The following is a 72089-nucleotide window of genomic DNA, read 5'->3' as shown; positions in this document are numbered from 1 at the left end:
TAATCAAGATTTGTACATAGTTAATTTATTCAATAATATTTCTTCAGCACTTATTAAAAAAAAGACACTCTTTAAAAAGTAGGAATGAAGTGAAAAGTTTTTATATGATCCCTTCTTTTGTGAAGCTTATGGTATAGTGGCGTAAAGGGATAATAACTAAATCATTGTCTAAACACCCAAAGGTAAGTGCTGAGGAGGGAAACATCAGACAGAGTACTGGCTGTCAGTGGTTTTAGTGCCACAGAATTGAAAAGACTCAATATTGAGTTTACATCTAAAGGATGTGTGAACATTAACTATATGAGAAGGGAGAAGAGAGATGTTTCTAAGAAGATGAAACAACGTATGTAATTTCCTTAAGGTAAGAGGGAGGTAGGCAACATGGGAAATGAAAGGGCCTTAGTGGCTGGAGAATAGAGTGTGAGAGGGAGAATTCTATGAGGTGAGGCAAAACAGGGAGTCATGGGAGAAAGCATTTTGTGAAGGGGGTGAGACTTTATCCCTGAGGCTAAGGAAACTTATTTAAGATGATTATACAAAGAAATGACACAAGTAAGCAGTTTTGTATTCTGAAAAGATGATGCTGACTGCAGTGGAAATGCCGCAGGAGAAAAGCATGGAAAAAAGGATGTTAATAAACCAAGTAGGAGGTCATTACAATAGCCACTGTGAGAAAGGATGATGGCTTTAGCTTAAGTACAGATATTCAGATAGATAAATTATTGGAGGAGTAAAGATGCTACCTCATGATGGATTCACTGTGCAAGAGTGCATGGTAGAGTATGTTAAGAATATTGCCTAGGCTTCTAGTTTCTCCTCTGTACACTGACTAGGCAGTGGAGACCTTCTGCATGATACAAAACTCTAGAAATGACCAGGTTGAGGGAGAAGGAATAGAGTGGTAGATGGTAACTACAACCTGCCTTTGAAATATGCAGTTTAGAGATTTTAAATAAGCAGCAGGATAATATTCATTATAAATCTGTCATATCTGCAACGCTGCAGTTATTTCAATCAATATAAAGAAAAGTTTGGAACTTGTAAGAATTTGTTGTGAGGGTATTATTAATTACTTAATTCTAAATCAAATTAATACTTGGATATGAGCAAAATTAAATAGCTCAGACAAGACTGAAATGAAAAATCCCTTGTCTGACCCCTTTGTCCTCATCCCCAGTAACACTCCCCCAAGGGATCACTTTTAGCTCCCAATTTTGTTTGTTTGTTTGTTTTGAGGTGGTGGGGTGGTAATCAATGAGGTATTTTTTCTCAAATATCTCTCAAGTTATTAAATAGTATTATTTTTAAAGTTTTCTGAATTCTGTTTCTTCTGAAGTAATATTTTAATAACTGTTGCTAACTGTAGTCTTTAAGATTTTCTCAAAATTTTGGTGGTCATTTCTTTTGCCTTTATATTTAAAATAATGCAACATAAAAGCTAACTATTAACTATTACTATGGGTTAAATTTCTTGACTAGTAGTCTTCATTTTAGAATAAATGAAAAGGAAGCTGGGTCTTGTATATTTAGCACAAAAGAGCAAAATGCAGATGTTTTCAGTCTAGTACCTCAAATCCATATTAGAAACTCTATTTCTCCCCAGAAAACTCTGTGATCTTTTTTGTGGGGGGGTAGTTAGTTTTTCTTTTGTTTATAGTTTCCTTTGCTGTGCAAAAGCTTTTAAGTTTAATTAGGTCCCATTTGATTGTTTTTATTTTCATTACTCTAGGAGGTGAATCAAAAGAGAGCTGGTTGTGATTTATGTCAGAGAGCGTTCTGCCGATGTTTTGCTTTAAGAGTTTTATAGTATCCCGTCTTACATTCAGGGCTTCAGTCCATTTTGAGTTTATTTTTGTGTATCATGTTGGAGAATGTTCTAATTTCATTCTTTTACATGTAGCTGTCCAGTTTTCCCAGCATCACTTATTGAAGAGACTGTCTTTTCTCCATTGTATATTCTTGCTCCTTTGTCATAGATTAGGTGACCATAGGTGTGTGGGTTTGTCTTTGAACTTTCTACCTTGTTCCATTGATCTATATTTCTGTTTTTGTGCCAGTACCATACTGTTTTGGTTACTGTAGCTTTGTAGAATAGTCTGAAGTCAGGGAGCCTGATTCCTCCTCCTCCATTTTTCTTCTCAAGATAACCCACAGAATGGGAGAAACTATTTGCAAATGAGGCGACTGACAAGGGATTAATTTCCAAAATATACAAACAGCTCATGCAGCTCAATGTCAAAAAGACCAAACAATCCAATCAAGAAATGGGCAGAAGTTCTAAACAGACATTTCTCCAAAGAAGACATACAGATAGTCAAAAAGCACATGAAAAGATGCTCAACATCACTAATTATTAGAGAAATGCAAATCAAAATTACAATGAGGTATCACCTCACACTGGTTAGAATGGCCAATATCAAAAAATCTATGAACAATAAATGCTGGAGAGGGTGTGGAGAAAAGGAAACCCTCCTACACTGTTGGTGGGATTGTAAATTGGTACAGCCACTATGGAGAACGGTATGGAGTTTCCTTAAAACACTAAAAATAGAGCTACCATATGATCAAGCAATCCCAATCCTGGGGATATATCTGGAGAAAACCATATTTTGAAAAGATACATGCACCCCAATGTTCATCACAGCACTATTTACAATAGTCAGGACATGGAAGCAACCTAAATGTCCATCGACAGAGGAATGGATAAAGAATATGTGGTACATATATATAATGGAATATTACTCAACAATTAAAAAGAATGAAATAATGCCATTTGCAGCAACATGGATGGACCTAGAGACTGTCAGACTGAGTGAAATAAGTCAGAAAGAGAAAGACAAATATCATATGATATCACTTATATGTGGAATCTAAAAGAATGGCACAAATGAAACTATTTACAAAACAGAAATAGAGTCACAGATGTAAAAAACAAACTTATGGTTACCAAGGGGGAAAGAGGGGATAAATTGGGAGATTGGGATTGACATATACACACTACTGTATATAAAACAGATAACTAATAAGTACCTACTGTATAGTACAGGGAACTCTACTCAATACTCTGTAATGATCTATATGGGAACAGAATCTAAAAAAGAGTGGATATACGTATATGTCTAACTGTTTCACTTTGCTGTATAGCAGAAACTGATACAACATTGTAAATCAACTATACTCCCACAAAAATTAAAAAAAAAAAGAATGATGGCTAAGTTTGGGGTGGGTAGTGAGATGTGTCAACTGTTCCATTTACAAAACTTGAATTAATCCCTATGCTTTCAGATCCATTAATTCACTTCAACCATCCATCACATATAACATTTCTGAGTCAAAGGCAATTCAGGGAAAAAATAAAGTCATTTAGAGATTTGCCTGGACAGATTGTTTATAAGTCATGGTCTTTTCTACTTCTTAATTTTGGTCTGCTCAGAACTTTCTTTCAATTATCACACCTCCATTCTCTTTCTACATGCATATATATTTTTCTATATTAATGAAAAAAAATTCTCCCTCAGCAGTTGACTCATATTCAGTTCTTTATCTGGTTGTGGGTTTAATTTATATAGTTATCATTTTTATTCATTTCTATCACTGTGAGTTTCATATGAAAGAAGAGATAATATGCATGTTGGTTTGAATCATACACATTAATGTTATATTTATTGACCTAGCATATTTTTATTTTTTCATTATTTTAAAAAGGAGTTAAACATAATAAAATTACTACATTTCAGAAAATAAAGTTTTAATTTTTTGTATGCAAAATCTCTCAAAGCCCAGAACACAAAACAGTTTATATGGGAATAATCTAGGTGTCTTATATTATGTATCTATATAATTCCAATTCCTGGTACTTTACCTGATGTATAGTAGCCACTCAATAAATTTTTATTGGATAAATGAAAATATATGGAAATTTTATTTTGAAAATGTTTTAAAACATCATTTATGTCACAATGTACACTCTTCCCTTAATTAAATCTTATGCAGTCTCAGAAGTCTGGAGCTGTTTAACAGAGGTAATTCCAGTAATGTACCTAAATAAGGTGAAAGCCTTAAGGTCAAAATGTGCATTTTCATTTTTCAAAATTCTTCCATCAACCCTAAGTACAGAGAAACTCACATAGCAAAGTTTTACAAAAGATATTTCCAATAATGAAAAGCTGTGGGATTATGCAAAAGAGACTTTTCTACCAAATGGAATCAGAAGCTTAAAATTAAACTTTCTATTTAATAAGAACAATGTAACTGAAGACATGGTTTTAAAAAATCCATTAAGTCACGTTGGAAAAAGGCAGTAAACACAGCTTCTGGAGACTAGAGAATTCCATTTGGCAATCTATATCATTAGTGATAGTATTTCCACTAAATTACATATACTTGTACCCTGTTCTACAGACTTTCTTACAAAACATGATTTACACAGAGTTGTTCTGCTTTACTCCTAAGCATATGCTTGAAAGGATTTGCTGTAAAAAAGAATTCTCTTACCTATAGCAATTTACATTGGAAGAAGTCACTTATGTCAGCATCACTTAAAATGCAATTTATTTTTTATTGTTTCATTGAAGTGAGGTTCATTACAGTAATGTTACCATATTAGGAACTTCAAAAAATCAGAAAGAAAATGATGGGGAAATTGTTTGTCAGCAAACACTGCACTATTCTTAATTCCAAAAATGACAAGATATGCTATTGATACATTTCTTTCCTTTTTTAATGGTAAGAATAATTGATGATTCTTATATTAAAGCAAGTTAACATTTCATATGTGACTTTTCAGATCAGGTCACCTGGATTAGGGGCATTTTTTCCATAAAGCAGAATCTGATTGTCTTAGCAATCCTTTTTAACCAGAGCTTTTGTGTAAATGATTTGTCAACTCACAACTAGATGACTTTCAACAACACTCACGATATTTAAACTTGTCTTAATTTAATCGTAAAATTTTGTAAGGTGTTAAATGTTTTAAATTCTTGTTGCCTTGTCTGTGGTTGGAGTGAAAATTCCCATTATTTATATATATTGCATACTGTAAAACTTACTTTCAGATGATAAAAGTCCTAAAGTTTTACATTAGTCATTTTTTTTTCAAATAAAAATGCGTTTTTCAAAAGTTCTATTTCTGGCACTCAAGTGCAATTTCTGTGTGATATAAAAGAGTCCACTATGTTGACTTGGCAAAAGATTAAGACATTGATGGTGGGGGTTTCTTAATACAGCTTTGAAATTTCATGAAGACCAACATATGGTGGCATATTTTCCTTCACAACCTGAGCAGCGTATGGATATTAACTATAAAAATAATTATTTTATTTAGACCTACATCATCTTTTCCCATGCAATAAGACCAGAGGCAAGGAAAATAAACCATGAATGGTAAGCATTAGACCTTACATAGAAATAAGAACTCAATGTGATATTCAACTATTGTTGGTTGTGGTCAAAGACTTGCTGGTTGTGGATGAAAAACAAACAAAAAAAACTGCCAGGAAATGAAATAATTATCCTGCAGTTTAATGAAAGTTTCTTATTTCTTCCTATTTTCAATTAAATTCAAATTTATTCTATAACATTAATATTGATGTATATCTAATTTAAGAACAAATATGTCTGTGGTTCTTATGCCCTTTGAAATAATACAGTCATTTTATTTATGTAATAGTATTTTTGTAATGTCCTAATGGGAGACAACTTCTATCTCATAGGGTATTTGACATCATATATGAATAATAAGTGTTTGTATATATTAGAAAGTTATTTTATGTTGATGAGATGATATATTATCTATGTTCTTACATAATTTTATTAGTAGTCATGGAAACTTCATTATTGTAACATAATTCCTTTTTATATTTTTTATTCAGATCAAATATAAGTACTAAGTTAAAGAATTGGCTCATTGATTAGTAATGAACCACTGACAATTTCTCATATTGCATGAGTCAATTATGCCCCTAAACATTTATTAATTAAAAATAGAAGAGTGAAAACGATTGGTTTTCCCATAAATGTCACTACAATAAAACACATAAAATATAGATAGTATTACCCATCATAATCTTATCCTGCAGTATTACTTTCTGATGAGTACTCAGTAATTTTTCCAGTGTAAATTTAGCTTTCAAAGAATTTTGGATACATGACTATATCCAAGAAAAGCAACTAAGTGTCAAGATCTTTTATATATTGAGCCAAAGATAAGAAATACACATGTATATAGTATTCAATCAATATCTAATTAGGGCTCTGCCTTCATCACCAATACTATATCAATCATATGCAGAGTTGAGTTGAAATTACCAGGTGCTATAATATTTAATTTAAACAAATAGTATGGCCAATAAAAGGGGAATCAGTGAGCTGAGGTAATTTAGGAAGGGTTCTTGGAACAAGTAGGCTGACCATGAAGAAGAAAACAAATGGATAACATTTATGGATATTAATATATTATTTACTCTTCAGAACTGCATAAATTGATATTATTATTATCCTTATTTAAAGATGGAGAAAATGAGGCACAGAGAGGTTAAATAATTTTCCAAAATAATATAGATAGTGTTTGTCATAGTCAATTTGGGCTGTTATAACAAACTACCATAAACTGGGTAGTTTATAAACACCAGAAATTTCTCACAGTTCTAGAATACTGAGAAGTCCAAGATCAAAGAATCAACAGATTCAGTGTCTGATGAGGGCCTTCTTCCTTGTTCACAGATAGCTATCTTATTGCTCTTTCTTCATATGGTGGAAAGTGCCAAGGGAGCTCTTTGGGATATCTTTTATATAAGGGCATTAATCCATTCATAAGGGCTCCACCTTCATGCCCTAATCACCTCCCAAAAGACCCCCTCCTAATACCATTACATGGGCAGTAGGATTTCAAGATGAATTTTGCGGGGACATTAACATTTAGCTCCTAAAAATATTGAAATATTAAACCCCGGCACTATAGTTCTAATCTATACTGCCTCTCAAGCACTTAGGGTAAGCACATCTCGTAGCCCACAGTTATCTCAATCCTATCTGATATGCCCCATGAGTAAGAGAGACATAGATCGTCTTTACAAGGATCATTTTTCGATTCCACATTAAGTGATATCATACAGCATTTACCTTTGTCTGACTTATTTCAATTAGCATAACGCCCTCCAAGTACATCTATGTTACTGCAAAGGGCAAAATTTCAATTTTTTTTATGGCAGAGTAGTATTCCATTGTGTGTGTGTGTGTGTGTGTGTGTGTGTGTGTGTGTGTGTATAAAACATCTTCTTTATCCATTCATCTGTTGATGGACATTTAGGTTGCATCCATATCTTGGTAATTGTAAATAATGCTGCTATGAACATTGAGGTGCACGTATCTTTTAGAATTAGTGTTTTTTTTTTTTTTTGGACATATTGCTGGGTCATATGGTAATTCTATTTTTAGTTTTTTGAGAAACCTCCATACTGTTTTCCACAGTGGCTGCACCAAATTACTTTCCCACCAACAGTGTACGAGGGTTCCCTTTTCTCCATATCATAACTAACATTTGTTATTTGTGTTCTTTTTGATGATAGCCATTCTGATGGAGGTGAGGTGATATCTCATTGTTGTTTTGATTTGCTTTTCCCTGATGATTAGCGATGTTGAGCATCTTTTCATGTACCTGTTGTCCATCTGCATTTCTTCTTTGGAAAAATGTCTATTCAGTTCTTCTGCCCATTTTATAATTGGGTTGTTTGTTTTTTTGATGTTGAGGTGTATGAGATGTTTATAGATGTTAGATAGTAACACTTATCAGTCATATCATTTGCAAATATTTTCTCCCATTCAGTAGAATTAGTGAATATAACAAAAAGAAACAGACTCACAGATATAGAGAACAATCTAGTGGTTACCAGTGGGGAGAGGGAAGGGAAGAGGGGCAACATAGGGGTAGGGGATTAAGAAGTGCAAACTATTAGGTGTAAAATAAGCTACAAGGATATATGTATAGCATGAGTAAAATACCCAATATTTTAGAAAAACTATAAATGGAGTATAACCTTAAAAAATTGTGAATCACTATATTGTACACCTGTAATTTATATAGTATTATACATCAACTGTACTTCAATAAAAAAGGATCATTTTTTCTTATGTGTGTCTGGGATATGTGTTGTGTGTGTGCTTCATTAGAAATTATTCCCAAATGTAATTTGGTGCAGCCAATGTGGAAAAAAGTATGGAGGTTCCTCAGAAAGCTAAAAATAGAATTAACATATGATCCAGCAATCCCATTCAGGGGCATATATCTGGACAAACTATAATTCATAAAGATATATGCACCCCTATGTTCATAGCAGCACTATTCACAATTGCCAAGACTTGGAAACAGCATAAATGTCCATCAACAGATGAATGGATAAAGAAGATGTGGTACATATATACAGTGGAATACTACTCAGCCATAAAAAAGAATGAAATAATGCCATTTGCAGCAACATGAATGTACCTAGAAATTATCATACTAAGTGAAGTAAGTCAGAAAGAGAAATACAAATACCATATGATATCACATTTTTGTGGAATATAAAATATATCACAAATGAACAGAAACAGAATCACGGACATAGAGAACAGACAGGTGGTTGCCAAGAAAGAGAGGTTGCGGGGGAGGGATGGAGTGGGAGGTAGGGGTTAGCAAGTATAAGCTTTTATATATAGAATTGATAAGCAAGGTCCTACAAATGTGTAGCACAGAGAACTGTATTCAATATCCTATGATAAACCATAACGGAAGAGAATATAAAAAAAGAATGTACACATATTTATAACTGAATCACTTTGCTATACAGAAGTCATTAACTCAACATTGTAAGTCAACTATACTTCAATAAAAAAAAATTATTCCCAAGACTTCTGGATTGTAGTGTCATTTTATTTTAAATTTATTTATTTATTTTATTTGTTATTTTTGGCTGCATTGGGTCTTCGTTGCTGTGTGCAGGCTTTCTCTAGTTGTGGTGAGCAGGGCTACTCTTCATTGCAGTGCGCAGGCTTCTCATTGTGGTGTCTTCTCCTGCTGTGTAGCACAGGTTCTAGGCATGCAGGCTTCAGTAGTTACAGCACACAGGCTCAGTAGTTGTGGCTTGCAGGCTCTAGAGTGCAGGCTCAGTAGTTGTGGTGTACAGGTTTAGTTGCAGCATGTGGGATATTCCTGGCCTGGGGCTTAAACCCGTGTCCTCTGCATTGGCAGATGAATTCTTAAGCACTGCACCACCAGGGAAGCCCATGTAGTGTCCTTTTATATAAATTCTAATAAAACTTTTGTTGAGTCTTGCATTAGTTAATAAAAGACAGTAACACAGTAACACACTTATTTTAGAAGTAAATTTTTACAAAGAGCCTTGATTGCATTTATGAAGTTGCAAGGTTACTTGTTATATTTTATTCAGGATGAATGAAATTTCATAAAAAATAATACCTAAATAATAAATAAATTTGCAAAAAAAATGTTTTATATGGAAAATAGCGTCAATACAAATTGGACTCCTTACGCTCTCCAATACAAAATAATCATCTTTAAAAATGTTCTAAAAATTTTGTGTTGTTAGTACTTAAATTCAAAATATTTTTATCAATGACTATAACTTTTAAAATAATGTGGTATCGAATTTTGTAAAACAAGGAGGTATAAATTAGTAATGTGGAAACATTTATTTACTAGTCAGGTAATAAATATCTAAGTGAAATGAAGTGCATGTCTCATCTATACTCATAATGTTTATTAATCCATTTGTCAAAATATCCTTCTTGCAAAGAATTCCAATGAATAGTAGAATATATAAAAACACCTACATATTGCTTAAATGTTAAGATTATGTATGTGATAGAATTCTATTTACCATTCCAGCTTTGCATCCTACAAAGGAGAGGGTGGGATGAGAATTTGGGACTTTTAATAACTGATACCTATATGCTGATTTTTAGACTGCAGTTGGAATACATATATTAGTCCATCAATTTCTTTGTGGGAAACTGGAATACATATTCAAGATATCTAAAGCAAAGAAAGATTTAACACAGGGATTTTGATGCAATGAAATTATTTGGAGGACTGGTAGAAGATAAGTTGGATGGTTGTTATTTGATTATTAAATCCTAGCTGCAGTGCTATCCAGAGGTGAGATGCAAAATCATACCCCCAAATAGCATAGATGATATAGTCAGTTTTGGACAATGTGCTTACCCAAAAATGCTGTGACCCAACCAGTAGATATTAATTTAACATCTATATAACAAGGTATTGTCCAAAGTAATCTAGAGATATGATTTATGATTGATGATGAAGACAGCAAATACTTATAAAATGATTGCAATGTGACAGGTACAGCTCATTACATAAACCATCTTATTTAATCCTCACAACAACCCTATGAAGTAAGGAGACTAGTATTGTTCTTATTTTATATCATAGATAGAAAACTGAAACAGAGCAATTAATGGAGTTTCCCAAACCACAGGCTAGTAAATGGTATAAATTGAATTTGAACTCAGGCACTGTTCTCTACTAGATTCTACATGAAGAAATAAGAAGGACATAAATTAAATAAAAATACACAAGTTACTTAAATCCTTTGAGAGAGAGAGAGACAAGATCGAACTACCATGGACATATGTCACTCTATCTCTTGATAAATGAAACTCCAGAGACAAGAGAAAGGTGTGGCATGTCCCTACCTTGGAAAAGCATAACTGAAATTGAACAGATGCTTCTGACTGATGCTAAACACCTCTCCAATGTCACATAGCTAGTACATAAGAAATTGTAAAATTAAATTTAGATCTAGATGACTCTAAGACTTTTGCCATTTAATATTACACATCTCAACAGTATGGCAATAATAAAGAAATAGTTTTGAGGGATCCATGGATAAATTTGCTAAGCTAGAATAAAAATTTTATGGGAATTGCTTGTTTTCAAAAATTATTGCAAAATTACAGTAATTAAAAAAGTATGATACTAAAATATTATTAAAAAAAGGTATGATACTGGCATAAAGACAGTTATTTAGACCAACGGAATAGAATATAAATCTCAGAAATAAACCCACACATAAAGTGTCAACTGATTTCAAAAAAGGTGCCAAGAATACACAATGGGGAAAGGATAGTCTCTTCAACAAATGATTTTGGGAAAACTGGATAGCCACATGGTAAAGCATGAAACTGGACCTCTCTCTTACACCATATACAAAAATGAACTCAAAATGGATCAAAGACTTAAACATAAGACATGAAACTGTAAATCTCCTAGAAGATAACATTGGTGAGAGACTTCTTGACACTAGCCCTGACAATAATTTATTGAATATAACACCCAAAGCACAGGCAACGGAAGCAAAAATAGACAATTGTGATTATATCAAACTAAAATCTTCTGCAAAGAAAGGATGCAATCAACAGAATGGAAAGGAAGCTTCTGAATAGTAGAAAATGTTTGCAAATCATATATCTATTAAAGGGTTAATATCCAAAATACATAAGGAACTCCTACATCTCAATAGCATTAAGAAAACCCCCACAAAAACAAATAACCGAATAAAAGAATGGGCTAAGGATTTGAATAGATATTTCTCCAAAGACAAACAAGTGGCCAAAGGTGTATGAAAATGTGCTTAATATCACTAATCATCAAATTCAAAATCAAAAACAAATAAGGTAAAAAAAGAAAAAAAAAACAAATAAGGTATCACCTAAAATCAATCTATAATGAGTTATCAGCCCATACCTGTCAGGATGGTTATTTAAAAAAAAGAAAGACAAAAACTGTTGGAGAGGATATGGATAAATTGGAGCCCTTGTACACTGCTGAGAATGTAAAATGGTGCAGCTGCTCTATCTCCAAATATTAAAAATAGATCTACCATATGATTCAGTATTCCCACTTCTGGGTAAATATCCAAAATAACTGAAATCAGGATCTCAAAGAAATACCTGCACTCTATGTTCACTGCAGCATTATTCACAACTGCCAAGATATGGAAAAAACCTAAGTGTCCACTGACTGATGAATGGATAAAGAAAACTGTGATATATACATAAAATGCAAAATTATTCATCCTTAAAAAAGAAGGAAATCTTCTTTGCAACAACACTGATTAAGCTGGAAGACATTTTACTAGCTGAAAAAAGCCAGTCACAGAAGGACAAATACTGCACAATTCCACTTATGAGATATCTGAAATAGTCAAACTTATAGAAACACAGAGTAAAATGGTGATTTCCCAGTTAGGAAGGGGAAAGTAAGAGTTGTTCAATGGGTATAAAGTTTCAGTTATATAAGATGAACAAGTTCCAGGAATCTATGGTAAAATATAGTGCCTACAGATAACTATTCAGTATTGCATACTTAAAAAACTGTTAAGAAGGTCAAGCTCATGTTAAATGTTCTTACCACCAATAAAGCACAAACAGAAACAAAAACAAATAAAAAAGTAAACAAAAAGGCAAGGAAAAACTTATTGAGGTGATGTATATGTTTATTACCTTGCGTGTGAGTATAGTTTTGCAAATGTATGCGTGTCTCCAAACCCATCCAACTGATATTTAATGTATGTGCAGTATTTTTGTATATCAATTATACCTCAACAAACAACATAGGGAGATTACTTAAAGAAGACTAATAAATTTTATATTTTGTAATATAACCTTATTTATAGTAGTATAATATTTTACAATTTACTGTGGCCACTGGTAACAACAGAACTAAATCTGGACTTCTCAATGTAACAGTCAATATCTTCATTCAATCAACCTTATATTTCTTAACCTTACTACCTCTAAATCAAACTTACATTTATCCAGTCATATATCAGTGCTCCACATCATCAAGGATATTTTCTTATTTTTCCCTCAATATGCTAAACTCACATTTTTCACACATTTGTAATTGTTATGGATCCTTTTTGTTAACATGATTTAGGAACCATTATATATTCATCTCCCACAATATGCCTATTATAAAGTAAACATCCATTAATCATTTGTTTAAAAAAATTGCAAGATCAATGTATTATATTCCCCATGAATTTCAATATCACAGTCATCTACTACTTACACTGAATTTTCTTCAAATTTATATTTGTTGTCTTAATCACATAAAGAGCCTTAGAATTTACCATAATGTTAGAGATAGTAGCAGCTAGGCTTCAGGAAAACTAGTGCAGAAATTGATAGATATTAGAGTTTGAAATAAGTTGGCAGACTTGTCTAAAACTTATTGGTGGTAGAGACCTTCAAGATGGCAGAGGAGTAAGATGTGGAGATCACCTTCCTCCCCACAGAAACATCAGAAATACATCTACACGTGGAACAACTCCTACAGAACACCTGCTGAATGCTGGCAGAAGACCTCAGACTTCCCAAAAGGCAAGAAACTCCCCACGTACCTGGGTAGGGCAAAAGAAAAAAGGAAAAACAGAGACAAAAGAATAGGGACGGGACCTGCACCAGTGGGAGGGAGCTGTGAAGGAGGAAAAGTTTCCACACACTAGAAGCCCCTTCTCGGACAGAGACTGCAGGTGGTGGAGGGGGGAAGCTTCGGAGCCACGGAGGAGAAGGCAGCAACAGGGGTGCGGAGGGCAAAGCAGAGAGATTCCCGCACAGAGGATCGGTGCCGACCGGCACTCACCAGCCTGAGAGGCCTGTCTGCTCAACCGCCGGGGCGGGAGGGGGTTGGGAGCTGAGGCTCGGGCTTCGGAGTTCGGTTCCCAGGGAGAGGACTGGGGTTGGTGGCGTGAACACAGCCTGAAGGGGGCTAGTGCACCATGGCTAACCGGGAGGGAGTCGGGAGAAAATGTCTGTAGCTGCCCAAGAGGCAAGAGACCATTATTTTGGGGTGCACGAGAAGAGGGGATTCAGAGCACCACCTAAACAAGCTCCAGAGACGGGCATGAGTCGTGGCTATCAGTGCGGACACCAGAGACAGACATGAGATGCTAAGGCTGCTGCTGCTGCCACCAAGAAGCCTGTGTGCAAGCACAGGTCACTATCCACACCTCCCCTCCCGGGAGCCTGTGCAACCCGCTGCTGCCAGGGTCCCGTGATGCAGGGACAACTTCTCCAGAAGAACACACGGTGCACCTCAGGTTGGTGCAACATCATGCTGGCCTCTGCCGCCACAGGCTTGCCTCGCATCCGTACTCCTCCCTCCCACTGGCCTGAGTGAGCCAGAGCCCCCAGTCAGCGACTCCTTTAACCTCGTCCTGTCTGAGCAAAGAACACGCACCCTCAGGCGACCTACATGCAGAGGCAGGGCCAAATCCAAAGCTGAACCCTGGGAGCTGTGTGAACAAAGAAGAGAAAGGGAAATCTCTCCCAGAAGCCTCAGGAGCAGAGGATTAAATCTCCACAATCAATTTGATGTACCCTTCATCTGTGGAGTACCTGAATAGACAACAAATCATCTCAAAATTGAGGTGGTGGACTTTGGGAGCAACTGTAGGCTTCGAGTTTGCTGTATGTGGCTGACTGGTTTCTGGTTTTATGTTGATCTTAGTTTAGTATTTAGAGTTTATTATCATTGGTAGATTTATTTATTGATTTGGTTGCTCTCTTCCTTTTTTTTTTTTTTTTTTTTTTTTTGTGGTACGCAGGCCTCTCACTGTTGTGGTCTCTCCCATTGTGGAGCACAGGCTCCAGATGCGCAGGCTCAGCGGCCATTGCTCATGGGCCTAGCTGCTCCGCGGCACATGGGATCTTCCCAGACTGGGGCATGAACCCGTATCTCCTGAATTGGCAGGCGGACTCTCAACCACTGTGCCACAAGGGAAGCCCTCTTCCTTTTTTTATATACAGATAAATATATATATATATATTATTTTTCCTTTTTCTCTTTTTGTGAGTGCGTATGTGTATGCTTCTTTCTGTGATTTTGTCTGTATAACTTTCTTTTATCATTTGTCATAGGGTTCTGTCTGTCCGTTTTTTTGTTTTGTGTTTTTTAGCATAGTTTTTAGCACTTGTTATCATTGGTGGATTTGTTTTTTTCATTTGGTTGCTCTATTCTTCTTTCTTTTTCTTATATTACTTTAATTTTTTTAATTTTTAACAATTTCTTTATCTTTTATTTTCATAACTTTATTTTTTATTCTTTCTTTCTTTCTTTCTTTCTCCCTCTTTTCCTGAGCCATGTGGCCAATGGGGTTGTTGTGTCAGCCCTGTGCTTCTGAGGAAGGAGAGTGTAGTTCAGGATATTGGTCCACCAGAGACCTCCCAGCTCCACAAAATATCAAATGGCAAAAGCTCTCCCAGAGATCTCCATCTCAACACTAAGACCCAGCTCCACCCAATGACCAGCAAGCTACAGTGCTGGACACCCTATGCCAAACAACTAGCAAGACAGGGACCAAAGCCCACCCATTAGAAGAGAGGCTGCCTAAAATCACAGTAAGGTCACAGACACCACAAAACACACCACGGAACATGGTTCTGCCCACGAGAAAGACAAGTTCCAGCCTCATCCACCAGAACACAGGCACCAATCCCCTCAATCAGGAGGCCTACACAACCCACTGAATCAACCTTACCCACTGGGGGCAGATACCAAAAACAACAGGAACCACGAACCTGCAGCCTGTGAAACAGAGACCCCAAATGCAGTAAGCTAAGCAAAATGAGAAGACAGAGAAACACACAGCAGATGAAGGAGCAAGGTAAAAACTCTTTATCTGGTAGGCAGTCTACCTGAAAAAGAATTCAGAGTAATGATGGTAAAGATGATCCAAAATCTTGGAAACAGAATGGAGAAAATTCAAGAAACCTTTAACAAGAACCTAGAAGAACAAAAGCCCAAATAAAAATGATGAACAGCACAATAAATGAAATTAAAAATTCTCTAGAAGGAATCAATAGCAGAATAACTGAGGCAGAAGAATGGATAGTGACTAGGAAGATAAAATAGTGGAAATAACTACTGCAGAGCACAATAAAGAAAAAAGAATGAAAAGAATTGAGGACAATCTCAGAGACATATGGGACAACATTAAATACACCAACATTTGAATTACAGGGGTCCCAGAAAAAGAAGAGAAAAAGAAAGGGACTGAGAAAATATTTGAAGAGATTACAGTTGAAAACTTCCATAATATGGGAAACAAAATAGTTAATCAAGTACAGGAAGCACAGAAAGTCCCATATAGGATAAATCCAAGGAGAAACACAGCAAGACACATATTAATCAAATGATCAAAAGTTAAATACAAAGAAAAAAACATTAAAAGCAGCAAGGGAAAAAAAAATAACGTATAACATAATCCCCATAAGGTTAACAGCTCATCTTTCAGCAGAAACGCTGCAAGCCAGAAGGGAGTAGCAGGACATATTTAAGGTGATGAAAGGGAAAAACCTACAACCAAGATTACTCTACCCAGCAAGGATCTCAAATTTTACGGAGAAATTAAAACCTTTACAGAAAAGCAAAAGTTAAGAGAATTCAGCACCAGCAAACTGACTTTACAACAAATGCTTAAGGAACTCCTCTAGGAAAAGACCTACAATAACAAACCACAAACAATTAAGAAAATGGTAATAGGAACATACATATTGATAACAACCTTAAATGTAAATGGATTAAACGCTCCCACCTAAAACACAGACTGGCTGAATGGATACAAAAACAATACCCATATATATGCTGTCTACAAGAGACCCACTTCAGACCCAGGGACACATACAGACTGAAAGTGAGCAGATGGAAAAAGATATTCCATGCAAACCGAAATCAGGAGAAAGCTGGAGTAGCAATTCTCATATCTGACAAAATAGACTAAAATAAAGACTATTACAAGAGACAAAGAACGACACTACATAAAGATCAAGGGATCAAAGCAAGAAGAAGATGTAACAATTTTAAATATTTATGCACCCAACATAGGAGCACCACAATACATAAGGCAAATGCTAACAGCCATAAAAGGAAAATCAACAGTAACACAATCATAGTAAGGGACTTTAACACCCCACTTTCACCAATAGAGAGATCATCCAAAATGAAAATAAATAAGGAAACACAAGCTTTAAATGATACATTAAACAAGAAGGATTTAATTGATATTTATAGGACATTCCATCCCAAAACAACAGAATACACTTTCTTCTCCAGTGCTTATGGAACATTCTCCATTATAGATCATGTCCTGGGTCACAAGTCAAGCCATGGTAAATTTAAGAAAATTGAAATCATATCAAGTATCTTTTCTGCCCACAACACTATGAGACTAGACATCAATGACAGGAAAAATATCCGTAAAAAATACAAACACATGGAGGCTAAACAATACACTATTAAATAACTAAGAGATCACTGAAGAAATCAAAGAGGAAATCAAAAAACCTAGAAACAAATGACAATGAAAACACGACGACCCAAAACCTATGGGATGCAGCAAAAGCAGTTCTAAGAGGGAAGTTTATAGCAATACAATCCTACCTCAAGAAACAAGAAACAACTGATATAAACAAACTATACTTACACCTAAAGCAATTAGAGAAAGAAGAACAAAAAACCCAAAGTTAGAAGAAGGAAAGAAATCATAAAGATCAGATAAGAAATAAATGAAAAAGAAATGAAGGAAAGAGTAACAAAGATCAATAAAACAAAAAAGCTGGTTCTTTGAGAAAATAAACAAAACTGATAAACCATTAGCCAGACTCATTAAGAAAAAAACGGGAGAAGACACAAATTAATAAAATTAGAAATGAAGGAGAACAACTGACCCTGCAGAAATAAATGATCATGAGAGATTACTACAAGCAACTATATGCCAATAAAATGGACAACCTGGAAGAAATGGACAAATTCTAAGAAAAGCACAACCTTCCAGGACTGAACCAGGAAGAAATAGAAAATATAAACAGACCAATCAAAAGCACTGAAACCAAGACTGTGGTTCAAAATCTTCCAACAAACAAAATCTAAGGACCAGATGGCTTCACAGTCGAATTCTATCAAACATTTAGAGAAGAGCTAACACCCATCCTTCTCAAACTCTTTCAAAATATAACAGAGGGATGAACAAATGCAAACTCATTCGATGAGGCCACCATCACCCTGATACTGAAACCAGACAAAGATGTCACAAAGAAAAAACTACAGGCCAATATCACTGATGAACAGATGCAAAAATCCTAAACAAAATACTAGCAAACAGAATCCAACAACACATTAGAAGGATCATACACAATGATCAGGTGGGGTTTGTCCCAGGAATGCAAGGATTCTTCAATATATGCAAATCAATCAATGTGATACACCATATTAAAAAACTGAAGGAGAAAAACCATATGATCATCTCAATAGATGCAGAAAAATCTTTCGACAAAATTCAACACCAATTTATGATTTAAAAAACTCTTCGGAAAGTAGTAATAGAGGGAACTTACCTCGACATAATAAAGGCCATATATGACTAACCCACAGCCAATATCATTCTCAGTGGTGAAAAACTGAAACCATTTCCTCTAAGATCAGGAACAAGACAAGGTTGCCCACTCTCAGCACTATTATTCAACATAGTTTTGAAAGTTTTAGCCACAGCAATCAGAGAAGAAAAAGAAATAAAAGGAATCCAAATCAGAAAAGAAGTAAAACTGTCACTGTTTGCAGATGATGCATGATACTATACATAGAGAATCCTAAAGATGTTACCAGATAGCTACTTGAGCTAATCAATGAATTTGGTAAAGTAGCAGGATACGAAATTAATGCACAGAAGTCTCTTGCATTCCTATAAACTAATGATGAAATATCTGAAAGAGATATTATGGAAACACTCCCATTTACTATTGCAACAAAAAGAATAAAATACCTAGGAATAAACCTACATAGGGAGACAAAACATCTGTATGAACAAAACTATAAGACACTGATGAAAGAAATGAAAGATTATACAAACAGATGGAGAGATATACCATGATCTTGGATTGGAAGAATCAACATTGTGAAGATGACTATACTACCAAAAGCAATCGACAGATTCAGTGCATTCCCTATCAAACTACTAATGGCATTTTTCACAGAAGTGGAACAAGAAATTTCAGTTTGTATGGAAACACAAAAGACCCCAAATAGCTAAAGCAATCTCGAGAAAGAAAAACAGAGCTAGAGGAATTAGGCTCCTGTACTTCACACTATACTACAAAGCTACAGTAATCAAGATAGTATGGTACTGGCACAAAAACAGTAATACAGATAATTGGAACAGGATAGAAGGCCCAGAGATAAACCCACACACATATGGTCACCTTATTTTTGATACAGTAGTCAAGAATATACAATGGAGAAAAGACAGCCTCTTCAATAAGTGGTGCTGGGGAAACTGGACAGCTACATGTAGAAGAATGAAATTAGAACACTCCCTAACACCATACACAAAAATAAACTCAAAATGTATTAAAGACCTAAATGTAAGGCCATACACTATAAAACTCTTAGCATAAAACACAGCCCGAACACCCTATGACATAAATCACAGAAAGATCTTTTTGACTCACCTCTTAGAGAAATGGAAATAAAAATAAACAAATGGGACCTAATGAAATTGAAATGCTTTTGCACAGCAAAGGAAAACATAAACAAGACAAAAAGACAACCCTCAGAATGGGAGAAAATATTTGCAAATGAAGCAACTGACAAAGGATTAATCTCAAAAATTTACAAGCAGCTCATGCAACTCAATATCAGAAAAACAAGAAACCCAATCCAAAAATGGGCAGAAGACCTAAATACACATTTCTCCAAAAAAGATACACAGATTGCCAACAAACACATGGAAGGATGCTCAACATCACTAATAGTTAGAGAAATGCAAATCAAAACTACAATGAGGTATCACCTCACTCCGGTCAGAATGGCCATCATCAAAAAATCTACAAACAATAAATGCTGGAGAGGGTGTGGAGGAAAGGGAACCCTCTTGCACTGTTGGTGGGAATGTAAATTGATACAGCCACTATGGAGAACAGTATGGAGTTTCTTAAAATCTAAAAATAGAACTACCATATGACCCAGCAATCCCACTACTGGGTATATACCCAGAGAAAACCATACTTCAAAAAGAATCATGTACCACAATATTCATTGACAGCTCTATTTACAATAGCCAGGACATGGAAGCAACCTAAGTGTCCATTGACAGATGTTTGGATAAAGAAGATGTAGCGCACATATATATATTGGAAGATTATGCAGCCATAAAAAGTAACTAAAGTGAGTTATTAGTACTGAGGTGGATGGACCTAGAGTCTGTCATACAGAGTGAGGTAAGTCAGAAAGAGAAAAACAAATACCATGTGCTAACACATATATATTGAACCTAAAAAAAAAAGAAAAAGAAAAAAAAAGGTTCTGAAGAACCTAGGAGCAGGATAGGAATAAAGACGTAGAAGTATAGACTTGAGGACACAGGGATGGGGAATGGTAAGCTGGGTCAAAGTGAGAGAGTGGCATGGACATAGATACACTACCAAACGTAAAATAGATAGCTAGTGGGAAGCAGCCACATAGCACAGGGAGATCAGCTCAGTGCTTTGTGACCACCTAGAGTGGTGGGATAGGGATGGTAGGAAGGAGACACAAGAGGGTAGAGATATGGGGATATATGTATATGTATAGCTGATTCACTTTGTTATAAAGCAGTAAATAACACACCACTGTAAAGCAATTATACTCCAATAAAGATGTTAAAAAAATAAAATTAAACAAAGATATAAATAAAAACTTATTGGTATGTATATGTAACAGTTAATTAAATACAGAAAACTACCAATGCTACTGTAGAGTATGATTTTATAAACTAAGAATTCTATAAGGACTCTCTAGGAGTATTTAAAATTTTTAATTTAAAAAACTAAACTAATGGCCTTTAGTTTTTTAGTCTCAGATCTTGTGCAAAATTTCTGAGGACTAGACACATTAGATGCTCAATACTGTCTGATGAAGGAGTGTCTGTTTTCCTTGGAATATAATCTTGGAATATTCAGTGCTGTCATGTCTCTTGCTAAACTATAACTATTTCAGGGTCCACATTTAATCATATTTTTCATCGTCTTTCCATAGAACTAATTAACTTATCTTGACAGCATAGTCTACAGGTATATACTATCAATATCTTCTAAATACTGTTTAACCAGAAGGGAATTCCCTAATTATACAAAGCACAAGTAGATATCAGTAGTTAAATGAGAAATCATTAACTGTATAAAAGGAGATAATTATTATAAATTGATTCCTCTATAATTCAATGACAGTGAGTAAAAAGGAGGGGTGATTTCAGTTTCTGTTTACTGTTCCAAACATTCAATTCTTTTCACTGCAAAATGAAGAAATATTTATTGATAGAGAGAAGAGGGTCCAGAGTCTAGAAGTAAGGAAACTTTCATTGATGATTCACCTATGTAAATTAGTCTCTGTTCCAAAATTGTGGCTTATTAATCTTATTTTACTATCTGGTAGGTAGCTTTAGAAACCTTTCTTTTTCCTTTCTGTATAGTCAGCAGATAAAGACTTGACTCTAAATTATATTCTATCAGTTGGTTCCTAACAAAAGTATAAAATACCTTTGCTTAATATTTCAGTAATTTTTTTCTACCAATGTGACTTGGTCTTGACCATCATGTTTTATCTTTATTTTTTTTCTTAGTAAAGAGACTTCCAGATAATGACACTACCATGAAATATGTTCTTCTGTCAACCAGGCCACTTAAAATGTCCTTGATAATAAAATCCCTGTTATTAAATCTAAAAGAAGGATAAAACTTCTATATAAAATACTATAAAATATTAAGAAATATTTTTAAAAACAATCTAAATAACTGAGGGATATGCCATGCATTCAAAATAATTTGAAGATTCAATATTATAATGACAATTCTTCCCCAACTGATTTAATAGAGTCAATGTAATTACAATGAAAATATCAACAAAATTCTTTTGTGGAAATTGGCAGAAACTATTTAAATTTACATGGATATGCAAAGGTCTAATATTAGCCAAGACACTACTAAAGAAGAATTTTGAAGTGAAAGGACTTGATTTGGTGGAAAACACAAAATAGCATGAATCCACAAGAATATTCAAATATTTCAACAAGCTACCTATGTATAAAATTGATTTGTGTGAGGAGAACAAACAAGCAAACTCACATCTCACACACACATGCACATACACACACCAGGTGTGCACACACACAGAAACTCCAAGTGGATTGCACATTTGAATAAAAAAAAGGGGGGGGCTTCCATTGTGGCGTAGTGGTTGACAGTACGCCTGCCGATGCAGGGGACATGGGTTCCTGCCCCGGTCCGGGAAGATCCCACATGCCGTGGAGCAGCTGGGTCCGTGATCCATGGCCGCTGAGCCTGCGCGTCCAGAGCCCGTGCTCCGCAATGGGAGAGGCCACAACAGTGAGAGGCCTGCGTACCGCCGAAAAAAAAATATATATATATATATATATATATATATATATTATGAAGGTTCTAGACGCTAATGTAAGAATATATTAATGGCCTTGGCATCAGGAACGATTTCTTGAAGAGGACACAAAATTCAACTTAAAGGAAAAGATTGGCAAAATTTACTACCTCAAAAGACACTGTTAAATTGATAAGAAAGTGTTAACATGGGAGAAGATATTTGAAGAACTCACTGTGCAGCATTTCACTAAAAGTGTATCCAGTTGGCCACTAAACATATGAAAATTTACCAACATCATTACTCATCATGAAAAGGCACATTAAAGACACAATAATATGTTTGTACCCTCTTAGGAATAGAAAATTATAAAGACTAATAAGACCAGTGATGGTGTGAAAGTGGAGCAACAGGCATTTTTATACAGCTTGTGAAAAAATAAATTGGTATATTCCCTCCAGGGAAGTGTTTGACATTTTCTATTAAGCTAAACATTGTCACAGTGTAAAACAAGAAATCCCATCAGTAAGTGTATACTAACAGAAATGCATACAAGTGTAAAACCAAAACACATGCAGAATACTCATAGCACTATTACTTTAATAGCAGAAAATGATAACTATCCAAATATTCATACTGGAAGAATGGCAAAAGAGTAGAGAAATAGTCATAAAATGTTAATACTGTAGAGCAATGAAAATGATTTCATAATAGCTGTATGCAATAGAATAGGTGAATATCGTAATCATAATATTGACAGAAAGAGGCCAAACACTAAAGTATATATTTTGGATGATTACAATTATATTAATTCCCAAAACAAGCAAATTATCAAAGTCAGGATAACAACTTACTTTGGGAAGCAATGAGGTTATTGATTGGGAGGTGGCACAAATGAAGCTTATAGAATGAGGTCAGTATCCTGTTTATTGACCTGGCTTTGGTTAAAAAGGACTTTGCTCTGTAATAATTCACTGAGCTGTATATTTATGATTTGTGTAATTTTTTCTATGTGGTTAACACTACAAAAATGTGATGGAAAAAACAAACATGTAAACATAATCATGTTGACTGATTTTACCCTAAAATCAGGATCCTGAACTTTTAGGAAGAACATGAATTCTTCCAGGCAGTTATATTTTCCCCTTTGATTAGCAAGAGAAATAAACTGTTTTCTTTCTGGGTTTTGCATCTTGAATTGTGTTAGTCTTAGAAAAGTAGAAAAAAAAAGTACCCTGAAGAAAATATGGGATTTGGTATGAAACAAGCTTTGGAGAAAAGGTTTAGCATCCTTGATGTGGGGTTTGGAATAGGTTTTCATTTAGAGATAAACTGAATTAATGCCATTGCTATAGTTTAACGTGCCTCCTAGCCTCATTTCGAAGAGTTTGTGGGTGACATTTTTCGAGTATAGGCAAACTAAGCTCCTTAATGGAAAATGTAAATTTCTTTCTTTATCCTTCATCCCTTTTCATTCTGTTCATCCCAAGATGAGTATGAGACTTCTTTTATCTTCAAGCTTAATTTGCAAAAGTCCAATAATGTGTTAATATTTCTGGAGTTCCCTAAGCCTTTCTGTGAAGATAACCAAGTTTTCTGTCCTCTTCCATTTGACTGAAGCATATCCCTTCCTGAATGTTAATCCCAGTTCTTCTATTTAATGGAGGTCAGATTTTTCACTATTTTATTTTCTTATGCATCCATCAAAACACTTGTCTCCCTAGGGCCCTTTCTTGGCTATATAATCAGTATCTTTTCCTCTAGGCACACATCTGTATCTTCCTTTTAAAAGGTCATATACAAAAGCAAACACAATATAATGTTAGGTTTTAAAAAAGAAAAATGCTGGTTAGTCAATGTAGTATCTTGTGTTGGATCCTGGAAGAGTAAAAATTCATTAGGAGAAAACTTAGTGAAATCTGAGAAAGGTCTGTAGTTCAGTTAATAGTACTGCACCACTGTTAATCTCTTACTACTTTTAACAAGTGTTCCATGATTAGATAAATATACTAACATTAGAGGAAGCTGGGTGAAGAGTCTACAGGACAGATGCTCTGTACTACCTGTACAACTGTTTTGTAAATCTATATCCATTCCAAAGTAGAGTTATAAAAAAAAAAAAAAAGCTGGAAGTCAAGCTGCCTGTATCTTTCTTAAAAATAAGAATTTTTAAGAAAGATTTGAAAATAAATAGACATAAAATTGGAAAGAAATATATGTTAACAGTTGAAATAGAATGATTTTTGTGTTTATATTTTCTATATGGTCCTTATGTTCTACAATGCACATGTAACATTTTTTAAATAAAAATAAAAACAGTAACATGTGCAAATTCATAAACACACACATTCAAAAATCCCATAACTTATTAATCTCAGAATTAGTATTTCTGAGCTAAGTAATCATTTTCAAAGCAAATAGTTGGCACAGTGATCTTCAGCTTGTCTTGGCTCATACCACCATCTCAGTTTCCTTCCTCTGTATTCTTGCTGAATCTTTTCCTAGCAAGTGTTCTTAAGAGTGCTAAACATTCCTTCTTAATAGCATCCGGATACCTGGAATGTTAGTAACAATGGCAAACATACATGAAGTGTAGAGTTGTGAATAGGACAAGTCCTACTTCTTCAATTAATGATACAACCATACACTTAATGTTGTAGAATCTCATATTTATGTGTTAACACTTGTTATTCTTTAAAGAAGATTCTTTCCTGAAATTAGAATATATTACAGTTATACCTTACTTTCTTTACCAGCAATATAAGTGCCATACAGTACTCATAGCATTAGGATAACAACATTATCTTTCTCATCAGTCTAGTCAAGGAATCAACTATATGAATATTTAAATTTACATCATTAAATATATCATTATTGAAGATAATGGTGTTGATTATAATGGACATATCTAGAAAAATATTCAGCTATTGAAGATTAATTACGAAGAACATGCAATAATTTGTTCACAGATACATTTATACGTCTTTGATAAGTAGATTTTTAAAAACATTTTAACTATGTCAAAAATTCTGCTGAGAAAAATGCTCATTTATCAACCTTTTCCAATAAAATATTTTAGAAAAGGATAAGGCAAACTTATTTTCTTATGTCTGTGACTCGAGTCTAACAAGAAGAGTTGTGGCACTTACTTTTTTTAATTTCTGATTTTTGTAATGGAAAATAATCTAAGGAAACCAAAGTATTTTCTATGTTATAAGAAACAATTTCACGTTGAAGAGTGTATTCTCCAGCTCAGGCCACTTAACTTAGACAAAACAGCTTGAATGATACTTAATCTTACACTTTATAAATAACTTGTTTTTCTTTTTAAAAGATGACATTGAGGATTCAGTTATATTTACTTTTCCCTTCTAGACACATTAGCAATATGTTCATCACCTGAAGACATTATACAGAAAACAGTCAGCAGAGTGTTACTCATTTTTTTTCTGCTTCATTTTCTTTCATATCTGCACAGATCTATCGGCTTTTGTTTCATTTCTACCTATCACTCTCTAAAGATAAGTTCCTTTTAAGCCAGGGAAATGAAGAAATTCAAACTTTATTTTGCAAATTAGATTAGGAAAGAAGAAACGACTAGAACCTAAGTTACTGTTTGTTTTAATAAGGCATTATATATTCCTTTGAAGTAGATTATGTAGAACGACATTAAATATTTTATCATGAAGGCAGTATAACCACATATTGACCTCATTCTTTGGCTATGTTCATAGCTATGTCTACATATCTCCAAAACACTTTGTTTGATTTGTTTCACGGATTTATGGTTTTAAACAACCCCATTGTTCCAAAGTAGTACACGTAACTTATGCTACAGTTACTGTAAACATCCTTTTGGCAAAGACTAAATTGTTGCATATGGTTGTAGGTGGTAACGTCTAATAAAAAAGTTGATCTTGTTAGCAGAAACCTTTGATCCAATCTTTTACTTGGAATGATCTACTGCACTCTATTAAGCAAATGTCTTGTTCAAATACTGCTTTGCAACCACTTATAGAGCTAAGGAGGCCAATCAAGTAACTGACATTTAAACCCGAAATTTTCTGTACAGACTTCTCCAAATTCTCCATAATACTCTGTATAATACTCCTAATTTTAAGGCAAAATATTTATGAATGAAATAAAATAATAAGTGTAAGTACACACTGTTAAACAGAAAGTTCATTTTTACCATAAGTTACCATTATTTTAAAATAAAGATTATTGGATCAAGTAGGAGCAAGTTAAAGCAAAATTTGAAAGCATGACCAAGTTGGCCTTAGAGGAGACTGGTGTAAATCTCATCAAGAATATGGTTTTAATTACTGCCATTGATGATATCCATACAATTGATGAAAGTAGAGTTTATAGGGTATTTTGAAAGGTAAACAAACAATGGTACTATCAAATCTATCTATGATCCATGGCATCATATCTCTGCAAAATGTATTCTACCAAAGGCAACTTTAGCTATATATATAAACAAATAATACATAGACTAAACACATTTGAAATATTGGATATTACATAGTTGACAAACACACAGTTTTGGATGTGAAGCTACTGTTAATGGATAAAGTATGTCATCTCCAATGTGGCACTTCTAATCCTTTGAGCCCACTTATCTCCAGTGCCTCTTATTTTCCCACAGTTTTTCCCATCAATGTAGATATGCCCTAATGACTCTTCTTCCAGTTTAATAACCCTGTCCTTTGCTAAGTCCAACCTGTTAAACTCACTCTTTGAGTTAACAATTTCAGATCTTGTATATTTTAGTCCTAGAATATCTGTTTCATTATTTTTATGCATTATCCTCTGTTGAATGGCTTCATCTTTTCATTTGTTTTGTCCATTTCTTCTATTTTCTTAAACCTATTATTTATATTTTTGTGTGTGTGTGTGTGTGTGTGTGTGTGTGGTACGTGGGTCCCTCACCACTGTGGCCTCTCCCGTTGTGGAGCACAGGCTCCGGACGTGCAGGCTCAGCCACCATGGCTCACGGGCCCAGCTGCTCTGCGGCATGTGGGATCCTCCTGGACTGGGGCACGAACCCATGTCCCCTGCATCGGCAGGCGGACTCTCAACCACTGTGCCACCAGGGAAGCCCCCTATTATTATTTTTAAAGTCATTATGTACTAACTGCAATATTTAGATCAGTTGTGAATGCAAGGTTAAATAATGTTAGAATGTGAACTTATTCTGCGAACAAACTAGTAGTTACAAGTGGGAAGAGGCAATACAGGGGTAGGAGGAAAAAGGGGTTATATGAAGGGGATTATATAAAGTCTTGTGTGTGGAACTTTTGAAAACTGTAAAACACTATAGAATTTAAAGAATCTTTCATTCAATAAAAAATTAATTAAAAAAAAAAGAGCGGTGCTGGGAACAAACTATGGCTGAAGTAAATCTCCAAAATGAAATGACGTTCTCCTAATCCATGTAACATTTGGAAATGGGCAAATGTTCACCAAACTAACTTTATGAAATGTGAGAGCTTTTAGTTCAACTTATGATTACCAAAGTTAATTCAAAGAAATTACTAATTCAAATGATAATTACCAAAATGAAATGCATGAATTGAAAAATAATCTAGATATTATAAATGAAATAAAACAGATATTTGCTGTGAATTAAATGCATTTCCATTAATAAAACAATGTTAGTTTCAAATAAAGCAACTCAGACTCAAAGAATCATTAAACGTATGATCCCAGCATTATAGTCATTGAGACTAGCATTCTTTATCTAACAAAAAACATTTTGATGTGTGTGTGGAACTTGTAGCCTATATAAATGTCTGTATACAGGTCAGGAGAAACTAAAAAAAATTTTTTTTAAAAAAATCAGCCTCTAGAAGTAGGATAGAACTTATTTTCAACATTTGAAATCTGCTCTTCAGATTGCAAGTGTTCATATTCTACATTCCAATGAAATGTTTTATTCAAATTTACCCCTTTACCCTAAATACGTGTTTTACGTAATTATTTTCTTGTTCCTATCAACATTTGTTGTTGAGATCATAATGTCAATATTTTCACATATTTTCTTTCTAAACCTAATCCTCTTACTGATATTCTTATTTAATCAATGCCACTAGCATCTTCTTAAAATACCATGTGCACATTTGAGTGAATTCCAACTATTCCTTTTAGGTAAAGCCTACAACCATTAAGTACTATTGATTTCATTACATAAATATTTAAATCTTTGTACTTTACCTGCCACTAACCATATTGAGATTTCCTTTTATTTATATTTGGACAATTGATATAATGAACTTATGGTTTTCCCTAACTTTGGCTTTACTTTAATTATAAACTGTGCACTTTTGAAAAACGAATCTTTCTAAACTATAACTCTGACCATGTCATCTCATTTTTCTGAAAAGTTTCATGTTTTCCACTTTTCTATGAAAGCTAAACTCCTAAAATAGCTATGATTTATGGGGCTTTTACTTGGTTCTTGACTCAGTTACCTCTTCAGAACACCCTTTAGAGAGTATAGTTATTGATCTTTAATAGGTGAGTAAATTGAAGCCTGGTGATGTTAATTTGCCCAAGATCACAGTTTATAAATCAAGGAACTCCAATTCACAGCCTGGTCTAGCAGACCACAGAGGTTTTTTTTCTTCTCACTCTAAATCTCACTCACTCTGATGAATTTGCCTTCCAATTTATTCTCATAACAGCACAGTGAATTAGATATCATTGTTTATATAGGTGAGATATCTGACCCAGAAAAGTTAAGCAGTTTGTTACAACATAATACAAAGAGGAGTGGCAAAACTAGCATTTAAAACCTTATCATTCTGCCCAAAAATCCTGTGTCTCTTTCTGTACATCTACATGAATAATACCTGCTCAAAATCTATACAGGAATACTTTCTCTCCTTAATGTAGTAGGGACTGCTTCAAAATCAAACACCTTATTTATACCTATAAATCCCTCACTCTTTTCTGTGTTTTGAATGGGTTCTTTTTCATACACCATAGGGTGTATCTATTCCATCTATTCTTTAAAACCCGATTCACATACCATATTCTCCACAAAGCCTTCACTAATTCTGCAACTGGAGAGAGATGCTTTTATCTAAACTTCTACACATCTTTGTCACTTTTAGAGTACTTGGGTCTTACTTTTCCTTTTGCACTGATTCTATCTCTTGTACAGTATTATGAGTTCTTTGAAGGTGGGGTATACTTACCTATTTTAAAAATATATATGAAACAAATGTAGAACAGGACCAGAAAATTAATATGCATATTGGAATCTGTTTTCTAAAGATATTGAGCTTAGTAGATTGTTAGATTTTAAAGTATGTAGAATCAAGTACTATTTTCAATAAAAGTTAATTAACTATAAATGTGAAAATGAGCCTATGAATTAATAATGTGCTCTTTTGAATTTGTATGTAAAAGTTAACGTCTCTCTTTGAACTTTCTAATGCTTTCTTCTCAACCATAGATAATATTTCTGCTGAAATAACTGAGTCATATAAGATTCATAAGTATTTACAAGATATTTAACAGTAAATTTCTTTAAAATATTGAAACATTTCAATATTGTATTGTAACTAAAATAATATTGGACTCGAGGTGATAAGCAAATAATGTCATGCCCTGTTATGGTCTGGGGAATAGCTGATTGTGCTAGGACAGAAATAAAATGAACATGTAACAAACAGGGATACTACTTTAAGTTTTCATTAAAAGCAGGTATACAAATGCTTAAGAAAGAGTCTTTAAAATGTTCTTGTCAACATCACAATATATGACAAACACTAGCACAAAGCAGAAAATCCAACAAAAGAGTGCATCACAGGAAAACACAAAAACAACAGGTTAAAATTTTAGTGTGGTGACATACACAATGGAATGCAACTAGAACTCAGTAACAGAAAAAGAGCTGGAAATTCCACACATATATGGACATTAAACAGCACAATTTTTAATAACCCATGGGCTAAAAAAGTCTTAAGAGAAATAGAAAATATCTTGAACTACATTAAAATAAAAATACAACATATCAAATACTGTAAGATGTAGCAAAAGTTGTGATTAGTGGGAAATTTATATAATCAATGTATATATTACAAAAGAAGAAAGATCTAAAATCCAAAAACCTAAGCTTCACCTAGGAAACTAAAGAAATAAAATTTTAACTTAAAGCTATCAAAAGAAATAATACAATTTAAAGTAGACAACAACTTTTCTCTCCCCCTCTTGTGTCATCTGACAGGGATAGGCGTCTGTCCTGGACCAAAGGAAGATGAATACATATATTAAAAAAAAAAAAGACAACAATAAAATTGAAAACAGGAAATCAATAGAAAAATGCAATGAAACCAAATGCTGGTTCATAGAAAAGATCAATAAAATTAATAAACCTTTATCTAGGCTAATTAGGACTAAAGGAGAGAAGATACAATTTATCAATATCAGAAATGAAGCAGGGGCATCCCTACTGATTTGATATTAAAAGCATAGCAGAGGAATACTTTGAATAACTCTATGTCCACAAGTTTGATAATTTTGATTAAATGGAATAGCTTATTGAAAGAAACAAACTACCAAAATCATATACAAGGAGACGTAGATACTGTGAACAGGCCTGTGGGTTTTTGTTTGTTTGTTTATTATAACAATACTTAATAACCTTATAAACAAAGAAAAAGCAGCAGGCCAAGAAGGTTTCACTGGTAAATTCTACCAAATATTTAAAGAAGAAATTATACCAATTCTCTATAATCTGTTCCAGAAAATAGAAACAGAGGGAATACTTCCTAATTTATTCTATAAGACCAGCATTACTAAAAGCAGATAAAAATATAATGAGACTCACAGGTTCTTACTTTAGCTGTTAGTTGAACAATCAGTTACCTAAATATTCACAAAATTAGTTAGAGTCTAGTTTTTTGGCATGCCTCCAAATTATTAAAATTTTATATTATTTTGATATCCTATATTCCTATATTATTAAGAGAATGTTGTGGAGGTATTTTATTGTAATATTTTCCTTAACATTTTTATGCTATTTCACCTGTAAAATTGCTGAATTTTTTACCAGTGGCAAATTATTTGTATGTCTGGTTCTAAATCTGGCCATGATAATCTGCAATGATAACAGGGGGAACATAAAGATTAAAAAAATATAACTAGTTAGACAAAAGCATTGACTTACAAAACAATTTCATATTTTAGAGAGGGGTTAAAATAAAACATGTGACTGCAAGTAAAAGGCCGGATGTCAACATAAAAAGTATCTAAAATGAAGAGAAAAACAAGCATAACACTTAATAATCAATTAATTGACTCAGGATTTTATGGTACTTTAATTTGTTAGCAAGGATTTCCAAATACTGTCCACTTATAGTAAAAGAGGAGAACTATGGTGATAATTGCTAACACACCGAAGTACACAGTACATTGTATAAAGAAAAATAAAAGAGCCTAAACAGTTATCTATTATATTTTACAAGGGTACATATTGTATACCCTTTTAAAAACAATTCATATTTTCTAAGAACTTCTTTAAAAAAATTATCTCATAATAACAGTATTAACTTAAGATGCAGACAGGTTGTCAACATGCATTTCATTTATCTTTTTATTCTTCATTTGAAAGTGGAGGAGAGATGAAAATTTTCTGTTCTCACCAGGTGCATCAGTGATTTTAGTGCTTCAGTTTTTGTCAAACAGCATAAATGAATTTTTCTAAATAATATGAGTGCATGTTAAACTACCTTTATAAATAACTGCAGTGGAGTTCTACTTGCAGTACAGTTGAGTAAATCCTCTCAGACCAAACCTCCAGTAGATAGTAACAACAGACTATGGATAAATTGCAAAAACAAAACAGAACAAAATACATGAAGGCACAAGAAGCCTCTTGAGAAGTTTCAACCTTGTTTTTTGCTTTTGTTTTGCTTTGTTTTTTATGTCTCTTAGCCTGACAATGTCAGGTTGTTATGGGCACCACACATGATGGCTCTAATCCTAACAGACCACCAGTCCTCTTTGAGGAGTGAAGAACTAGAGGACAAAGTTTAGAACAGGCGTGGCTGTCAATCTGATCAACTATAATACATCTTATGGCAGAATAAAATGAAACAGCTCAAATTATATTAGGTCATTCATGACTCCAAAAGTTAACTGAATTCTGAAAATTTGGTCTTAAATATACTTATAATAATTACATTTCTTATTTTTTCCAAATAAAACAAGTTAATATACCTTGGAGCACAAGGATAGAAAAGAACATCTAAAGTTACTACTCTCTTTGATTGTGTCTAGTTTGTACAGCGTTTTTGGCCACATGCTTTATATGTTATGTGCAATGCTCACAAGAACTCTGCAAGGCAGAAATTATTATTGTCAAATGGGAAAAGTCTAAGAACATAAATTAATCACCTATTAATTATCATAACTAATGTGATAATCCAAGTCTATGTGAACCTAAAATATTTTTTTAATCTGAGGATTTAAAGCATTTGCTCCAGAACTTTTCATCTTTGGATCAATCTGGACCAGACCAATATTTTAGGAATGTAATTACCACCCTGCTATCTGTGGGATTAACTTCAAAAATATATCATGTGATTTCTGGGTTATTTCTATGCCTTCAACATAATATGTGCTTACTGTGAATTTATGAAGGATGCACTATTAAAATTTCTCTTTTAAATGTTATAGTTAACATTGATCAGAAGGCCTGGGATAATCCTTGACAATGTACCAAACATGGAGTTTATAATATATCTTGTAAATAAAAGAAATAAAACCTTAATAAATGTATTTCTATGGCATTACATTTATTATGGTTAAGATTTTAAAAAATTTGCTACACTGAGCTAAATTTTAACTATATTTAATATGCTTATTACCAATTCTTTTTTAAGCCAAATATGTTCCCTCTTTGGGGTTAAGGTGAGAGTATTATTACAGAAAATAAGAGTCAAACATTGCATCGATTTACTTTTAAGTCACTATTTAGTAAGAGTGCTGTGCTCAATGTTCATCTTCAGTAGTCAAGTACACTATCTTTCTTCTCTTGAGTTTTAATTTTTAGAAATGTTATCTGAGATATAAAATTTAATTTTAGCATCTTGTTATAGCTTCACAACTAATATGTTTACTGTCTAGATATGTTAAACAGTAACTTGTATAAATCTAAAACCATGTTTTTTTCACCAAGAAAACCATTAATTGGTTAATGGAAACTCTTGGAGTTAGGTGTAAAAAAATTACATATGCTTAAATTGTCAATGTCACCAATCCTTACTTTGAATTTGTCTAGGTTTTTTTCCAGTATATCTATGTGCTTAGAGTCTTGTAAATGTAAAAAAAAAATTGAAAATAATATAATAAGCAACATATAATACCAGGAACATATTCCATATGGCAATATGTAATTTTGCCTGGCAAATGTATATTCCCCAATTGAGAGTAGTTCTCTTCCCTTATGTTGAATTATATTAAGGGCCAATTTGATGGTTAAGAGAGTTCATGTTGCATTATCTACCTTATTTCTTATTTTAATATTGTAAACAATAAACTCCAGAATAAGCCCATAGGGTACTTGTTGAAAATATTTGTTCTTAAATTTTAACCCAGACCTATTGCATTAGAATCTAAAGGAATGAGGTCTCAGTACCTGCAATTTAGAAAAGCATCCTTGGGAGCTCTTATACACAGTCCAGTGAAAAAATAATGTCTCTAGAATTTGATGACATTTTTTTCAGTCTATTTCTATAGATTATAATAAATACCTCTTAATTTCAGGCTGTGATACACAGATAAATAAGTTATGAGGAAACACTGGGAAACACTATGGAGTCGGCACAGCTGCATATATGTACAGTGTGGTATAGGAGCACATGTACGTGAGAGGTATATTTTGCCCAGTTTGAAATAGAGGAGGAGAATGGATCATAGGACTCTCTCTAGAGAGGTTGACACTGAACTGAGTTTTGGAGGATGATCAGGGATTAGTAAGGCAAGGAAATAAATAAATAGATAAATAAACTATAAATAAAGTATTTTAATCAAATAGAAAAACAAAACAAAAAAACTGTGGTGTGGAATAGCATTCTGTAGTAAGGAAATCATAGCCTGTTAAATGTTAAGGCAAGAGGGGGTGAAGATAAGGCTGAAAAATTGGATGAGGTAAAATATTAGAGGGTCTGTAAGCCATGGAACTTTCCTTTTACCTTGTCAATTTTAATGCAGGAGTGAAATATTTCAAGGGGGGAATTGGATAGATAACTTTAGCAATGACTTGTGGGATGGATTTAGAAGGATTCAGGCCATGAATTTTAAAGAATATTAATCAGAATCCTTTTAGTTGCAAGTTATAAAAACCAAGCTTGAAATGACAGGAATATTTTGGTCCTTACAACCAAACTTAGGGAAAAGCAGAAATAGGGCAGGGCCCAGGATAGATAACTCTTATAGAACTTAATGTATCACTGCTGCTATTCTCTGCAATCCAGATTTTGTTCCTCTTACCGCAGACCTCCTTTATCCGAAAGGCTGGAATCAAGGCCGATGACAAACTCTAGGCTCCAGGGAAGACCCCAAGTCAGGTCAGAAAGTTAAAAAGAAAGAATCTGACTTGGGTTCATGCCCACCCTACTGGTTACTCACTGTGGAGTTCAAGGATTTAGTATAATGTGACAGGTTCAGATTGGGTGAAATTCTTATTTTTCATTTCTCATTTAATCACTGTTACCAGGGAGACAAGGACATATAGGAAGATGGCAGGTCCCAATTGAATGTCAAAGTATGTAGGTAAGAGGAAAAAGGAGGAGCACATCCTCCAAAGAAGGGAGTGGTTTCTGTACCCATATTTTGGGTAGGTACTATATTTAAAAAAACCTTAAAATAACAACAATAAATGTTATTGAATTTGTTAAGGCTTGTTAAGCATCTGAACCATGGCAGTGGTTAAAGCAGGAAAAAAAATGTTAGAAGGTAAAAATCTGTAACACATGAAAAATGCTAGCTTGTGAGAGGTGGTTGGAAAATGAAGAAATTCCCTGTATTTCTGACTTGAGTAACAGGTTAGTATCAGTGACGTACAGAGTACTGAATTAAAGGTACATGACTAGGTCTAGGAAATAGATGAACATTCCACTTTGAGATATATATTTATAAGAGTAATTCTTACACATATAAAATATATAGCAATGTTCTTAAAGGCTGATGTAGAGAGAAAGAAAATCATTTTTCTGGGTGGGGGCCATTACTTTTCACTATTTTACTACATGGAGGTAGATCAGTTTTTCTGCTTGTCTTATTTTGATTTGAATATTAGGAAGAATATCTGTAAAGCACCTATCCTAGGCTCTGCTATACAACTAATGCTTAATAAAAGACAAATACTGTTAAATTATTGATCATATGAATAGTAGAAAATGACACAAAGAATATGTACAATGCTCTTTTTTCTAATTTGGGGAGATGGCTTTTTATATACTTTTAATGAAGGATGAGAACATTTAAAATTTAATGAAAAACTTTAACAAAGACAAGAAATGGTAAAATGTAGTAAAAAGGTAGATAATATTCCACAGGACAGGTATTATGAATCTTTTCCTTTAAAGAACCAGATAGTAAATATTTTAAACTTTGTGAGCCATAAAGTTTCTAATCACAACTACTAATAGCATTGTAGGAGGAACACAGCCATAAACAATAATAAATGAATGAACACAGTTTGACTACTTTCTCAAAAAACTTTTAGTATAGGAGTGGAGGGAAATATTAGACCACTAAGCAATAGTTTGCCCAAACTTGATATAAGATAAAGAGTGCTCTTCTCTTATGTTTCATGTAGATTTACAGAGTAACTTGGAATCAAGCAAATTACAAGGGCTTTAGTATATGACATTATTTAACTATTGTTGTAGATATCATATAGCATGCTGGTCTGATGAACGGAGAATATGTTTTTAATCCATACAACATCACTGTTCAAAAGAACAGGTATGCATTATAGTATCTAGTTTAAAGAACAGGAGAATATGAGGGCTTGAAAGCTAAGCTAATGATGGAAAGTAAAATACAAGATCTCTTGGAAAAGACTTAGGCCAAGATTCTGTCTACTTTCCCTATATCCACTCTGGAGGGAATGAAAACAATGGGAATTTAGCATAATATACACTTTTCATATAAAAGATATTTTAAATATAGTTTTTATTATTTGGGCTGTGCCCATGTAAAATTTCTTTTAGGAAGAGTCTCTGTCACATGAGTCTTCTAACAAGTCTTTTATGACTGATGTTCCATCAGAATTTCCATTATGCCTCCCAGAATTGTCAAGAATTTGGGGTGGAAATCATCCTTGGTGATTTGCTTCAGGGAAACACTAAATCACATCTATGACATTAATACCACATGCTGTGCTAAATGTTTTGCTTCACTGAAAATTTGCAAAGCACGTCTAGAAAAATGAGTTCTTAGATGTTCCTATCCAGATGAAGTCTCTATCAAATACCTATAGTTGTGAAGCTTCAGTAGGTAACAAGAAATATGGTAAGCTTACCTTGCTGAAAGAGAACTAAATGGAAATGGAAATCACAAGATGTGGTGTTGGCCTCAGAATCCTTTCAACAGCTACTGCTTAACATCTGGAGTATTCAGTAGTATGTTCCTTCCCTTCCCCTTCCTATTTCCATTTCTTAAGGCAGACACTGCACAATGTAGCAGACAGAGAAATACACAGGGACTTCTGTTCAAATCTTTAATGTGGATTACTATCTTTAAAATCTAGAGTAAATCCACTAGCAACTTTTGACTTCATTTTCCTTGTCTCAATACGGAACTAATAACATGCCCAGTTCTTAGTACAGAGTGCTTAGAAAGATAAGAATATAGGAAAATTATTGTACATTGTTTAAAAAGTCTCAAAGACTATGCCATCTCTATTTCTGGTTTTCCCAAGATGTTTATGATCACCTTATGGAATGCCACTATCTAATTTCTGCTCTTCATCTTTCCACAGTATGCATTTGCACATAAACTCATTACGTTGAAATGGGTAAGACCAAAGACTATGAGACAGGATTCTTAACCTGATCAGAGAATATCATTAGTGTTCAAACTATTGTTGGTTGGTTTGCTGGGGAGGTTCACCCCTCTAACCGAGGGAGTGGCTGTGTCTCCTTCTCTATGTAGCTGTTTGTGTGCAATAAATTGTGCTTTTCACTTATATTTAGAAAAAAAAATCACCTTATATTGTCTGCCTGTCTGCTGGTATCATTCTCATTAGTCTTATTACACTTAATACAGTGCTATAAATACCCCTCAAAAAGTTCACACATTACTCCATTATCAAGCATTAACTCTTTCACACTGATTTTTGCATCATGTGCTTAGCGTTCATCTTGGAAATACTAGAACATTGCTTTGTGGTCATGAGGAATTAAGCAGGCAATTGTGATGGAAAAGAAGGATTCACTAAATTTTAATTGCAGGACAATTTCTGTAGAAAACAAAAAGCATCCAAGCACTTTTTACTCTAACTTGCAACAAATTTGGAAGGTGCTTCTCCCATTCTCATAGTAAGACAAAAAGGCAAACAAACTGAAAAACAACAATTCTTCCTAAAATCGTCACAGAATTGAAGACCCTGGGCAAAGGGTTTCCAAGAAAACTGAAGAGAAAAGTATATACAGAGAATCAGAGCTTAAAAGGGGTGCTGAGACCAGGAAGCAGAAGCTGACTTCTGGAGCCAGAATCAGTAGGAACACTTAAAGTGTAGCTGATGAATTTCTGGAGATTCAATGTGGATTAACTTGAGAGTTAAAATATCTCCAGCAATGGAAGTGAATCTAAGGTGGGGCCCCCAGGTTTTCAAGAATCTAACCTCCAGAAGCCCCACCAGCTCTTACTGTGAATATCTAAGGTACATTTACTCAGCTTCTGGCAGTGAGATGGAAAGTAACCATTATGAAATACACCGAGAGCATTCTGTGCTACCTTCTGCTCTCTCTTAAAAAGGTCAGCCCCCAAGGGAAACTACTAGATCAAAGCCTTTTATGACATGGGAAAGAACAATTAGCCAACTCCAGCCCCTCCAGCCTTCCAGTCTCACATAGAAGAGCTAAAAAAAAAAAAAAAAAAAAAAAAAGGAAGACAAGGTGTTCTTCTGAAAATCACAGCCCAGGGACTCTGGCCCACCAAAATAACAAACAAATGCATAGAAAAAACAAACAAAAAAACAGAGATTTAATCACAAGATTATAAAAACATTTTCTCTATCTGATATCTCTATCTGCCATCCCATCAAAGAGCTCCAGGATAATAAAAGTGAAGTATAACTGAGAGTGCTCCAAGACAGACTCATTTTAAGAATGAATTTCTAGGGAAACCCAAAGACAACTGGAAAAAAAACAAACAAGGACACTAAAGGAAATTGAATTCCCTGATACCTGCAGATACTGGAAATATTTAACACAGCCTAACTCCTAGCCAAATGTTATGGACTCAATTGTGTACCCTCAAATTTATATTGAAACCATAACACCCAGTGTGACTGTATTTGGAGATAAGGAGACATTAAAGAGGAAATTAAGGTAATCAGGTCATAAGGATGGACCCACACCCCCTAATCCAATATGACTTGTGTCTTTATCAAAAGAGGAAGAGACACCAGGGATACACACACAAGGAAAGGGTCTTGTGAGATACAAGCATAGGGCAGCCTTCTGCCAGCCAAAGAGAATGGTCTCAGTAGACATCAAACCTGCAAACACCTTGATCTAGGACTGTCGGCCTCCAGAGCTATGAGGAACAGCAGTTTAATCCTCTTAGTTTGTGGTATTTTGTTATGGTTGCCATAACAGACTAATATACCAGATAAACATAAAAATCCTCCACTAAAGGCTTATTTATGTCAATTCCTATTACCTGATACATTATGTTTAGTTTCCAACAAAAAATTGCAAGGCATGCTAAAAGGCAAGGAAAGACATAATCTGAAAAGACAAAGTAAGCATAAACAGACTCAGATATGGCAGAGAATTTGGAATTATCAGACTGGGTATTTAAAATAACTATGATTAATATGTTAAGATAATGGAAAAATGGACAAGTAATAAAAGAACATGTGGGTAATGCACGAAGAGAGACTGAAATGCTGAGAATTGAAAGGAAATGGTGGAAATCACAAACACTAACAGAAATAAAGAATATACAGTGGAGAAAAGACAGCCTCTTCAATAAGTGGTGCTGGGAAAACTGGACAGCTACATGTAAAAAAATGAGATTAGAACACTCCCTAACACCATACACAAAAATAAGCTCAAAATGGATTAAAGACCTAAATGTAAGGCCAGAAACTATAAAACTCTTAGAGGAAAACATAGGCAGAACACTCTATGACATAAATCACAGCAAGATCCTTTTTGACCCACCTCCTAGACAAATGGAAATAAAAACAAAAATAAACAAATGGGACCTAATGAAACTTAAAAGCTTTTGCACAGCAAAGGAAACCATAAACAAGACCAAAAGACAACCCTCAGAATGAGAGAAAATATTTGCAAATGAAGCAACTGACAAAGGATTAATCTCCAAAATTTACAAGTAGGTCATGCAGCTCAATAACAAAAAAAACAAACAACTCAATCCAAAAATGTGCAGAAGACCTAAATAGACATTTCTCCAAAGAAGATATACAGATTGCCAACCAACACATGAAAGAATGTTCAACATCATTAATCATTAGAGGAATGCAAATCAAAACTACAATGAGATATCATCTCACACCAGTCAGAATGGCCATCATCAAAAAATCTAGAAACAGGGCTTCCCTGGTGGCGCAGTGGTTGAGAGTCCACCTGCCAATGCATGGGACATGGGTTCGTGCCCCAGTCCGGGAAGATCCCACATGCCGTGGAGTGGCTAGGCCCGTGAGCCATGGCCACTGAGCCTATGCGTCTAGAGCCTGTGCTCCGCAACGGGAGAGGCCACAACAGTGAGAGGCCCGCATACCACAAAAAAAAAAAAAAATCTAGAAACAATAAATGCTGGAGAAGGTGTGGAGAAAAGGGAACACTCTTGCACTGTTGGTGGGAATGTAAATTGATACAGCCACTATGGAGAATAGTATGGAGGTTCCTTAAAAAACTAAAAATAGAACTACCATATGACCCAGCAATCCCACCACTGGCCATATACTCTGAGAAGACCATAATTCAAAAAGAGTCATGTACCAAAATGTTCATTGCAGCTCTACTTACAATAACCAGGAGGTGGAAGCAACCAAAGTGTCCATCATCGGATGAATGGATAAAGAAGATGTGGCACATATATACAATGGAATATTACTCAGCCATAAAAAGAAATGAAATTGAGTTATTAATAGTAAGGTGGATGGACCTAGAGTCTGTCATACAGAGTGCAGTAAGTCAGAAAGAGAAAAACAAATACCGTATGCTAACATATATATGTGGAACCTAAGGAAAAAAAACCGGTCATGAAGAACATAGGGGTAAGAGGGTAAGATGGGAAAGGAGACACAGACCTACTAGAGAATGGACTTGGTGATGTGGGGAGGGGGAAGGGTAGGCTGTGACAAAGTGAGAGAGTGGCATGGACATATATACACTACCAAACGTAGAATAGATAACTAGCAGGAAGCAGCTGCATAGCACAGGGAGATCAGCTCAGTGGTTTGTGACCACCTAGAGGGGTGGGATAGAGAGGGTGGGAGGGAGGGAGATGAAAGAGGGAAGAGATATGGGAACATGTGTATATGTATAACTGATTCACTTTGTTATAAAGCAGAAACTAACACACCATTGTAAAGCAATTATACTCCAATAAAGATGTTAAAAAAAAAAGAATGCTTTTGATGGACTCACCAGCAGACTAGACATTGCTGAGAAAAGAATAAGTGAGCTTGAAGATGTCAGTAGAAACCTCCCAAAGCAAAATGCAAAAAGAAAAAAAAAATAAGGAATAAATATCCAAAAACTGTGGGAGAATCACAAAAGGTATGCCATAAATATAATGGAATTCCAGAAGGAGAAGAAAAAGAAGGAGTAGACACAATACTTGAAATAATAGTGACTGAGCATTTTCCAACATTAATGGCAGACAAAAAACCACAGTGTAAGAAGCTCAGAGAACACCAAGTAACATAAATTCCAAAAATCAACATCTACCCTATTATAATTATCCTAATTATATCCTAACTGCAGTAAACCACAGACAAAGAAAAAATCTTGAAAGAAACCAGGGAGAAGTGGAAGTGGGAGGCTGGTGAGGGGGACCTTATCTATAGAGAACAGAGAATAAGAAGTATATTAGAATTATCTTCACAAACAATGCAAGCATGAAGAAAGTGGAAGGAAGTATTTAAATATTAGAAGAAAAAAAATCAACATAGAATACTGTATCCAAGAAAATTATCCTTCAAAATTGAAGGGGAAATAATGATTTTCTCAGACAAACAAAAATGGAAGGAATATGTTGCAAGTAGACTTACCTTGTGAAAAATGTTAAAATGAGTTTTTAGGAGAGAATGAATAAAATGCAGGTCAGAATCTTGGATATACATAAAGAAAGGAAAAGTATGTGAAAAGGAACAAATGAAAGTGAAACAGGATATTTTATTTTTTTAACTCTTAATTGATTTAATTAATTTCCAAAATAATAATAGCAGCAGTCTTACTGGTAAAATAGATGAGTAAGATGAATGCCAGCAGTATTATAAGGCATGGGAGGGAGGAAATGGGAACACTCTGCTATAAAATATCTGCACTATCTGAGAAGTGCTATAGTGTTGTTTGAAATTAGCTGTAAATGAATACTGCAAACCCTATTGCAATCACTAAAACATTTTAAAAAGAAATATAATTAACATGCAAAAAGAGGAGAAACATGGAATTACATAAAATGTTCAGTCAAACCAGAGAAGGTAGAAAAAGAGTGAATGATATTTTTTAAAAAAGAATAAGGACAATAAATAGGAAACAGTAAAAAATATGGTATATATCAATATTAATCCAACAATATCAATAATCACTTCAAAACCCTAAATACATTTAAAGTGATTATTGATATATACCAATAAATACACTAATCTAAATACACTAGTAAAATACAGAGAATGACAGTTTGGGTAAGAAGAAAACCACAATTATATCATATCTACAGGAAACCCACTTTATAGAAAGGCACATATAGATTAAAAGTAAAGTGACGGAGAAAGATATAGCATGCTAATACAAATCAAAAGAAATTGCAGTAGCTATATTAATTTCAAACAAAGCTAACTTCAGAACAAGAAAATTTATAAGGGAATAAACTGGGCATTACATTATGATAAATGGATTAGTTCTGCATGAAGACACAAACCTCTAATGTGTACATACCTAATAACAGAGCATTGAAATAAAATATGAGGCAAAAGCAATAGATTTGCAAAGAGAAATCCACTATTTCTGAGGTTTCAAACACAGTTCTATCAATAACTGACAAGTATCAGTAAGAACATAATTTAACTGAATAGCATCATTAATCAACTAAATCTAGGTTACATTTATAAAACACTACATTGAACAATGGTAATATACACATTTTTCTCATATGTAATATTCAGCAAGACAAACCACATTCTGGACCAACAACTTCAGTAGAACAGAAATCATACAAATTATGTTCACATAGACCACAGTGAAATTAAACTGGAAGTCAATAACAGAATGCTGGAAAATCCTAAAATATTTGACAATTGACCACCATACTTCTAAATAACACATGGGTTAAAGAAGAAATCTCAAAAAATTTTTTTTCAACTGAATGAAAACAAAATACAACTTATAAAAATGTGTGGAATGCAATAACTGCAGTGCTTAAAGGGAAATTTATACCATATACAAATGTATAAATATTTAGAAAAGAAGAAAGGTCTAGCATCAATAATCTAAGCTTTCACTTTAGGCAACCTGAAAATGAAGAGCAATATAAACCTGAAGCAATCAGAAGGAAATAACAAATAATTACAAAGTAAATTAATGAAACCGAAAACAGAAAAAAAAAATCAATGAAACCAAGAGCTAGTTCTTGAGAAGATCAGTAAAATTGCTAAGTTGCTAGCCAGGCTCAAAAAATGAAAGCGAGGGAGGGAGGGAAGGAGGGGGAGAAAGAGAAAGAGAGAGAAATAGAAAGATGGAGAGAGGGAGAGAGTGAATGAATAAATAAATAAGGGACCATCATGATTGATCCATTAATATTAAAAGGACCATAATAGAATATTATGAGAAAGTCTATGCCCACAAATTTAATAAGTTAGATAAAATGGACCAATTCCATGAAACACAATCTACCAAAACTCAAATAAAAAGTAGATAATCTGAATATGCCAATCTCTATCAAAGAAGTTTAATCAATTTGATAACATTCCAAAGCAGAAAGCACCTGGGACAGATGGTTTCACTGATGAATTTTGCCAAACATTTAAGGAAAAAATTATACCAATTTTATACAATTAATTCCAGAAAATAAAAACAGAGAGAACACTTCTTAACTCTTATGAAGTGAGCATTACCATAAATACCAAAATACAAGGATATTACAAGGAAGAAAAATACAGATGTATATTTGTCATAAACATACATATAAAATATTAGCAACTTGATTGTACCAATGTATAAATAGAAATATAATCTCAATCAAGTGGGATTTATTCCAGGTGTGTGAGGCTGGTTCAACATTTGAAAATCAATTAATGTAACCCATCTTACCAACAGCCTAAAAAATAAATCATGATTATAATATAGATTCAGAAAAAAGCATTTGACAAAATTCAATACCCATTCATGATGAAAAACTCCCAGCAAACTAAGGGAACATCCTCTACTTGAAAAAGAACATCTCCAAAAAAACCTGCAGCTAGCATCATAATTAATGGTGAGAAAACAGATGCTTTCCCTCTAAGATCTGGAACAAAGCAAAGAAAATCTGTCTCATCACACCACTTCTATTCAACATCATAATGGAGGTCCTAGCCAATGCAATAATATATAACTAAAAAGCATATGTTATTAGAAAGGAATAAATAAAACTGTCCTTGTTCACAAAGGCAAAATTGTTAATTAAAAAAATCCCACATGATTGACCAAAACACTCTTAAAAATAATAAGCTATTATGGAAAGGTTGCAAGACACAAAATTAATACATATACAAAAGTCCATTGCTCTCTTATACACCAGCAATGAACAACTGAAATTTGAAATTAAAGACACAGTAGCATTGACATCAGCACCAAAAATAATGAAACACTGGGATATAAATCTAACAAAGATGTACAAGATATTGTATAAGTACAAAACTATGGTGAAAGAAATTAAAGGATTAAATAAGTAGAGAGATAGTCCACATTCACTGATGGGAAGACAGTATTTTTAAGATGTCACTTCTTCCCCCTGCATCTATAGATTCAACGCCACCCCCTTCAAAATCCAAGGAAATTATTTTGTGAATGTGTACAGATGGGTTCTCCAGTTTCTATGGAAAGACAAAAGACCCTGAATAACCAACACAATCCTACAGAAGAAGAACAGGCTTAAAGGCTGACTTTACAGACTTCAAAATTTACTGTAAAGTTAAAGTGATCAAGATATTGTGGGATTGGTGAAAGAACTGACAAAGAGAGAAAGAAAACACAAAACTATAATATATCGGGTAAAATCAAATGTGACTTTGGAATTGGCAAGGAGTTATAGATACAACACTGATCCATAAAAGAAAAACTTCATATTTTAATTTTTTTTTTTTTTTTTTTTTTTTTTTTTTTTTGCGGTACGTGGGCCTCTCACTGTTGTGGCCTCTCCCGTTGCAGAGCACAGGCTCCGGACGCACAGGCTCAGCGGCCATGTCTCACGGGCCTAGCCACTCCGCGGCACGTGGGATCCTCCCGGACCGGTGCACGAACCTGTGTCCCCTGCATCGGCAGGCGGACTCTCAACCGCTGCGCCACCAGGGAAGCCCAAACTTCATATTTTAGATATGATTAAATTTAGAACTGCTCTGTGAAAGACTCTACTAAGAAAATAAAAAAGACAAACCCTAGACTGAGATAAAATATTTGTAAAACACGTACATTATACAATAAAGAGCTTGTATTCAAAGTATACAAAGAACTCTTAAAACTGAACAATAAGAAACAACCCAGTTTAAAAATGGAAGAGAAATCAGTATAGACACCTCACCAGAAAAGATACCCAGATATCAAATAATCATATGAAATGCTCAATACTGTATGTCATTTAATTTCAAATTAAAACAAGGTGATTTTGAAATAACTAAAATCCATTCAAACTCTTGTTCATTTTTAGTGAGAATGAAAAAATCCTACAGCCACTTTTGGCAACATTTTGGCAGTTTCTTAGAAAACCAAGCATAGTCTCACCATATGATCCTACATTTGTGATCTTAGGTATCTGCCCAAATGAGCTGAAAGCATAAAAACCTGCACATGAATGTTTACAGCAATTTTATTCATAGTTGCCAAATAGAAGCAACCAAGATATCCTTCAATAGGTGAATGGAATTCTGTTACATTCATACAATGGATACAACGGAATATTATTCATCATTAAAAACAAATGAGCTATCAAGCCACAAAAAGACATGGAGAAAACTTAAATGTACATTTTTAGAGAAAGATGCCAGTCTTTAAAGGGTATATATTATATTATTCCAACTATATGACATTCTGGAAAAGGTAAAATTATAGACAGTAAAAATATCAGTGTTTGCCAGGGGGTGTTGGTGTGGAAAGGTTGAATAGGCAGAACACAGCAGGTTAAGGTCAGTGAAACTACTCTGAATGATATTATAGTAATGGATACATGTCATTATGCATTAGTCAAAACCCACAGAACTGTGCAACACAAGGTGAACCCTGATTTAAACTATGAAGTTTAATGAATAATAATGTATCAATATTGGTCCATCAGTTGTAACAAATACATAACACTAATGCAAGATGTTAATTATAGGGAAGCTGAGGAAGGGAGAGGAAAATAATATATGTGAACTCTCCTATCTGTTCAACTTTTTGTAAACTGAAAATAGAGCCAAAAAATTCTACTAAATTAAAAACAAAACTATTCCAGGCAGGAGGGCTGGAAGGACCTAAAGCAGCTAAAGTTAGAGGAAAGAATCAGGTACCTGAAAGAGCAGAACCAAAGACAGACTAGAGGGACGTGAGGGTTTGAAGACCAGCAAAGAAAAACTAACCTTCCTCCAAGTGAAAAGTGATTACAAATTAAAACATCTATTTTTCATGTATATTATCTCATATAATTCTCCCCCAAATCCTCTGACATAGAGTATTTCTGATTTTTTCTAAGGTTAATATCAGTTAACATGTTCAATACCACCTAAATAATAAGCAGGGAAAGACAGAACTTATTCTATGTCCTCCTAGTAACAGTCATACAAATGCAGATGATAGTCTAAGTAGAGGGTAAGGGGTTTATTTTCTACTAAGAAATTATACACTCATACACACACGTGTGTGTGTGTATGCATGTGGAAGTGGATATGTGTGTGTGTATTGTACATCTTTCTAGGGGAGGAAAAGCAGTAATACTGTCTCTTCCTTGAAACAAGTCCCTTGGTTGGCCTTATTTATTTATTCTCATACATTGAAAGAGAGTAAGGTGCCTTGGTGTGCCTAATCAGAGGATTTGGATGAAGTTAAAATAGTTTGTGTAAAAGAGTATCAGTTAGCAATGTTGGGGAGAAGGGTAAGGGATCTGGAACACAGAGAAAAGTTGAGTGGGCCAATTATACATGAATGAAATAATCTGGGTGTGGTCCAGAATAGATCAAATTGATAGGCAGTAGAAGTCATAGGAAAGGAAATAATATCAGGATCAAGAATTCAGCAGTTTTGGAGACCTGACTCAAGTGTAACCCCCAACATGAGAATGCCAGTGGGATTTACAGAGAGGGTGGGAACTCTGAGCATACCACAGAACTTGGTGGAGGCTCAAGCTAGTCAATTCTGATATTAAAATAATGGTTATGCACAGAAGATTGGAGAACGTAAGGTCATCCATGTGGCATACTCTTGACTTCCAAATTTATTGAAAGCATATTAATTGTATCTGCTCTAAGAGATCCATAGAAATATTTCCTTCAGCGATCTTTGAATAAACCCAAAGGTTTTCATTCACTTTTCACTAACAGTATTTCATAAACATCTCTGAGAACATACAGACATAGGGAGTGAATTTAAAGTATTCAGCTAAATTAATAAATAACCATGACAACATGTCTCTGTCTTTTCTGTTACCTTGCATAATACATTGGGAATGTTTACTATATAGGGACACAGGTTTTTATTGATTTGTTCATTGCTGTATTTACACTGACTAAAAGTGTAATGTGGTACAGAGGAATTGTTACATAAATATTCATTAAATGATATTATATGCTTAGGTTGCTTCTCCTGTAAACTATATTCTTGAGTACCACTTCCAAATGAACATGATTTATTAGCAAGGTCAATTTTTTTTTTCATTGAAGCCCTAATTTCTTATGCAGGGACTAAAATTTGAAGCCATTTCATTTTAGCTCTTATCAAATGAAAAGATCCAAATCAAAATGGAGCTGATATATTTGTTAACAAATCAAAAGGTAGACTGGTATTAATCACAACCCCTCTAAAGCTGTATTATTTTACACTTAAACACATGTTCAAAACTACTTTTGTTGAAAAGAGTCAAAAGAGAAATTACTTTAAAAATCAGAGATAGGGATTTTACAACTCAACATACAATGAAACACATGTGCTGGCTAAAAGGTTTCATTTTGTCTAGTCGTTTTAACTCCTATGATCACATTGAACATGAAATGAATGAATCATACTTCAGTATCTTGCTAAATGGTTACCCAATAATGTCTCTAATTTTGTTAAAATTACTCTGAGAGGAAAATGTTTGCAAACACAAATTACTAAGACCAAAAGACATTTTCTTTTTCCTTCATTTGAAAGTGGTGAAGCACAATTCAGTTGAAGATAAGGCAATACCAGATGGTGAGAACCTAGAGAAGTTCTATAGTAAGGTTTGACTTCACCAACAATTATTTCCTAAGTACTGATAATACTTTACACATGTGCAGTACTTTCCAGTTTTCAATGTCCTTATGCATTTGATCCTCACAACTCAGTGAGTATGGCAGAGCAGATTTTATTAGCCTAATATAACAAAAGTAGAAATGGAGACTCAAAGAAAGTTTACTGATGGGATTGACATCACCTTAAAAAGTGACAAAGTCAGGGTTAGAATTCACCTCTTTGACCTACATGGATGAGAATATTCACAGTTGATTATTATGCACCTGAAATTTTATATTGTTTTATATAAAATACCCATTTAAAGTAAATGATCTTATCACAATTTCAAGCAGGATGTACTGAGGTGATCATGAATATTTGGGTAATAATAATAGTAATAATAAAAGTAATAGTAATAATAGTAGTAAGATTAACATTTGTTCAAACCAAGTACAAATCTAAGCACTTTAGGTGATTATCCTATGTAATTTTTTCAGCATCCTCATAAGGTAGATGCTATTTTTTACACCTATTTTATAGATAGAGGTATTTAGGCTGAAACCATAATTGACTTTACAAAAGGACATAAAGCTTCTTATGAGGTAGACCTGGGATTTGAATTCAGACCAGAGGCCAGGTTTTAGCCACGATATAATTCTGTCTCCTGAATCTGACTTTTAACTACCTAACTCCTCTGTGTTGCAATTTCAAATCTGTAATGTGAATGTGATTATAAGTCCTGTTTACTGGGAATACCATTGTTTTTAAATAAGAAAATGGACATAAAAATCATTTGCAAGTGGCAAATATGAAACAAATGTCAGCTTTTACGAGTTAAAATTCAAACTTTTGGAATGTTTGTCATTATTTCTTCTTTTCCTTCTTTTCTGTTTTTGTTTTTGGTCTCTAGTTGGCCGCTTTGCCATACTAATGAGTATAAGTAATGTGGTTAGGTTTCGTGAATTCCAGTCAGCTTTTCTCTGTCCAATGACACAGTTCCCAGTCAAATATCTCTGATCACAGAGGGATAAGGGAAGTTGTGAATTTATAAATGTAAATCCATCATCACCAATGCAAAAAAAATTCAGTGGTGTATGCTGTATTGACAGTGGGCCATTAACCTTATATTTACGTACGGAGGATATGATATTATTCATTTTATATTTTCATCTAAGTTATTCTTTAATAACTCTGAAACTTTAGTATTTGGGCATTGTTGTTTGTAAAATGTGAAAATTGTGTCTTTTTCCCCACAAATTTGTTAAAAAGAACCTACATATTCAAGTTAAATATGGTGAGCTGTCATCAGCTTCTAATTGCAGAACTAGAGTCTTCAGTAGAATTGGACAGTGGAACAAATCACTTATGGCACTTTACTCTTTTTTTTTTTTTTCCCTTTTGGTTTTAAATCTAGGTTGACAGGGAGACTTAACATTAGTTTTATGCTCTTAGAAATATGTGGCCCTATTTGCAGTTGTTGCTGTTTTCTTTTTTCTTGCCTAAATGCAGGAGTTTACCTTGCAATAAGACCACTTAAAATGAAAACTGATATCATAAAATACCTCTTCTCATAAAACTGTTGAATAACAACTGGCATTGAAGACTAAAACAAATGACATGTGGCAAAACCTAATCAACATAGAACTAAACATCTTATCTCTTTGTCATCATCTATTAACCTATTTCATTTTCTGCCTTTCCCCCACATTTAATATTTGTTACCTTGTGGCTACACACATGTTGGTGATTAGCTAATTTATGCCTTATGTTGTATATAGAATTTAACGGCTGCCAATAATTACAGTGGTAGACAAACTAGAGATTTTTCACTTCTCTGCTAAAAAACTAACCATGTGTTCTGCTTTAAAGCAATGTGGTTTTATTTTATGAAATTTCTGCAAGAAAAAAAAAGAAAACCAGAGCTGTGAAATTTGCCATTATTCATGAAAAATTATCTGATGGAAAGTTGAGACTCAAAGAAAGAGGGTAGGATTTTTTTTTTTTTTAACTTGGCTTTAGCACTAGATCTGTGCTCAGAGAAGAGGATGTTAGAGTCTAAAGATCCCATCTTTCTGCAACATTTTAATAGGTGACAGATCAACACTGGCTAACAGGAATCCTGTTACTTAAAATGCCTGTGGGTTTCTTATTTGGACGTTTTACTTACAGATGAAATTAGTAATTTCAGGTTCGTTTAAAACTTGACCAGTTACAAAGAACTCATAGAAGCTTATCCTTTTAGTTAAACATATCAGTATTTCAAACATTCAGTCAAAAATAAATAAAATATTACTTTGATATTAAACTGAATTAAAAAGTATTTTCAAAAAACAAAGACATACACATTTAATCTTGAAAGCCAGTTACTTATGCCTCCATTTACACTCAGTATGTATATCTTTAGTAACTATTAATTTAATTATCTAATGAAGTACTGTGTTTTTCCTGGATTATATGGAGGTAGTTTTCTGTTTATACTAAGAAAAAGATGATGGAAGAGCTTAAAAGTATATAAAAGGATTTTTTATTAAAATCATTTTTATTTGAACTGTTCCTAGTCACATATCAATAGTTTAGATTGTCCTTCCATATTAACTGAAATTTCAAAATTTTATATCCTCCAGCTTTCTTTTCTTTCTAATTTGCATCTTTATCCTCTCCTTTATTTCCACCCTTTCCTTCCTTTTTTTTTTTATTCCTAGCCTTGTTCCAAATATATTAAAAGGCAACTTATATTTGCAATATGGACAAAGTTTTAGCATTATATATATATGCATAAAGTCCAGAAACTTTCTTTTTTTTCTTTTTTTTTTTGAGTCCAATCACTTTCAAGATACCTGTATTATGCCATGTACACTGAACACCTGTAAAGATTTTTCCATTAATAATAGTATTTGCATACTTTATTAGGTTTAGTAGAAGTTAAGCGGCTATAACAAAGAGACTCCATAATACTGTTTTCAAATGTGTAGAAAACATATTTCCCTCCCATACAACAATCAACATTGAGCAGTCACTTCCTGGAAGAGCGGTTCTGCCATCTTTACTACCAGATTTCAAATGTTGCTTCTGGAGTTGCCTTTCCCCAAGTGCCAAGCACTCAGCAAGACCATCTTTGTCCTGTAAAGTAATGACATCGAGTTGCTCAAAACTGTTTTTCCTGATATATTACTGCCCTAAACATAAACCTGCCTACACGTCAGGTTATGAAATGTAGTCATTTCCTACAATTACTGCTATCAGATTAATGTACAAACAGCAAAACTTCAGGGAGTTCCATTACAAAGAGGAAGATGGAGAGAATGGGTACTGAGCAACAGTTACAGTCCCCACCCACTAAAGAACAACAAATATTTTTCTCCATATTTGAATAAAATGACTGCTTATTTGCTTATAACAGTGCATTACTCAGTGTGGTACCATTTAATATGCATGAAGAATATTAAATAAAATATATTTTCCTCTAAAAATGTTTCTGTGGTGAGAAAAATGAATCAAGGCTCATTTTTCTTTCTTTTTTTCTCCTACTTTTCTATTATATTGTAAATTCTTAAAGTACAAGCAATCTGGTACTCTCAAAAGAGCGAATGGTATTGTGACATAAATTTTAATCTATTTTCCAATAAGCCAGCATTGATTCACGGGCAGTCTGGAAAGAATTAAGACTCACTTGTTTTGAGCTTAATTTTTTAACACAGATCTACTAGAGGAGTTATAAGCCACGTCACCAAATTTCATTTGAAGGAATGTAGTATTTAAATATATTTTTATTAATATCATGACAATTATTAATTACAATAATCATGTTTGATTAAAGTTACTTTATACATAAAAATTGTCAAAAATAAACTAACTACTGGCAAATTCTTCAACAAAAAGGGTTAAAATATATACTTAGAAAACTCCTAAAAACCTAAGCTTTTAAAAGAGCATTATCATCTTTTCAATTATTATTCCTAATTATATTCCAATTACATGACATAATTTCTCTAAAAGTAATCACACTTCAAATGTGAGTGTTCTGAACATCTTATGATAGACTTATTGTTACAATCATTCATTTTCCATTTTTGTTCACCTAGATTTTTTTAATCTATAATAATATTCACAAAACATATACAGCTACATAAATTATTAATAAAATTTATACACATTCACTAATAATAGTGTTTGACAGTTGTAAAATATATAATTTTCTCTAATTGTGATGAATAAAGAAGCAGAACACTTCACAACAAATTTTTTTCACAGTAAAACTATTTTTGAAATTCTGAAACATCTGATGTTTCATATTTATATATAATTACAAAAAAGAGAATTCTGAGATTTTAAAAACTAGAGTCTTTTAAACTGAGACTTGCATTTCATGTGTATATTACACAAAATCATCAACCCTGCCATGACTATAATAAATAACAACTGTACCTAAATGTTGTTATTTTATGAGGAGAACATTTGAAAATATGTAATGTTGTTAAAGTTTATGATGTACCATATTGAATCCTCCCCAATAATGGAATAAAATTAAGAAAAAGACTTTTTTTGTCAATTATTTTATTCTTAGAAACAGAAAAATGAAAAGAAAATATAGATGGTCTTGTTATTGGAAGTGTTGAAAGTTTAAAAAATTTGTATTTTTATTTTGCTTTTAAATACAAACATGGCACCTCTTATAGACACCAAATAGAGATTCCCTATTATTTCTCAAAACTGAAAATGAGTATTTTCAGATCCTCTCAGGCATTCTCATTTAGTTTATTTCAAAAAAAAATTGGAGTAAAGCAAAAGTCTAATAAGTTCAGTAATTCCATTTTTTCTCAGAAGAAATAACAGATTCAATTCATAATCTTGAAATGCTAATGAAAGGAGAATTACAATTTCTGAGCTACCATCTATTATGGCAGCTAACTTATCAATTCAGAAATGATGCAATTTGAGTTTGAAACTAGGGAAAACAATTTATTCACCCTACAATATACTTCATTCATATGCCATTAAAGATCGTGGCTACTGATCTTGTTTATGAATGACTTGAGCTAGATTTATGCATGGAAATTCAATGATTGTGTCATAGTATGAAATGTCAATGACTGTGCCTCAGAAATCAGACATTTATGAATAGAAAATGTTAAATCTCAAATGATACTTGACTTTTTTTCTAATCCCCTCACATATTTAACAGTTCTATTATCTAACTTAGAGGTACACGGTAGTAAAAGGGAAGAAAATAATTACTTTTATAACATTTATTTTTAAACCAGTAAGTATATTTACTAATGGGAGATGGTACAAACAAGGGGGAAAGGGAAATACTAAGTGTAAATATTCCTAGAAGAAAAATGAAAAAAAAAAAAAACTAATGGCTAAGTTTAAAAATTTCATTTCATCTAGTCATTATGTGATCACATGCTCAGTTCCCACCAGGAACAAAACTAAGCACAATACTGAATACTAAGTTATACAAGATACCTCATCAAGAAAGTCTCTCCGGCTTCCCTGGTGGCGCAGTGGTTGAGAGTCCGCCTGCCGATGCAGGGCACATGGGTTCATGATCCGGTCCGGGAAGATCCCACATGCAGCGGAGCGGCTGGGCCCATGAGCCATGGTCGCTGAGCCTGCGCGTCCGGAGCCTGTGCTCCACAACGGTAGAGGCCACAACAGTGAGAGGCCCACATACCGCCAAAAAAAAAAAAAAAAGTCTCTCAACCACGGACGGCACTATGACTATAGCAGTGAGTAGCAATGATTTCATCTAAGTTACAGCAAAACATGATGATTTCTTGAACTTGGGCAGAAGTAGCAGAATGAAGAGAAAGGTAAATAAAAACAATAAATACCTGGGATATATAGCATTTGGAAACCAATTGGTTATAGGATCGGTAGAAAGAAAAATGTGAACATGATTCTAAAATTTCCTTTTGGCAACTGAAGAGTTGTTGTTAAACATCATAATTGGATGATATGCCATTAAAAATAATTAAAAGATGGAAGAAGAGACGGATGACTCTTGTGGTGTTTGCCAGTCTGTCTCATATTGCCTCTCCCGTTGCGGAGCACAGGCTCCGGTCGCGCAGGCTCAGCGGCCATAGCTCACGGGCCCAGCCACTCCGCGGCATGTGGGATCCTCCCGGAACGGGGGACGAACCCGCATCCGCTGCATTGGCAGGCGGACTCTCAACCACTGTGCCACCAGGGAAGCCCCCAAGCTATCTTTGATATTGTTGCTTAAGCTTCTTTAACTACAGTCTTAATAACCCTATTTAGTTTAACTAATATGCACGTTTACCCATAAAGTCAAAACTATACTGATTTTCAAAATCCTCAGTTATCTGGTCTCAAGCTTTCTCCTTTTATTTCCAACTGATCTTCAACTTAATTCTTCTTATTAAATTAAGAAAAAAATCCCCCAAAGCAAAGTCCCTGGCAGGAGGTGAGCAAGGAAGCAAAGAATAATACAGAGCTATTGGTTACTCATCATACATCTGTCTATAAAAGGTGCTGGTGCCAGAAATAGACAGCAGTATGAAGTAATTGAATGCTAATCAAAAGAAGAGATGCTTATTCATGCAATACAGGCCAACTGAAGTCTGGGAAGGTAAAGTATACTGTCCTTGGTATGCATACAAAACCTTCCATGTAACAAAGTCTACTCACCTCCCAGCCTTATTTGCTTTCAACATGCCTGCTTTGAGTCTGATGCTCCAGGCATACCAAACAGCTTGCTGGTACTAGAATATGCCTGACCCTGTGGTTTAATAGACATCTTGAATTTAACATGCCCAGAAGAAACTGTTTCTCAACACTAATCTAATCATCACTATAAATGGAAACCCTATGTTTGCTCAGTTGCTCAGTCTCTAAAACTTGGAGTCACCTTTGAGTGACTTATTTTCCATGTCCATTAGCCAATCCTGTTAACAATACCTTCAAAATGCATTCTGAATCTGACTGCTTCTCATTATATAAATGCTACTACCCTGGTCCTAGCACGGATATCTGTCATGTAGATTATTGGGGAAACTTCATGCTTTTTTTTTTTTTTTACTGCTTCCACCCCTGCCTTGTAATCTTATCATACATTAGCTAGTGTTCTTTAAAATTTAAATCATATTAAAGCAATCTTTATTCAAAATCCTCCAGAATCCTGAATTATTCCCATGCCCTAAAAGGCCATTCCTGTTCTTTTTCCACTTCCTTTTTCTCCTCTCATGTTTCTTTCAAGTTCTAACTCTCTCCCTCACTCACTCCACGTCAGCCACACTGGCCTCCTTGCTATTTCTCAAACATGTTAACCAAACTCCTGCCTCAAAGTCTTTGCCCTGTTTCTTCTACTTGAAAAGTTATTCTACCCTGCTTGCTCCCTCGCTTCCTGTAAGTTATTACTCAGATGTCATCTTCTCAGTAGACTAGCCTTATAAAATCGTACCACTTCCCCAGTCCCCCTCTTATCCCCTTACTCTGCTTTGCTTTTCTATACAGAATGAATCACTACTTGAGATATTATATATAAGCCTATTTTTAAATTTTTTTTTAAGTTTTATGAGACCAGAAATTTTGTATGTTTTGTTCGGTACAGTGTCTGCAGGGTCTGGCATTCAAAAATTATTTGCTGATTAACAGAAAAAATAAAGGAATGCATTATGCCTAGCAGCCTGTTTCAGATGTTTGTGTCTCTTCACAAGCTTTTTGCTCTGCCTGGAAAGTGCATGATCATCCAGGTCCCGAACATCTGGTGAATAAATCCTCCTAAACCTTTCTAGAGAATTAGAATATTCTCTTCCTTCTAAGAATTTTTCTGGAACTCTCTTCTGGTCAAATTCCCCATTCTTTCCTCTGCCCACCTATGGTAACCTCTGTGAACTTCTTTGGTTATCTCCTGTAACACTTAGGTGTCTTTAATAATTTATATCTGTAAAAGCACCTTGTGGATCATTGGCACACCCAAAGTACAATGTCTGCCATGTAGTAAGCACATAATGATTATTTGTTAAATTGATATATGAATGGAAATGATCTATGTTCAACATTCTTCTCTTTTTGAAAAGTCAGTGGTTGAAGAGGTAAAGCTAAAGACCCTCATGTGTTAACTTTATTTTTGTGTCTCTAATAACTTATATTTAATAATAATTGTAATAATCAAAATAATAATGCTGATGACTTATTGTGTATTGCACTGTTCTAAGGGCTTTTATAAGTAATAACTCATTTATTCAATCCTTTGAGTTGCTGAACTAGTATGATGTTAGAGGCATGGCATGTTAAGCGGCTTGTCCTCACTAATAACAGACCCAAGTATCTCCCTCCAGAGACTCTCCCTTCATCACTAGTTCATGGTACAAGACTATTTTATTCCAAGATGTATGAGGAAAAAAAGGTTTTGACAGATAAGTGCTAACTGACTAGCAAACTAAATCTCAGAGGTATTTCCATGAGTCTTGCATGATATGAATCTATTTTTGTGGTTCTAATTTTTTCACCCAAATAATTGGACTCTATTGGTCTCTGATATTTATGTATCTTAACAAGGCACATTCTACATGGTTGGTTGTCTCTTTAATTTTAAAGACTTTACTGTTTTTTAATTGAAGTATAGTTGATTTACAATGTTATATTAGTTAAAGGTGTATAGCACAGTGATTCAATCTTTTAATAGGTTATACTCCATTTAAAGTTATTATAAAATATCAGTTATAGTCCCTGTGCTGTACAATATATCCTTGTAGCTTATTTATTTTATGCATAGTAGTTTGTACCTCTTAATCCCCGTTCCTCTATCTTGCCCCTCTCCCCACTCCTCTCCCCACTGGCAACCACTAGTTTGTTCTCTGTAACTGAGTCTGTTTCTGTTTTGCTAGATACATTCCTTTTATTTTTTAGATTCCACATATAAGTGAAAACATGCAGAATTCGTCTTTCTCTGTCTGATTTACTTCACTAAGCATAATACCCTCTAGGTCCAACCATATTGCTGCAAAAGGCAAAATTTTATTCTTTTCTTATGGGTAATTCCATTGTGTTACATATTTTTTATCCATTCATCTATTGATGGATACTTAGGTTACTTCCATATCTTGGCTATTGTAAATAATGCTGCAATGAATATACGGGTGCATATACCTTTTTGAATTCGTGTTTTTTTTTTTTTTTTTTTTTTTTCCAGATATATACCCAGGAGTGAAATTGCTGGATCATATTGTAGTTCTACTTTTAATTTTTTGAGAAACCGTCATATTATTTTCCATAGTGATTGCACCAATTTACATTCCCACCAAGAGTGACTACAATTCCCTGTTCTCCATATTCTCATCAACATTTATTATTTGTTGTCTTTTTGACAACAGCAGTTCTAACAGGGGTGAGGTGAGTTCTCACTGTAGTTTTGATTTACGTTTCCCTGGTGATTAGTGATGTTGATCATTATGTCATTTATTATTTATTTTGTTTCATATATGTACACATATATGAAAAACATTTCATAATTATTTACTTATAGTCCAAACCAAAAATTATACAGCTGTGACTGACAAGGCCTCTTGCAGGGATAGGTAAATATAGATTATTTTATTCCCATAAAATATTTTAAGGGACAATTATATTAAAAGGATAGTTCTTCAACACATTCACAAATAAGCATAGCTCAATTTGTTGTATTAAACTGTCCTAAGTAGGACAAATCTGGGGGCATATATGGCCTTGATTTTAGCTATAGGGACTCTACTATATTTAACTTTCCCTGGTCAATAAAGCCTTAAGTGAGAACTTATATTCATTTTAGTCATTAGCCTCACTATGTTAGAGAACAGTTAAGAAATGAGAGATAATGACATGTTTTATTTAGAATAAATCCAAAATGAATGTATATAAATTATTAGATTTAATAGGTGAACTTAGGGTAACTATATATATCTCATTTGGAAAATGATTAATCATATTTATATACTGAACAATAAATGTTTAGTAAGGTAACCTTTGAGACTCTCATTTTTAAGTTTCTCATTATGGAAAATTTTAATTTCATAAATATGTAGAGAGTTTTTTTTTTTTTTTTTGCTGTACGGGATCCTCTCACTGTTGTGTCCTCTCCCATTGCAGAGCACAGGCTCCGGATGCGCCAGCTCAGTGGCCATGGCTCACAGGCCCAGCCGCTCTGCAGCATGTGGGATCTTCCCAGACCAGGGCACGAACCCGTGTCCCGTGCATCAGCAGGCGGACTCTCAACCACTGCGCCACCAGCGAAGCCCCTAAGCACTCATCTTGAAGCATAATCACATTTCTATTATCAAAACAAATTATAAAGGATTTTTTTTTCAAAATTTATTTATTTATTTTTGGCTGCATGGGGTCTTAGTTGCTGCACATGGGCTTTCTCTAGTTGCAGTGAGTAGGGGCTACTCTTTATTGCGGTGGCTTCTCTTGTTGCAGAGCACGGGCTCTAGGCACATGGCCTTCAGTAGTTGTGACATGCAGGCTCAGTAGTTGTGGCTCACAGGTTCTCGAGTGCAAGCTCAGTAGTTGTGATGTACAGGCTTTGTTGCTCTGTGGCATGTGGGATCTTCCCGGACCAGGGATTGAACCCATGTCTCCTGCATTGGCAGGCAGATTCTTAACCACTGTGTGACCATGGAAGTCCCAAGGATAATTCTTAGTATTATGAAATATCTAATTAGTGTTCAAATTCCCTGATGGTTTCAAAATTTCCTTTACAGACTGTTAGAGTCAAGGTACAAATAAAGTCCATACACTACAGTTGGATTAAATAAGCTCTTATTTCCAGTCCCTTTTTCCCCAAATTTCTATTTTTTTTTCCTTGAAGTTTATTTGCTGAAGAGACCAGGCCATTTGCTCAGTGTAATTTCCTGGAGTATAAAGTTTGCTAATTGCTTCCCTTTGGTATTGCTTAACTTGTATTCTGTTTCTTATATTTCCTATAAATTGGCAGTTAGATTTAAGTCTTGATCAGATGCTGGTTTAAAATATGGTAGTACTGTAATACTTTGTAGGTGGTGTTGTGTATTTTAGTCCTCGGATACATAATAGAGTCTGTTACAGAAAGTATTGATAGAATGAAGCCTCCACCTATGTTTCTTTGCCTGCTAGATTACTCTGAGATTATACTGAATCCATTTATTGGTGCCTTATTCAGAATACGGTACTTCTGTTTTATTGAAAACTGACTGAAATAGAGTGGCTTATGTTAATTTTCTAGAAAATTGTCAAACATAAGTGATCAGGAAAATTTTTAATTCCTTGGTCCACCTATTTGCTTTTTTTAAAATTACTTTCTCTTAATATCATTAGTTGTCAACAAATCATTACATGTGTGACATATATTCAAAAATTCTTTTGATCCATAGTTCAATGCCTGAAGATCTAAGAGAGGCATGTTGAAGCATCTGGAACCTAGGGGATAAACTGACTACAACTGTTGGTCATTTAGTTTTCTTTATAGCTCCTGTTCAAAGCAAATATAAATCCTGAGATGCAGTTACTTAAGTTTTCAAATTGTCCAGGACATAGTTCACGTCTATTCCTGAGCATAGATTTCCTCTTCTTCCAGATTATTAATCATGAAACATTTACTTAATTGTAGAAACACTCAGTGGAAAGTCATTTATGTACCCTTACAGATAATTCTACTCTGATGAATTCAATGCCATGTGTGTGGTCACCAAACTTTATTAAAGAATTCTGTATGCAGTCACTTTGGATTTTTTCATAAGTGTTATTTACTGTCAGTTCTAAATGGACCTTGGTGAATTGTATGGTTTATTCAGCATGTCACTTGAAATTAAACTAATGACTCTTTAGAGACAACAAATATGAAACAAATATTCAGAAAACATTTTGCCTAATGGCACAAAGTCCTCCATCAGGTGTGGGCAAAAATAGAAAGAAATGCAATTTGAAGGTCTAAAACTCAAAGATAGAATCATATAAGGGGCTAAAGAGATAATTATAGAAGAAGCAGAGATAGGAAAATCAAAACCTCTGAGTTACATTTGAATGGAGTCTAAGAAAGTCAACCTATAGACTGAATTAAGTTTAAGAAAGCTTTGATGAAGCATAAGGACACATTAAAGACTAAAGTGGCGTGAAATAGGAAGAAAATGAAAATGTAAGACCTGCTATACAGACTGACACAGGCCTAGACTGCTGAGCTTGCTGGCTTGAACATCTACAGCCCTCTGGTTTCCCAAAGTTAAAACAATTTGTTTCTAAGAACAAGTTTAATCTCCCAGTTTCTGGGATGCGCCTTGAACTTATGTATTAAGTAAACATAGGAACTCTATCAAATTCTCTAGAACAAAACCTGTCTGACTCTAATTTTATGTCCCTGTTCTGCTTAAGGGACTTGAGCCATATTCCTCCAACCTAGTCATTATATTTTCCCCAGTATGAGGAAGGCACTCTATTCCTCTGTAAAATTTTCGTCATTTTTATAGCTCAAGGACCTGAGTTTTTCCTGCTATTTAGCAGCTCCTCATGTAAGAGTCCTGTCATGTTTCCCTCTTTGCCCATCTATATAGTTCTATTATCACCTAGTCCTGGACTTCCAGTTGGTGCTGTGCAAATCCCTTGTTAGGACTTCTCTGATGCCACGTTTAGTTGCTATTTGTTGTAAACCTTGTGTTCTGCCTGCCAGATCTGATTTCTACCTGCAGTTTGATCTATCCCCAAAGACCTGTTCTATTTGTATATCCACTTGGATCCAGTTTGAAAATGTCATCTCCTTTTAAGATGGTGATTCTAGGCTACTTAAAAAGTATGCACAACTGTGGTCAGTAAAATGACCATTTTTTTCCCACTGTCCCACAAGAGCATCCATGTTCCCCTGGCATCTCAGTGACTACGAATTGGAAATGCTGCTGCTAGAGAAACTGCCCTCCCATAAACACCCCAGAATAAACTCTGTATGCTGTCACTGTGTAGAGCCACTTCCCCACTCCCCCTCCAGAACTCTACCCAACCCACTCCTGTCTCCCAAGAGGCCATGATAACAGATAACTCTCCATCAGATTGCTCCTCCCATATTAGTATCTATAGATCTCTGCAGGTACAGAGGATCTATAAATACCTATACCTTATCTTTCCTTCCACTGATGCTTGGAAGGGGATAGAATATTGATCCAGCTGCTGGGATTGGAGCTGGAGTAGAAAGGGTGTGTAAAGGACACTAGTGTCAAAAGTTAACAATGACCTGAATCAGAATTTTAGGCAAGTTTCCAGAGAAGCACTGCTGTACATGTATTTATTAATTTATTTAGTCACTCAATATATACTTCTTGTGTACTAACCATAAACCAAGCACCATAGTGAAATAATAATTTGTTTCATAAGTATTATTTTTCCACTTAGTTTAAATTATAGATTTAATAGGCCTTGGTGAATAAGATATCTAATTGTTATCATAGTACAATTTCTAAGAGAAAATTCCTTCCAAGTTCCACCAATCAGGCTATCACAGACTTACTAGAAAGCTTTTGCAACAGCACTCCAACTCACAACTGTGAGTTATGGTGGATTAATGGTCTGGAGTTATATCCTCGTGCTCATTTATTATACTACCTAATATCATAAGTAGTTTTCCATTAAAGAAAGCCATGCCAAAGGCCTGCCATCAGACTCTGTCTCCATGGAGTTCTCTCTTCTAGAGGTCCCCAAAATATCGAGATTCCTGCACATGTCAGGAGACAGTCTTTCCCATTCACCTGATAAGGCTGCTCAGATCCAAGAGTCTCCATTTTCTGGAGGGACCAGGCAGAGAGAAAAGAAAAATGTTTCAATTCTACCCACAGGGGTAGTTTACCAAATTGCTGTAGATTATAACTAAGTTGAGGGGAAGGGCTTCCCTATATCTGGAAAAAATAGTTCTAAGCCGGTAATATTCCAGACAAAACCCGTAAACGTTATAACCTTATTCACCAGTTCACTCAGTAACCAATCCTTCTGTTAACGTTTTATGAAGCCATCAGGTTTTCCCTTAGGATTATTTACTTTCTCACCAAGTTCAGCAGTACGATCTAAAATTTCTCAGAGACCTGTGCTTGTCAAAAGGGGCTTCCTATGACTCTTCTTGAAGATGAATCAGTTTGCAAAAGCATAAGAGTACAACAATAATTGTCTATAAATGACAAAAGACTTAAGGCACGATTAAACACCTGATCACAATGTAATCGATAAAGAAACTTGGTTACAGTAACTGGAATTATGACTGATTGTAGTTTTAACCCTTAAAAACCTTAATCTCTGGCAACAACCAAGAAGCAAGTAATTTTTAATTGTTTGTCATACCAGCATTTCCTGATTGGAAAACTTATACTTTAGTCTTCCTCTCTTAAGAAAGCAAAGGTAGGTAAACTTAGCCTCGCCTAGCAATTAATGCTCCAATATTTTATCTTGTTTGAAATGACCCAGATAGTCAATGAATTCTCTTCTTTTAACTTAGTTTAGTTTCCAGTTACGAAAATCTGGAGACTATTTTAGACAGACATTCCCAAAACATAATTATTCCTATAGAGTTTACCTAAAAGCTCTCATTTACATTTATTTAAAGTTTTATCATATTATTTTCCTTGTTGACCAATTTGCAGCAGATGTAATGTCTTATTTGACCTCTAGTAAACGTAGGTACAACAGAAGTATAAGAGTTAATATTGATGACTCTAAAAAACATGTCTATATTAATCAAATCAACAAGCTTCAGTAGCTTCAATACCAGATAACGATTCAGTACTGAATGCTTCCCAAATCAACCTGAATTTCATTCTAGGCAGTTTCTTTTATATTTCTGAGAATTTTTATAAAACACTTAATTTCTTTTAAGTCAAGTAAACAGAGCTCACTCACAAACCAATCTGGGCCACACCTTTTGAAGGCAGAAACGCATTCTATTTACAAGGTACACATAGATGTACACATATCTATACAGACATAGAGATCTCAGTTTTCCTGCTAGAGTTTTAAAAGGCCTTTTTTTTTCCCCCCTCACTCTCAGGTGGATCATTTACATCTCAGAGGCACAAGTAGAGAAATACCAGTTCCTTCTAGAAAGCTAACTTCCTCTAAAATCATATGCAACAACCAGTTTTAGAATGTCAAAAGATTCCCATCTTGGCCATTTTCAGGGATTTTCTTTAGTTTTCTAAATAGCAATCCAGTTTAAACAAATAATAGTAATAGACAATAATACATAACATTCATTCACATTCACAAGCCTCACTTTCAGACAAACAGAAATCTGCATTCAAGTTAACCTTCACCTTGGCCTTTAGCTCAGACTCTGTGGCCTTTCTTAATATAAAAAGCAACAGTCAGCCCACAGCTGTGGCCACTACCTTTGGTCTAACTTTTTTCCCACTGTAATGGCGGACAGTAACTCTGCAACAGCCTTAGGGGTGTCCATGAGTTCTCAGTACTCTCTTGGCAGCCCCCATTCATCAAGGACAGCCACCACAGGACCCCAAATACTATGGACAGCCACCCTAGGGTTCCCCTTGCAACTTTCAGGCCCCTACAACTTTCCATCCCCCGTCTTTTTTTCCTGACATCTCAGCGCTCATGAGAGCTTCCTCGGCCTCCTGGCTGCTCTGCCAACGGTCGGGCTGCACCCCGCAGGCCTACAAGGCCTGTACTTGCACGTCCTCCAGACCGAAGAAAGAGCCCGGAGTCAGCAACAGACACACCAATGGTTTACTGGATGGGGGAACTTACATGTGTGAAGCCAGGTCCTGGTGTGACTCCCCACCATGTGCAGCAGACGTGGAGGAAATCTTCTCTCCCAGCGGCCGGGGGGAGGTTGCCATTTATAGGGGAATTGACGTCAGGTTGGCTCATGGGTTACCAGGGAAACCAGCAGAGGCATGGGCCCCTCACCATCACTTTAATAAGCTATCAGGTGGAGATGTTCTGATCTAAAGATTAGAATAGTCTCAGCTGAGGTGGGGCAGGTATGTAGGAAGGTCAGCCTTGTGAGTAGGGTGTAGGTGAAATAGGCACTGGTCAAGCAGGGAATATACAGAGAGCAAGAGAACAGCCACCTTACGTGGCCTGATCATACAGACCAGTAGAGTAGTTTAGACATTATTTAAATCTATATGGGCCCACCATCGGAAGACAACTTCCAATTTACCCTAAGCATTATTTAAAAAGGCTATTTTCTGGTAGACAGAAGGAAGACTAAAACTCATGTATGACAGGGTTGTAAATATTTCTACTCAGAAAACAAAATCAAGACTCAACTCTAGTTGAGGAGAACATGCCAACTTTAAGAGAAGTTGAAATTTTGCACGGCCTACATATCACTGGTTTCCTAAATGACCTAGGGTAAATAGAAACAGCCTTTTCATGTGGCTGCTCTGATTAAAGCAAGGTCTGCAAGTTGGCAGTATATCATCTGAAATTTCAAAGCGTTAAGTGGAAGCTGGGGTTTCTTTTCCTTTCAAAAAAATCCCCCTACTCTTTATACGTAGTCTATCTGAGTAGCTGGCATACAGATATAAAAATCACTGGGCACTAATCAGGAGTGCACTGGTCCTTATGGCAGGCATCAACTTGGTTACTGCCAGGTCTTTGAACTACAAAAATAAATAGAGAATAGAAGCACATTGTATTGGCCAAGCCTGAGGCCCAGTCATCTGTCTTGGAACATACTTTGGTGAGAGTGTTTAACTTGGATTCCTTCCATCACATGTGGTAGCTGCAGGAGTGAAAAAGGAGAGTAAAAGAACAATGTTAGGTGGTATATTTAATAGCATGTGGGCTTAACAATTCTCAGGAAACTGTTACTTCTATTTTTCTTTTAGCGGCCAGAGTTTATGCACTTTGTTGGGATTCTGGACGAGTGGATGTATACTTTAGACAACATGATTCTATTCCCTCCACCCTTTTCCACTGTTTAACAAAGAGCTTAAATAACGAGCATAGACATTTCCCCAAAACACTATCTCCTAAAGGCAGCTAGCTAGAGCAACTCAAGAGTATTTTTTGGTATTCAATTTCACCAGGAGCCTTGACATCCCGAATTAATGGGTCTCTTTCACTCTAAACCTGAGAGTTTGAAATTTGTGGTAACTGGCTGTTTGTTGTTTTTGGCTAAATTATCCTCTTCTCTTTCTTTTCAAGGCCAATGTAACACAAACTAAAAAAATTCAGGCTCCCTCTGCCTTTTTATTCTCCTAAGTTTTCTACAATAAGAAAGGAGAACCCTTAATTAACCACACTGTGCCCATAATAGAAAATTGATTAAAAAATATATCTGTGGCTACAGGAGTGAATTCTTTGTAAAGACAGTGAAGCACTCAGCTGTTCTATATTAGAAAAAATTTTGCTTGTTTTCACAGCTGAATTATCTTACTTTCTATGTTATTAGGGAGAGTACTAAGAAAATCAAATATGAGATTTTCAAGGGATTTTAAAGGAAAAAAAATATACCTTCTAATAGTTAAGTTTTTAGTTGCTAGCACTTTTTTTCTAGATCATGCAGCACATATTTTGTAACCCTCATGAAAGAGCATAAAATAAATATGTCAAGGGTTCCTGTAGAAATGCATTCATTCAGCATTGCCAAAATAAGGGAGGTTGTTAGCTTTGCCCAGACAGATGATAAGATAAAGTTATGAGCAAAATTATATAAAAATACCAAGTTTAAGGGGCCAGGTATCAAAATGAGAGATTTTTATGTTATATTGACTTCTTTTTTAACTCTAGATCAACAACTGTATAAAAACTGATGAGATGTATTATATACAGTAGAAACTTTCTTGGGGTGATAGCTGACCTTAATTACATTTGCCACAATTTGTATAAAACACGAGTAGCTTTCTAACCATCATTATAAGCCAGTTTTTAAAATATTCTTTGAAAAACAAACACAATAATACAAAAATACATTCTATATGTTTTAAAAATAATTCTAAAATAATGCAGATTTTATGTTGTCAATTTTTTTCCAGGTAACTTTTATAAAGGAAAAAGTTACACTGAAACAGTTCATTATATTTGTACAGACATTGGGAAGGTCAGTTAGTGTATATCAAAAGGAACCTTAATTCCAAAAATCTATCCCCAAAACAATTACGGATGAGCACACAGATGCACAATCATTTATAATGATGAGGAGTAGAAAACAACCTAAATAGTCAAGATTACAGGATTGAATTATACTATGTTTGTTCGGTGGTTCATTATGTAGCCTTTAAATAATATTGTGATACATATTAAGTGTAATATTGTCAAATTTAAAACATTCATTAACTCATTCAGTCAACAAAAAGTATCTACTGGGATTAGATTCTCTTTCTCTGTCTTGGACATACAGCACTGAGCAAAATGCAGTCCTTGTATTCTTGAATTTATGTACTAGTTTAGATTATGAGATATGAGTAATCCTGATTATGGTAAGGAATTTGAAATGATTTCATTGATAAACACTGTACTTAAGTTTGCCAAAATAGTTTATGGGAAGGATGAAAATCTACTTTGGATTATCCTATGTGAAGAAATGATGCTTCAGCTGAATGAGAAATACTGGTGTTAATAATAATTATTATAATAATTATTTGTGAAAACGCAATTAAAGAAAATTAAGTCTCAACATATTTTCAAATCCTTTTAGCTTATCCATTTTTTCATGATTTTTTTCAATTTTTTAGTTCAAGATTTTGTTTAGAAACTCAATATCTCAGCATAATAGTCATTTAAAAAACTCCTGAAATACATAGTTGGTAATAATATGAACTTTATTTAGAACCATTATTCAAAACCTAATTCCTCATAGGAACAATGCAATATATGGGGGTTACATTTCTGGAAAAACTAAATAGCTTAACCCACTATTAGGTAATGAGAAACATTAAAATAAAACTTGAAGGTAAGTAAATATTGTTTATGGAATTTATTCCATAGTTTATGAGGTTGATGTTAATTTAAGTCTATGTGCAACAACTGGGCATTTTTGTTCTTTGCTAAAAATCATCCTTATTAGAATTTTAAATTTAGTTAACTTTTTAAAAATATAATAAGTCAAAGACTACACAAAAGAAATAATGCAGTACAATTTAGCGTGAAGAGGTTATCCTCATTGCATAAGGCATCAGTCAACATTTCTCATTAGGACTGCACTTCAGCATTAGTGTGGATAACAAGATAACACAATCAAAGAGAAACTTGTGCATAGCTAAGGTCTTACTGGATGGCTTGTGCTTTATTTTATTTATTATTATTTTTTTTGTGGTACGTGGGCCTCTCACTGTTGTGGCCTCTCCCGCTGCAGAGCACAGGCCCTGGACGCGCAGGCTCAGCAGCCATGGCTCACAGGCCCAACCACTCCGCGGCATGTGGGATCTTCCCGGACTGGGGCACGAACCCGTGTCCCCTACATCAGCAGGTGGACTCTCAAACACTGGGCCACCAGCGAACCCTGGCTTGTGCTTTTTATTTAAAAAAATCATGTATTCTTTTCAAATCATATGTTATAAAGTAGACTGTTAGTTTGCTATCATATTGTATAATATTATGTAATCTTAAGTAATATCTTAATCATGGATTTTAATTTCTATCATGGAGCATGAAGTTCTGTTATTTCACATATTCAGGATTTCCTTCTCATCTATACTGAACTTAGAAGTCATGTTTTCCCTTTCTCCCAACTGGGTGAGCAGACTTTCTTTTTCCTTACTATCACTTATGCAGCTATGGATCAGAGACAATGGAAACTGGTGTAATAACAGCAAAAATATGCTTCTGTATTGCCACCTTACAAAAACAAGAAAATTATTAGATCTCCTGAGGCAAAGCCTCAAAGCAAAGAAATTTCCAAAAGCACTGCTTTTGAGGGGCTTAACAGGCAGATTAAGTTGTCTAGGAACACTCTAGATTAACTGCCTCGGAAATCCCCTATCTTCCTCCTCTTCAATGTGCTTAAACTTCAACTGCTAAATTTAAATTCCCACATACTCACTGAAGTATGGAGGTACCTTATGTTTTCTGGACCTCAAACAGAAATTTAAATAAACTTTAAATTGAACATATTCTATATAATAGAAAGTATAGAAAGTTTTGTTCTCTGAATAAATATAACCATCTGCTACTCAGAAATTTTCTTTTTTATTTTCTCTGTTACAGAATTGAGCAGTTGGCTAATGGGCTTACTTAAAAAAAAATACAACAGGACTAACTGAGGTCAAATAGATTCTTCAAGTGAGTGATATGGAAGGTAGAAAAGATAAATTATTTGGGGTTCTTATACAGAAGCATAGTGCCTCAATATATAAAGCATGCTGGTATGAGAAAAGATTGCCAAAACTTCAAAATAGGCAAAAAGAGATTACCGGGTGTTCTTTCAGTGATGTGCTAGATTTACATGTTTGATTGATTTTCTATTGACTGAGCTATTTTATAACTCTTTAGGGATAGAAGTAAATTTGCATATTCTTTTTCTGATGGTTATGCAAATAGTTTCTGTCCTGTGGAAAAATTAACCTCAAAGGTTATGGTTTATTGACCTGCATGGACACTAATCAGTTTTGTATTTAACCCAACAATCTTGCCCTGACACTCCTTTATTAAATTGCTTATACTTTGATTTCCAAATGTTCAACATTTTACTGGTTCACTCGTTAATTAATGAGTTAAGTAAAGTTTTTGACAAGTGTTCACTTTATATTTGCCTGAGAGTCATAATTTTACCTTGTGATAGTTATATTTTATTACTGGTAAGATGATCCAAAATGATTTGCCTGTTAACAACGTTTAAAGAATTCAGCAGAGATACAGTCCTTTTAATCTGTTGTGCTAGTAATGAACTCCCCTAAATTTTATGATTATAAAAGTTGATTTCATTGTACAAAATATGCAAAGTAGTAAATGGAAAATTATTTTATTTAGCTAATAAAACAAACTAATTATCAAATATTTATTGATCTTCTTCCTTGGGGATATTCCTCCTTTAATAACCTGTGCATTATAGAGATAATTTACTACCACAGGATATTACACTATTCTTTAGACCAAAAGAGTGTCTTTTTCATTTTCTGTTTTTTTTTTTTCACATCTTTATTGGAGTATAATTGCTTTACAATGGTGTGTTAGTTTCTGCTTTATAACAAAGTGAATCAGCTATACATATACATATATCCACATATCTCTTCCCTCTTGCATCTCCCTCTCTTCCACCCTCCCTATCCCACCCCTCTAGGTGGTCACAAAGCACCGAGCTGATCTCCCTGTGCCATGCGGCTGCTTCCCACTAGCTATCTATTTTATGTTTGGTAGTGTATATATGTCCATGCCACTCTCTCACTTTGTCCCAGCTTACCCTTCCCCCTCCCCATATCCTCAAGTCCATTCTCTAGTAGGTCTTCATCTTTTCAAATTCCCACTGTTTCCCATGGTGCTTGCCTAGAAGATATTTGGAAAATGTTGAATTTTAGCTTTTTTTTGCTATGTGTGAGGCATGTCTTCCAGTCTTAGTTAAATAAAATAAAATCACTCAAATGTATTCCATTTATGAGACTACCCTGGGGCTCAAATCTGCCAAAAATATTTTCCAAGTACAGTGAATTGAAAATGCAAAATTTTTATTTAACTTACCTATATACTTCTTAATTATAATAATTACTTTCTAATGTATTTGTCATAACTGAAAAGAGAAAGGAAAATGACATTAGGCTACATTAGGTACTAGCTTTGTCACTAGCATGTGGTGTGAATACAGGTATTTCACTTCTCTTTGCCTCAGTTTATTGAACTCTAAAATGAGACATGTGAGAGATTTTTTAAAGTTTCTCCACTGCCTAAGAATTTATTAAGATATGTTGACACCTATAGCAATTTGACCCTATCTAGTGACAGTAACACTATGTCAGCTCTTTTATGTTTTAGATAAAGTTTAAGAAGAGTTTAATGTTCATCATGAAGTAGGACAAATTAAGGATTTTTCTATTTTGTAAATGTCATTAAGAAGATGGCTTAAGCAAAATAAAAAGTAACAAAACAACACTGCCACCAGTTTTCCTGCAGTGTCCTTCACAAGGCTGTCTGAAAATTGATGTGTAGGGTCTTCAGACCACAGCCTCATACAGTCTTTAGGACTGTGGGTCCAAATGACCACCAAAAATACTCTTAGAGAAAGCACAAGGAAACAGCATAACAGATTCCTAGGTTTTTTTTTTAATGGTTGTGTGTGTGTATGTGTGAACATTTTCCCCTTCAATGATTTTGTGAGGCTATTGTGTTCAAGATGAAAAATTTTTGTGACATGAAGGAAAAATTGCCAGACCTAACATGAAACCTGAGCTGTAGGCAACCTAAATTCTAACCAGTTCTAAATCATAAATAAGCCTATCAAAAATGTTTCACAGACTGAACTAATATAAATATCAGCCTTCAGTTCCTGCCATACATAAACTAAGTAGCTATAAAGTCCTAGAAAATAAATATTCCATAGAGAGTTTAGGATTTAAAATACTGATACTCTAAAATGTGTTTAGCTCTTAGTGTGTAAGCTCTGTTGTCAGGATTTCTTTTTTTCCAACTTAGCCATGATGAAAAAATAAATTATATACTGTAGGTTATTTTCTCTTTTTAATTTTAATTTTTTCTCCTATCTGATAAAGCTTATTTTACAACTACAAGAGCTCCTTCAAATTTTTCTAGATTTAATTTTTAATATTATTTTGGGTTACATTTTAAAATCTAATTCTATTTAACTATTTAAAAATGAAAACAGGGTTTATTTACCACATTTTTCCATTTTTCTTCCAAATTTAATTCAGTAGTCCTATAAGAAATGCCATACTCACTCTTCCTTCCAAGGCTTTAGTCCTGGTGTAAAGATTACATGTCTATCCTTGTTCTTGAACCATTAAATATAACTGATTTGCCTAAGGGGAATCACAGATCTCTGACTCTTCTGTATAGTGAATAAGAAGATTGTTTATGTAAATGGTGCACATATGGACAAATCACACACATACCCAGCCCCCCTAAGCTATGTGAAATTCAGAGATCGGACTTAACAAATCTTTAAACTGAAGCTGAACAACCGACCAAGCTCAAACCACATAGGCCTCTCATTATTTCTGCTCCAAAACATACAGGAGGTTTTTTTTTTTTTTTTTCTTAAAATGTAGCCCAGGTTTTCCATGAACGTGTTCTACTTACTGTAACATGGTGAACCAGGAAAGGGAGACATGTGGGCTTTCTAACCTCTAACATGTAATTCAATTCTCATTTATAAATCCCCAGGTATGTATTATTAGGGAACAATAAAATATAAACCTTTCACATTTTCCCTCCCATTAAATATTTCCTTTAATCATTCTTACACCTTATGTACTCTTCTCCTTTTAATTGATTTTTTACGGCCTTAGAACACATTCATATTTTACATCTAAAGAACAGGGCTTGCCTGGTGGCGCAGTGGTTGAGAGTCTGCCTGCTGATGCAGAGGATGCGGGTTTGTGCCCCGGTCCAGGAAGATCCCACATGCTGCGGAGACGTTGAGCCCGTGGGCCATGGTCTCTGTGCCTGCATGTCCAGAGCCTGTGCTCCGCAACGGGAGAGGC

Source organism: Mesoplodon bidens (genome assembly GCF_964165515.1).
Source record: "Mesoplodon bidens genome assembly, chromosome: 1".
NCBI lineage: Eukaryota > Metazoa > Chordata > Mammalia > Artiodactyla > Ziphiidae > Mesoplodon > Mesoplodon bidens.
This window is presented reverse-complemented; position numbering follows the sequence as displayed.